Source organism: Lycium barbarum, chromosome 3, assembly GCF_019175385.1.
Source record: "Lycium barbarum isolate Lr01 chromosome 3, ASM1917538v2, whole genome shotgun sequence".
NCBI classification, from domain to species: Eukaryota; Viridiplantae; Streptophyta; class Magnoliopsida; order Solanales; family Solanaceae; genus Lycium; species Lycium barbarum.
Window position 1 is genome coordinate 144,835,644 of NC_083339.1, and position 72,089 is coordinate 144,907,732.

Consider the following 72,089-nt stretch of genomic DNA (forward strand, 5'->3'; position numbering starts at 1 on the left):
GAAAGGACTGAACACTGGACACACTCAGCATATGCCAAAGCAACGCAGAAACAAACTTAAGAATATTTAATCACTCAGAAAGTCAACCTGTAAAATTCCCAATGGTTACAGAGCGAATTACACAGCCTCTCTATCTCTGCGAGATAGGGATTAAGTCTGCGTACACTCTATCTTTTTCAGACCCCACTAGTGAGATTAATACTAAATTTGTTATTGTTGGTTTACGTATACAATAATTTATTTTTATTATGTTCCACAAATGGTCGCTTGTTAAATTTATTTTACCCCCCACTGCGGGATAGATAGTCACGTTAATGTTTCAAAATATGGAAGGAATCTCATGTATATTTTATTGGTCTACAACTGCCAGAGATTAATACATGTTAGAATTTTCTCTATTAATTATAAGTAGAAACTGCTCTCCCAAAAGATAACATGGTGGAACTTCCAGTTCTAAGGGTGATATCTTTCAAAATTATACAGCATTAATACGAAATTGGGATCCTTATTTATCTTTCAGAAATATTTGGCTGTTGGATTTTACTTAGGAAGGACCTTAAAGTCCAAATGTCACTTATGGTTTTGTAATAGCAATGGGCAAAGTAATGGTATTATCAATTATAATTATGTAACAATAGTTCAATTTGAATTTGTTCAAATAAATGGAGACTATGAATCTGCATAGTTTTAGATGAATAAAATACCTTGACTAATATTTCAAAGTGGAAAAAACTACAAGAGTCACAGTGGAGTTGGTGGTCTCACTTTTGTGAAGAGGACCATGCCAGCATCAGCAATCTAAGATGATTAATGGATTCATCAGCTGGCATTTGGTCCCAGCTAAATCCTTATCTGTCTCCAATATTACCTCTCATGTACAAGTGGCTACTGGCGGGCCACTAGGTATCTTTAATTCCGCGCCGGAACTAGAATTTTGAGTCTATGAGTTTTGAAAAAAATGATTTAATTTGAATTAAAACTACTGAGTTCTTCCGAACCCGTAAACGAAGCTGTGCAACTTCCTATTACTTTTTTTTTTTTAGATTATTAATTCAGTCTCAGTGTCTCACTGTATATAATTTAACCCCGATAGTATTACTGGTTAGTTTAAAAAGATGTCAGGTCAAGTCTAAAATAATAACGTAGTAATACTAGTGATTGTTTATATTTGTTTGAATTGTTAGAGAAAGAAAGATTTGTAATTTAAAGACACAGAGCATTATTTATTGGACAGAGAAGATTCAAGTTACTAGAATGGAGGAAATCTATGATATTGTATTGTAAAATATACCGTACAATTTGATCAGATCTTCACATTATTGTGCAACCTTATTAATGTCAAAGTCATTAGTAAAGCCTTTATCTTCCACCGAGAAATAGACGTTGTTGCATCTTTTTATCATCCTTTTTATCTGTAAAGCGGAGGTCAAATGTGTTAAAGTTCCTAGATTAATTTCTCTTTTTATTACTTAAGTTGAGTCCAAATTTCACATGAATTTTCTCGCTATTTAATATATTTCACTGCTCTAGGCTGCAAGGCAAAGCAAATACTAATATGATTAAGAGACGAAGTCAAAGTTGAAGTTAGGTGATATGGCCGTTGTGGCCATAAATGGTTAAAAAACTGCAGGAAGTTTGGTGTTAGTTATTACGGGACAGATTGTACAGATTAAAATGTGGAATAGAGATGATGGAGACGTGAGTCACAATAATGTATGTTTATACATATTTCTGGTCCCGACCAGCCAAAAGCCATCTTCTGCGAAACTAACGGTCACGTTCTTACGGCGGCGCTACCTTTAAATTTCAACTCATTCGCGGCCCAATGCCCCCCAAATACTACCTCGCTAAAAAAATTATTCACATATTTACGTCAAATCATGTTTAACATGAGTTCTGAAACACAATTTTTGTTGGATTTTGGATTGATTATTTATATGCATTAGATGAATTTCTATAAACAAATACAGAATTTAAGTCAAATTATTGAATTCTACCAAACTTGTAACTCGAATGTTGGCACTTGGCAGAATTCAGTAACTTTCGTGTAAACCCAAACATAAAAATTTTAAGTTTTTAAAATAAATTTCATATATTTAAAAATTATTGAAAAGTAAAAGGGTAATTACTGTATGCGTTAATACTAGTTAAGAATCTGAATATTTGAGAAGAGTTTGAGAAAATCATAAAGAAAAAGTGATTTGATTCTATAAATGGTTTCTAGTAACGTCTTCACATAAAATGGAACGAAAGAATTATTTGATACTTACTTATGATTGATTAATGATTTTTTTTTTCATGAGGTACTCCATCTTCTCTCTTCCTACTCTGGTAGCTATGGTCTATGTTGTATAAATATTCATGCAAGCCTGGCAAATGACAAGCCCTAACAAACATTCTTGTACTAATCGTTCTTAAACAATAATTGGTGTGTCTTCCAAACATATTGAAGCATCTAATGTGTCGTTATTCAAACTCATAAAAGACACAAAAGCTATTTAACATACTATTAAAATAGTTTTACTTAATAGTATTAATTTGGTTATAAAATGCATCACCTAACAAGATGCTTGTTCTTTACCAGCTAGAATTCCGTTGTAAGGAACGAACTGCTTCTACTCATTTGTCGTTTCTCTGTTGTGGTTAATATATACACTTTTAGCTTTTGTTTTTCTATTTCATTTCTAGCCCTTATTAAAATCCTGTTGTAACTAGACGGAATAAAATTCGAAATCTTCGAGGTTGTTTCTGAATTGTGGAGGGTATAGATAAACCACCTTATAATATTACTTGTTTAAGTTTGATCAGCTTATTTGACTTGTTTGGGGATTCGGTTAAATTCAATTTTTTTGTTTGATCAATTTATTAGTACATTTTTTTTTACCAACATAACTGATTCTTTAATCGGGTTCTTTTAGCATGTGTATGCTTGTGTTATGGTGGAAATGCTTATTAAATTTTGGCTGATTACCTAGATAACCTCTTAAATTTCACACATTTTTTAGGTAGCCACATTAATTTAGCTAGAAATCAAATAGACACTGAACTATCTCGCATCAATTTATATATATATATAATTCTGAAACTTACAAGTAGCTAAATATCACTGTCACCAAATATTTAAGGGCCCGTTTGGCTATAAATATCAAAAACTTTTTCACTTTTTTTGAAATTTTTGAAGTTGGAGTTGGAGTTGTATTTGATCATAGTTTTTGAAATTGTAGTTTTTGGTGAAATGTAGTGTAAAAAAGTAAAAAAAATTGAAATTTTTTGAAAAACAAGTTTTTCTTGTTTTTAGTATTCCGGAATACAATTCCGAAAAAAAGTGAATAATTTTTATGGCCAAACGCTAAAAGTAAAAAAAGTGAAAAAAAAAATTCGAAAAAAAGTAAATAATTTTTATGGCCAAACGCCCACTTAGAAATTACTCGTCTTAAAGGCCTTTTAAACTTTTATGATTATATCAAATGTATATATACTACTACAAAACTGCTAATCATTCAAACATTCTGGCCAACGAAGGGGGAAAAGAAAAAATGTGAGGAGTGAAAAGGAAAAAATGTACGCGCACAATCTTCGGAATACACAAAAGATACGAGTAAAGACAATGGCAGCGCATCCGATGGAGAAAAGCCTGCCAGGCAGTTAAATGGGCCACCTTTAACGAATTCCAGCAGTTTCAACTTTTTTTTATTATTTTCTAATACAGGATTGTCAACTAATTTAATTACTTTCACACCTCGACGAATGGAAAAGGAAAAAGAATTTCAATATCGGAATGGAATCGCATAATTTCCACTAGTATGTAATTCCAACAATATGCTCAGTAAAATTTTACAAAATGAGTCTGAAAAGGGTAATAGATTGTGCGCAAACCTTTTTCCTATCTTAGAAGGTAAAAAAACATCAATATAAGGACAAAACATTCAAAGTAGTATAAATATCATTGCAAAATACTATCAAATTCATGACAAAGATGGTTGAAACCATTAGTAAAAAGGTAAATAAGGACAAAGAACTCCATATAAGTAAATATATAGTCTTTCAGCTATTAAGACGTCTCAAATATAACTGCGATATCAAAATTTTAGCAGACATATAAATTCTGTATGTTATTAAATATCTTTGCCACGATTCTAACCTTTCTTAATTAGTTTATGTTTTGGTGAAATGTGTCAAATATTCCGCGAAATAATTGACATGTGTGTAACACCTCTAACGATTGGTTACCATTCAGAGACAGATCGATAATTTGATTTTTTTTTTGACCATTTTAAGTTAATATAATAACATAGAGTGACAGAATTCATAATTAAATATTTAATAGATTCTTTATTTTATACACACACACTATTGAGTTCTTTTTTTTTTTTTAATCAATTACCCAGATAATCTCTGAGTCGTGTTGTATTAGCAAAAAGAGGGGGGCTAGACCTGACCTCACTACAACACAGCCAAAGGTGATTAAATCACCTCAAGGAGACCAGAAGGCTTACAAAACAATATATTAGAGCGCCTTCTGGTATATCACTAATCAAACCAATTTAGCTAACAAAGAAATTGGCTTTGTCATATTTACACCTAAGACTGGGCAGTTGTCACTTATCTAACTGAAAAGAGCCTCTTGCTTGTCTAGGCAAATGAAGGAGAGATTGAGTGAGGAGATTCTGAGTAGATGTGGAAGCAAATTTTGCTAAAAAATCTGCAACGTGGTTCCCTTCTCTGAAGCAGTGGCTCACTTGAATCCCAACTCTGTTCTTGATACTTCGGATGGTGTCCAGAACTTGTTTTAGCTTCATGTTAGTGACAAAGTTGTTATCCAACATAGTAGCTATGACCTTAGAATCTAGTTCAAGGGTAAAATTCGTGTATCCATGTTGATAGCCCCATTTTACCCCAAACTCTGCTGCTAAAGCCTCCGCCATATTGCTATTACAACAATTGACAGAAATGGAAAATGCCATAATCAGTTCACCCTAACTATTCCTTACAATTCCACCAATGCCTGCCCTGCCACTCTTATGTAAGTAACTACCATCTGTATTGATCTTGATGCTTCCAGGTTGAGGACAGATCCAGGTAACTTGCTTCACCATATGCACTGGCCTAAGTTTCTCTATTATAAGACAGAAAGTAGGCCAATGGTTGATATCTTGCAACTTCTGAAAATACTTGGTCAAAGCAGCTTTGATATGACCGAAAGCTTGGTAAAACATCCTGCTATAAAGGAAGTGTCTTTGGCCACCATGTTTGCAAGCACACCATTGCTTCCATAATTCCCAGCAAATGAAGTTAGGAGTGATCGTTAGTAGAATCTTGTGAACATTATTTTCAGATTTTCTACTCCACCAATTGTTGAAGATGTTGACAATAGGCTGATTTGCATGTTGTATTCCAAGGGGGTTTCCCATATTCTTCCACATGTATCTTGCTGCATCTCCTTCTCCAAAAACATGATGCATAGTATCATTTTGTGTAATCCTGCAACAAAAACAATCAGTTTGTGAATTAATATTAAATCTGATAATAATATCATTAAAAGGCAACCTCCTTTTAAATATCCTCCATGCCAAATAGGAAATTTTAAAAGGAACTCTGTTATGCCAAAGATTGTTAAGGAAATTATTTTTTGGCCTATGATTTCTAACAATATGCCAGGCAGAATCATTTGTGAAAATCCCATTATCAGAGTGATTCCATATGGGGTAATCCGGCTCACTGTTATTACCAATTACAATATTGGAAATCCAATTCACAATGTGATTGGGTATAACAGTGTTTAATTTGTCAATATTCCAAGAATTATCATCAATAAAGGAATTGATAAGAATTTTAGGAGACTTACCTGGGCCTTGGCACAGCTTGGCCAAGGCCCCTATACCTGTCCAGTTGTCCCACCAGAAACTGGAGTTTCCTGCTTGAACTTTCCGGATGATATGAGGTTCTGCTTGTGCTTTGATTTTCATCAAACTTTTCCAAGTATGAGAGTCAGCAGATATGGGAGCTTTTCCCACAGGATGTGACCTTTTGCAATACTTTTTGGTTAAAAATTCTGACCACAAAGATGGTTGAGTCCTGAACCTCCACCATCTCTTAAGGATCAATAAATTAGTAATGTCATTCATGCTTCTTAAACCAATACCACCTTCATCTTTTGGAATACAAAGATTTTCCCACTTACTCCAGTGGTATTTTTTCTTGCCATCACTAGTTCCCCAAAGGAAATTAGCAAAATGTTTCTCCATGAGATCAATGATGCCCTTGGGAGGATTGAGAGCAGACAGAGTGTAGATAGGTATGGATTGAATGACATGCTTAATGAGGGTGATCTTTCCCCCATAAGAAAACATATTACTTTGCCATCCATTAAGCTTCTTAACAATTTTGGCAAGCATGCCATCAAAGTAACTAATATTTTTCCTGCCACTATATATTGGACAACCCAAATAAGTGAAAGGAAAACTTTTATCCATGTAGCCCGTTATCCTTCTCATTCTATTGATTCTATAGGGGGCAGTATTAGGAGCAGTAATGAAAAAACTCTTATCATTATTCACTTTCTGCCCAGAAGCTTTTTCATATCTCCTAATATGATACTTAATGAGCTTGATGGACTTATTGTTGCCCCCACTGAATATCACTATGTCATCAGCATAGGCTAGATGGTTAATGATAGGACCATTGTGATTCATGCTGAAAGGGGTGAAGTTTTCATTGAAGTTGAGATAGTTCAGCATTCTAGACAACAATTCAGACCCAATAATGAATAAAGATGGGGAGAGGGGATCACCTTGTTTTAGGCCATGAGAGGAACTAAAAAACCCAACTCTGGTGCCATTAATGAGAATAGAGTACCAGACATTGGCAATAATTCTCCAAATCATGTCAAGCCAGATACCAGAAAATCCAAACTTTTTCATAACACACATTAGGAATTTCCAAGACATTTTATCATATGCCTTGGCCATGTCAAGCTTCATAATCAAATTCCCACATTTGTTGTATTGCTTAATACTTTGAACAATTTCTTGAGCAAGAAGAACATTTTCAGTAATTAATCTACCTTTAATAAAGCCACTTTGATTTTCATAAATTATTCTTCCCAATAGAGGGTTAAGCCTATTAGAAAGAATTTTGGAAATGATTTTACAGGTGAAGTTACTCAAGCTAATAGGCCTAAGTTCAGAGAAGTTAGAGGGAGAATCAGTTTTAGGGATAAGAATCAGGCAAGAGTGAGAATAAAATTTAGTGAGTTTCTTCCCTCTAAAGAATTCCTGAACATAGTTCTTGATATCATCTTGGATAATATCCCAACATTTGTGAAAAAACATACCTGAGTAGCCATCGGGCCCTGCTGCACTGGAAACACTCATACTGAAAACTGCATTCTTAATCTCATCAACATTAGGGATTGTAGTAAGTTTGTTGTTGTCTTCATCTGTAATACAAGGGTTAATATAATCCAATAAGTTAAAATCATTAAAATCATGAGGAGTGTTAAAGAGTTTTCCAAAGTGATGGATTGCAGCTTTTGCAATCTTGTCATTTCCTTGGACCCATCTGTTTCTGTGATTTTTGATTCCGTGGAGTTGAATTCTGTTTCTTCTTTGTCTGATGACACTATGGAAGTACTTAGTGTTGGAATCTCCATCTTCAAACCATCTTGTTTGCGCTTTCTGTTTCAACAAATTATCTTGAAGGTTCATCCATCTAATGTATTCTGCTTGCCCTTTATTAAGATCTTCCCTGCTCATATCATTGCTATTTAGTAGATCAGCTTCTTCCAAGTCATGCATTTTGATCTCCCATTCATTCACATGATCATAAACATTACCCACCACATTCTTAGACCAGTGGCTGAGTTTCTTGTTGAGGAGCTTAAGTTTCTGCTGTAGGATCCATTGAGCATTTCCTGTGATGTTAGTGTTCCAGCTATTCTTCACCAGTTGCATGAAAGAAGGCTGATCAACCCAAAAATCCAAAAATTTAAAGTATTTGACACCTCTCTGGGAACTGTCATAACACTTAAGTAAGAGAGGTTTATGATCGGACCCGGCTCTAGAAAGGTGTCTGACAGTATTAGTTTGAAATAAGGTAGCCCACTCGTCGTTGATGAAAACTCTGTCAAGTCTCTTCCAAATTCTCTTCCTTGGTGTCCTATTATTGCACCAAGTGAATTTGGGCCCAATGTAACCCAAGTCTGAGACCTCACAAGCATCCATGCAACTACTAAAATCAAAACTTTTATACATTCTATGAGGTCTTCCTCCAAGTTTCTCATCAGGATATAGGATGACATTAAAGTCTCCACTAATACACCATGGCCCCTGAATAAGATGGTGAACTCTTTCCAAATCCTCCCAAAGATCTTTCCTTTCCAATGCAGTGCATTTAGCATATACTGCAGTAATGAAGATATCCTTGCCAGTGTTGGAGTTGTGCATCTTGATAGTGATCTGTTGATCAGTGTTGTCAATAACAGAGGTGTTGTAATTTCCAGCCCAAAAAAGCCAAATTTGGCCATTCAAATTGGAGAGACTATGTTGAAAACCAAAGTATTTCATATATTTCTCAATTTTGCTCATATTCAAGAATGGTTCTAAAATAGCAACAAAATCAACTTTATGAACTTTGATAAGATTCTTAAGCCTGTGATTGGATTTTTTTGTCCTTACTCCTCTAATGTTCCAAAAGATTGTATTAATCATGGAAATTAGACAGAGTTCTTTGTTTCCTTTGCTTTAGCAGCATTGGTGTTGTCTTCTTTCTTTTTCTTACCTCCCTTCTTGTTCCGGCTTTTTTTGTTATTAACAGGAGAGAAACCAATATTATCTTCCATATTTTGCTGTTGTTGTAGTTGCTCTTCAAGTATAACCACGACTACTCTATTTGGGGATGTAACCTCGATATAATCCAATCCTGGCATATTCTTGATCACAGAGGGAAGGCTATCTGACTTCTCCATAGTATTGTCCACGTGTGTTTGTGAATCCACACTCTGGTTGATACTATCATTATTGTTAGCAGGTACCTGATGTTTATCATTAGAAGAGCTACATGTATTACCATTGCTGATATTGATTGTATCACCGTCCTTCTTCTCGTCCCGTTGATCTAAGCCATTTTGATCCACTCCTTCTTTACTACCTTCATTCGGTTCCTTCACTTTGTCATCATTTGGATTAACGGGAATACTGGGAGTAGCATCATTCTTGTCATTATTTGTATTTATAGGATCAGTTGTAGTATCCTCATGATTTTTGTTCTTCAGGGTAGGTTTAGTATAGATTTTCCTGTTCCTATATTTACCAACCTGTTGAACAATGTTGGGCTTGAGAAACACTTTGGATTTCTTTTTGGGAAGCTTTTTTTTGTTTTGTTTTTTTCTTGTTGGTGTTGGTCCTATCTTTAATATTAGTTTCAGCCACTCGATTAGTTTGGAACTCATTGCCTGGATGATCTTTCTTATCTACACCATTCACTGTATTCTTCATAATATCCATATTCACTTGATTCTTCTTGAATTCAACATTTCCAGCACTATTGCTACTGCTAGTTATTTCCTCCATGGCCTTAGCAAGTTCATCACCTTTGTCATTAATAATATTGACCCCATTCTCAGTATCCATAGTTTGCATATCAACTTTTTGTTTTTCAGCAGCCTTTTTCTTTTCTAGTACTCTGCAATCAGCCATCATATGCCCTAATTTTCGACAATGTCTGCAATACTTAGGAATCCCTTCATATTCCAATTTTTGCATATAACCATATTGTGGAGCGTTTTCATGAACCAGACCAATGTAAACAGCCTCAGGTTGAGGCTTGAGAAGGTCTATTTCTACTCTCACTTTGGCCATGCTTGGCCTAGTTCTACCTTTAGTAGCCATATCCATTTCCAGCGGAGTACCAACAGAGCTAACAATTTGTTTAAGGTAATGCCAAGTGTGTAAATGGAAGGGGAGTTTAGGGAGAAGAACCCATACTGGAGCAATAGGCAAATCTTCCTCGGGTTTGAAATTCGGTGACCATTTTTGTAGCCACATTTGTTGTCCCTCGATTTCAATCACCCTTCTGTACCAAACGACATTGAAATCCTCCTCATTTGTGAAATCAAGAAAAACATTGAAGTTATCATAAACCCCAATCGTAGTTGTCCCCTTAGTTTTGATTAATTCTTTGAATTTTGAGCGAAGTTTGTCAATTTGGGGCCTAGGTTTAAGGAACCTGCCCACCATGGTTAATCTACACTCATTGGCCATGATTCCGTAATATTCAGAAGCCGTAAACATCACAGCTGGAGCACCATTGTGAGTAGTATGCATAGCTGTGACTGATTCCTTGAGTTGTCGAGCATCCATGGCTGTCGAGTGGGGTGAAATGATTGTAGCAGCATATGAGTTTTTTGGTGAAATTGTTTCAGTAGATGGGCTCGCCCCTTGAAGAGGAGCAGTTTCGCCGTCCTGACGCGCCTTTCTGGCTGCGTCCGGCGGGTCCATAAGGACGGCGCGTGGGCAGTTCTGGTTTATCTTGTATCCGTTGAGAGGAAGAGTTTAGAGTGCTATGGTGGTCCTTTTCTAATTAAGTGTAGTTCCACTATTGAGTTCTCACAAGCAATATAGACAACCTCTTTTACTATTGGAGAAAAGGACCAAAATCATACATATTCTTTCACATGGAGCACTAATAGTACATTATGTTTGCATAAGTGGTGCACTTTTAGTCAAACTCCCAAATAAATTTAACGGAAAAGAACAAAAATGCCCCTGAACTTTTAGAAAAGGTATAAAAATACCCTTTATTCATCTATTTTGCTAAAACTACCCCTCAATTCAATTTTTTGGCTCATTTATTCCCCTTGACTAACGGACAACACTATTTTTTTAAAAATAAATAAATAAATTGCACATGACATTTTATTACTGAAAAATTAATTTATTCTTTTAAAAAGAAATCTGAAAAATCGTTATTTGTAGAATAAGGAAAAATAATTTTTCAACATCCATTTATTTAAAAAACAAATGTAGTAATATATATATATATATATATATATATATATATATATATATATATATATATATATATAAAAAAGGATTTTCATTAAAACATGTGGAATTTTTTTAAGTTTGGAAAACTTTTTTTAACGGGTGGAAACCCCTTTTTTTTTTTTAGAAAATTCAATTTTTAAATCTGAAAAACTGATAGTTTTTTTAAGTAAAATGTGCAAAACTAATACTCCATAATTTTCTTCTAGATTTAAAAAAAATATAGTTTTCTGGTTTTTTTTTAAACACAGTTTTTCCATAAAAAATTTAATTTTTTCAGATTTTTATAAAAATCCAATTTTTCACATTTTGAAAAGAAAAAAAAATTAGTGTTGTCTGTTAGTCAAGGTTTTACTCGATAAAAAAAAGTTTTCCAAATTTAAAAAAAAATCAAATTTAAAAAAATTCCAAGGTTTCAGATTTCTTTTTAAAAGAATAAATCAATTTTTCAGTAATAAAATGTCATGTGCAATTTTTTTTTTTTAAAAAAAAAATTAGTGTTGTCCGTTAGTCAAGGGGAATAAATAAGCCAAAAAGTTGAATTGAGGGGTAGTTTTAGCAAAATAGATGAATAAAAGGTATTTTTATACCTTTTCTAAAAGTTCAGGGGCATTTTTGTTCTTTTCCGTTAAATTTATTTAGGAGTTTGACTAAAAGTGCACCGCTTATGCAAACATAATGTACTATTAGTGCTCCATGTGAAAAAATATGTATGATTTTGATCCAAATCTAAAGATTATGGATGATTTTGGTCCTTTTCTCTTTACTATTGAGCATTGACTAATTAGACTTCTCCAATTTCACCGTAAACGATTGAAAAGAAATAATAATAAAAAAAAGGTATCTAAAAGTAAACGATACAAACAAAGCTGACTAGTTATTTCATTTCCCTTTAATAAAAAGGTGGTAAAGGAGAAATAAGAAAAAATACAGCTCAAAACACACACAAATAAATAAAGAGTGAGAAAGCGATAGTACAAAAACTCCATCGACAACCTCATTCCGCCTGTCTATATTTAAAAATTTTCTGCTCATCATTTTTTTCATAAGAGAAAGCTAAGTAAACAGTTACACTCTCCATTTTCCTTAAGCTTTCTACAACTAAAAACCCTAAGCACAACAACATCTTATACTAACACTGAAAAACCAAAAGTTACCGTTTTTTTTTTTTTAAATTAGAGATGGCCTTTGAGCCACCGTCTCTAATTTCATGTGCGATCTAATATTATTCACCAAAATGTACCTGAATTGTACGAAAATGAGTTGTTAAGACAGGAAGAAAAATCGTTTTTGTAATTTGCATTGGCCCAATTAGTTATTAAACAGAGCAGCCTGGAGATAATTTATTTTATTTTCAGCAACATTACTAATGGCTTCCATGGGAAAGGGAGGGACGGAGAAGGTAAAGAGATGTTTGAGGACTATATATTTCATGGTTGTGATGTTGGCGTCGCTGCTAATGGTATCGGCGCCAGTGATGGTGTCAATAGGGGATTTTGTGGTTACTAGCATGTTCGTTTCTAGTTTTACGTGCCTAAGATGTTACAGTTTTAAAGAGCATTGGCACAGATATGCGTTCAAAACTTCATTGACGGATATTCCTCTCGTTTCGATCATGAGATCTCTTATCATCACCTGTACGTGCTTATTTACCATTTCCTTTTCAATTATTTTCCTAGTTAGTGCCTGTTTTACATAATTCTGAGCATCCTCTTGTATTCATGCTTGCTCCTTCTAGTTTTACCTTTTTTTTCTCTCATTTGTAGTTTTCCAGTTTGATTGGAATTTTAGGTTATTGTCTCAGTATACTTGAAGTTTGATGTGTATTTTGGGTTGGTAACTCCAATTGCAATATATTGAAATATGTTACTGAGCTAGATAATGTTGTGAAACTTGAAAAAAGAGTTTTTGAAGTTGTGTTTCAAGTTGTTTTTGAACATGCATTTTACTTGAAAAAATTTGAAGTTTTGTGAGTATAAGAAAAATTTCACCCAAAAACCGGTCCAGACCCATTTTTGGAACTTGAAAGTTTTTCTTCAATTTTTTTTTCAAAACTGATCAAATTCCATGGACAAACAGTGTTTTCAATTTTTTCTCAAAAAAAAAAAAGCTTCCAAAATCTATGGCCAAACGGGAGCTGAAAGTTAAAATCATTTTCGCCTAGACTTGCCCTTCTTCTTCTATGGAGATTTAATATTGTTTTCTTTACTGGATTTTGTGTTTAAGTATTAGTTCCAAATGTGTTGATGTTATGATTCAAATTGGAATTGGTTCTTAGGAGTACTTGTTATTTGGCTATTTTTGCCTCTGGAACTAATCCATATTAGATTTTGATGATAGGTGTTTATTCTATGTGTGATGGACCTGCTCTTTCACATGGACCATATCTCGGAACTGCTACACTCTGTTCCATTATATCCATTATTCTTGTTTCCATAAAGGCGAGTGTTTTTTCTGGAAATTCATACATGGAGGCTGAAGCTTCATCTTCTATTGAGCAAAAGCTTCACTTGGAAAAGTCATGGGGGATGCCTGTGTTGTTTCTATCATCTATAGTCTTTGCTGTTGGACATATTGTTGTTGCCTATAGAACAAGCTGTCGAGCTAGGAGGAAACTCTTGTTTCACCGAATTGACCCCGAAGCTGTAAGTTGTTATGTTTTTCTCCTTCTAGTTTCCTTATCTTATTGGACACATTTAATCCTTGATGATACCAACTGGACGGTTCTGGTTTGCATTTCTTTGAAAGAAGCTAACTACTTTTCCATGAAATACTTGCGATTTGTCCAAGATAATGTTAACCATGTGAAGATAATCACTGGTTTTGGTTTATTGATTTACTCATTGACCAAAGAAGCAATTTAATGGAACCTATAAGTTTGTAACAATTGATTTATTGGAAATGACAGGTCCTTCCTTGTAAAGTTGTTTTCTCTGCATACAATAAGCTACCACGGTCTCCAACTCCTTCTGCTGGGAAAGGATCAAAATGTGATAGTGGAATGAGGAGGAAACTTGCAGGATCAGCTCGTGAGGACGGGGAAATCCCTGCCAAACTGCTTGCTGATGTTGACAGCTTATTTATTTCTTGCTCAGGGCTTACTCTTCATTACAAACTTAGGTTGCCTGGATCACCTTGCCGTTCTTTGTCCTCCACAGCCCATGTAGACAGGCCACTAAGTCTTTTATCAAATGTGGATTATCGTATTCGGAGGAGCTACAGTAGTCAATATCCTGCAAACTGTCTCTCCACACCTTTATTAGATGGCTTTCACCTGTCTGAAGAAATGCCTAATCTCAACCTAGATGAAGTTGGTGATGGAGATGCAGTTAATAGGTCGGGGTCTCCTCGTCCTATACAAGATCTGGAAGGTAATGATCAGTTTGGAATTGTTTTGGTACATGGTTTTGGTGGTGGGGTCTTCTCTTGGAGAAATGTGATGGGAGTACTAGCTCAGCAGGTAGGTTGTGCAGTCACTGCCTTTGACAGGCCAGGATGGGGATTGACATCTAGGCCTTTCCGAACAGACTGGGAGGAGGATCATTTGCCCAATCCCTACACGATTGATGCTCAGGTAATGTCTCACTTTCCAATTTTATGTTTTGATGGACTATTTTCAGCATGAAACCAAACAAGAGAGGTGGCTGTAATGAATTGAAAATAAATAACAGTGGAATTACCGGGGTTTTTTTTTTTTTTTTTTTTTTTGGTGGGGGGTGGGGGGCAATGAAAAGTGAATTACCCATTGAAGCTGCAAGCACCAGAAGAATGAGTCTGTAAGCTTTAGCACATATGTTAAACAGAGTGTTCAAGGCTCTAATTTGTAGGAGCTTATGTATATAAGTGTAATGCAATGCATGTGTTGTACTATATATGTAGGGTGTTTCTTTAACTATGAGAACAGATGGCATCTGAAAATATCCTTTTACAATTAGTATTAGAGAATCTGATTGTTGGGCTATAGACCTATAGCTGTCCTTCATTCAGACAGATAGTGTAATGACATAAGGGCTATTGTTTTCCTTTTAAATGTCTTGGCTTTTCTTTTTTAACAGTTGAAATTTCACTTGTCAGGTTGACCTGCTTCTGTCCTTCTGTTCAGAGATGGGTTTTACTTCAGTTGTACTTGTTGGCCATGATGATGGTGGACTGCTTGCACTAAAGGCTGCACAAAGAGTCCAGTCATCCACAAATTTTAATGATGTGAGTGGTCGGGGTGTGTGTTTTAACATGTTTTAGTTGGCACCTGGTAAAATTATGATTCATCTTGAGAAAATATGTCCGTAGCCCGCTTTTTGGCATATGCTTATACATTTATATCATCGTTGAAGAAGAGTGTGTTAAATCTTGTGTGCCTTAGTTTTGACAGGGTGTTCAAATTTCTGATATAGAGTTGTTCATTGCTTTGACTATTTTACTACTTTTGCCTTCTATATTAGGTTAAGATCAAGGGGATTGTATTATTGGGTGTTAGCTTGTCAAGAGAACTGGTTCCTGCCTTCGCAAGAGTATTATTACGCACTTCACTTGGAAAAAAGCACTTGGTCCGTCCTCTTTTGCGAACAGAAATTACTCAAGTTGTTAATAGACGAGCATGGTATGACGCAACGAAGTTGACAACTGAGGTTTTGAGCTTTTACAAGGTATGGTTTCTTATTCTTTAAATGTTAAGTGTGCTAATCTTTTGTTTGATTGACAAGAACCCTCTAAATCTGTTGTCTATAAATTTCATATCTTCATTTGGTGTATCCTGGGATGCATGATGTCATAGCCCTCCTTAATATAGACTCTTTGAATGAGCTGCTTATTATTTATTGTTGAGTGGAAGTTGGGAAGAAAAAGAAAAGGAGGTGTAGGGCACATAACAGTTTCATCAATCTTCTCTTTGATGGTTTTTCAGCTCTGCACACATATTAGATGATTCAGTTCAATATACATATTCATGTTCAAGGAGCTTCTACAACGTGTGGTTATCTGCCCTTCATTTCCTTTCCTTTTTCTTCCTAACCTCCACTCAATAATAAATAACCAGAGAAAATAGTATTTGTGGGGGTTCAACATTTGATATGGATGAACTGAAACCATTATGGAAAAGTTTTAGGAGATCAACAGTTCTGGATTCCCTTATATATGTGTAATAGATTGTCATCGTCAAGATGGAAGTACTTGCCACTTCCGGCATACAAGATGCCTATAATTTTTTTGCGAAATGGTTTCAGGCCTCTTCTTTCGGCATCTCTAGACTCTTTATGTGTATCATATTCCAATCTTAATTCTTTCTGCTTGTGTATGTAATCAGGCACCATTATGTGTGGAAGGTTGGGATGAAGCCCTCCATGAGATAGGGAAACAATCATATGAGACAGTCCTCTCCCCAGAAAAGGCAGCAGCATTGCTAAAAGCAGTTGAAAGTTTGCCAGTTTTGGTGATTGGGGGAGCTGAAGATGCACTTGTATCTTTGAAGTCTGTTCAAGCTATGGCTTCAAAACTTGTAAATTCTGTGAGTTGTCTCAATCTCTCTATATCCATCTCTGCAGCTGTAGTCTATTGTATGTCATTATCTAACTCTGTGTCATGCGTTGGTTTTCACAATAGAAGCTGAATTACTTGATCTAGATCAGTGAAACTGGTTATACCCTTGATTAATTATTTACTAATTTTTCCTTACACAGTCCGGAAAAGTTCAAAACCAAACACCACCTCGTATGAGTATTCTTGCCTCATGTATGATTTTACTCATCAGTAACACGCCTCTTACCGGGGAACTTTAAAAAGTTAGTGTAATTGAACTAATTGAAATTGGGACTACCAAAGCCATTAAGCCACTATAACCCCTGAACATTGATCTATAAAGCAGAAAATTAAACTGAAGATCCATAGTGTCTAAAAGATTATTATCAATGTGGTGATAATCACCAAAGATATTGGAGAATTGAGCTGACAGCACAAAAGGACACAGAGATCACAGCTTAGTGTTGATTTTCTTTTTGTTTTTCTTTACTGACTTCTAATTGTTTCAAGGATGTCCTGAATGACGCATTTATTCTGTTGAAAATCCTGTTTCACCGTGTAGACTTGTATGCACATAATATTGATAATGCGTAGCGAATATAAATACTTGTACCATCTGAGAATGAAATTGAAACAACATTTTATGAGCTTGCTTCAGATAAAATCATAATGTTGTTAGAGTCTCAGGCTATTAACTGTGATATCTATTTAACGTACAGAGACTGGTTGCAATATCGGGGTGTGGTCATCTTCCGCATGAGGAGTGTCCCAAGGCATTGTTAGCGGCTATGTCACCCTTCATCAATAGAATTTTAGTTGAACAACTGCAACACCAATAGGGTGCTCTCTGTCAAGTCAAGCAGCATCCTGTGGATTTATTAATATCTTTTTGTATTTTGCTTTATAAAATTTACTCGGAAGGTAGCCCATCTTTAGGTAGTCTTGCTGATAGTTTGGAGCTCTGCTTTAGAGCTTTTAGTTAGAGTTTCACCGATTCTTAAGCTTGTTTTACTAGTTTCTCTTATCCTTGGTTATGTCATCTGCCACATAAGGAGTGGGAGATAACTTTCTGTGTACATTCTTTCAGCAGTAAAGTGCAGCTTATTTCTCCAAGGTGGATCTATTTCCATCTCTCTTCCCTCATTTGTGTTCTTTTACCTGAAAACCATGGTTGAGTAGAAGACAAATTGCTGTTTTGAGATCATGTGTTCCATCATTATGTCTCAAGTAAATGTACTTGGTCACCTATGATGATGATACCTTTACTTGTCGAGAAACATTGTTCATTCCCATTAATATCCTCTGACTAAACATCCGTGTCAATAATCTCTGCCACTACTTTCCCTCTAAAGGTAAACTTCACCAATTTTATTGAGAGTTAGATTTTCTTATAATCTCGCTGGAGTTTCTTTGTACTATACTGTGATGTGCTCTGCCCCATTGTCATTTTTTGCATTCCACCATTATGTAGTAAAACATTTTCAGATGCTTGACAGGGTATCAACCAGCTACAAAGTTATCGTCATTCCATTAAACCGGTACAAAAGGTGATTCGACCAACTTATCGTATAATTGCAAGAAAATCATGAAAATTTGATGAAACTGGCTGGAAATCATCCTATTCCATATTTCCATGAAAACTATTATTTTAAACTAGAAAAAGTTGCCTGATCCAAATAAATTACCCTGGCGGAAACACGACCCGTGACATTAAAAAAATTAACAAGCCTTCAAAGCTCCCCAAACCGAGGTTAAGTAGCTAAAAATTCCCAACCTCTTTTCCTATACAAACAGATGAGTGCGCAGAGAATAATTCTTCACCAAAAGATATTTATATCTCAATGCCAAGCAATGCACGAAGACAAAACGTCACGTATAAAATTTGCTGCTCATTGAAACAAACAGGCACCATATTGAATTTTTAGTACTTAGTATTTCCCTGAATTTTAGCCTTGTTACAGAATTACCTTTTTATACTCGGAGTTCCGAGTGGTTCCTCAAAGCAATTTCGTATCCAAGGCACGACATGAACTTGAGAAGCGAATCACATAGATAATTCACCACACATCCATACACAAAAGAAGGCTAATGAAATCGTCTAAAAGCTGGGAACTACTTTCGATTGAGATGGCGGCGAAAGGGTTTTCTGTACAGCACCTACTATTCGTATTATATACAAGGAAAAAGTATTTTCACATTTGCACTTTGTATAATACTACTGTAAGATCACCGGCTGCTATCCCTGACACTCGACTTCGAGGTCTCTTTGCATGATGTTAGAAAGAGAAATTCCTTCCGTGTGGAAAAATTGTACTGTTTTTATTATATTTAAACCTGACTTAAGATCTGTGGAGAAGTAGAGAAATGCTTTAAGTTTAAAGAATATGAGTCTTATGATAAATTATAACTTATCAGGGACCTTGTTTGAAAGTATTTACTTGGAAAGATCATTTCACAATATTCTTGTAATTCAGAGGAGTCCAATAAGGTCAAAAACGAAATAATGAAAACTCTGCACGTTTGCAAGTTCTCATTTCATTAGTACTTAAGGCTCAGGTAGTGTTCTGATAATTTTCTAGGATATAGTACCTTTTTGGAGAACATCTATTGAAATGTTTTCAGAAAACAACTTATGTTTGGAAGGCCGTCTTTTAAAAACATTTTTATAAAATCATCGTGTTTAGATTGTGTCTTATTCTTGAAACAACCTCTAAAGCAACGTGTATTAATACTAACAAAAAAAATTATACCACAGCAGAAATATTACATTTTGAAACAAGAAAACCTATGAATAACAGAAAAAAGATTTACCGCGAATGTTATGGATGATAAAACATGTCAAAACTCATTAAAACGAAGGGCTAAAGAGATAAAAGTTGCTCCACAAGCTTGTGAGTAATAATGATGTTAGGTTTGATAATCTTTCGGTTTTATCCGAAATAAAAGACTAACGATTTTGTTTGTCATTCAATAATTTGATATTATCAAGATGTGATCCCAAAAGTGTTTAGTTTGGATAAGAAGAAAGGGTATATCAGAATGAATATTCAGGCCCCACCATCGGTCACACTCTTCTGATAATTTTAGGCCAAGAAGTTGATTGCTACTATTGTTATAGGCTTATTGGCATCAGAGGAAGAAAAGTATGCCATTGAAAACATCAACAACTCACTAATAGCTATTCGATCTTTTAGTCCTGCTAATTACACACTAAAATGATGAGCACTCACCAATCCAGGTTACTATGCTTACTATTGTATGCATAATGATCTTGAAAAGAAAGTCTATAAAAAGGAGGGGGAAAGCGTATAAAACTGCTCTCGTGATGCAATATCCAGATCTAGCAATCATTATATTCCATCGTAGATGCAGCGAGCAAAAACTTTAACAAGCACAAGACAGCAAAAAGACCATGACAACAGCTCAATCCCAAATTTTATAGGTGTTTGACCATTTCTATTTTACTTGACCACAGCGGCATCAAATTCCTCATGAAGCAAATCCATGACTAACTCTCATCATGACTAAGAATCACATATGCTCTGACACTCCACCCCAAAAAACAAAAAACTTTCTCCGACCAAAATGTCAGTGGCAATAGAGGCTACTGCCACTGGCGACAGGAAGACGAAAGAAGGAAAACTGGAAGCACAATGCCTACTCCATAACAGCAACAGACGACCTGCAAACTAGATCAATTGTTCGCTTCACCCTATCACATAGACAAGAGCTACATGCTTCATCAGATCCATAAGCAGCATAATCAGAGAAGTGCAAGGACGGAAAAATCAGATTCCGGAGTACCCCACGCACCGGTCTTCTTGACCACAGGTCCTGAGAATTCAACCAGCGATTAATTAGGCATATAAAATAACTTAAAGGCATATAAGTTCAAATGACCCTGTGGATAAAGTAGATCACAAAGATGTATTGAAATGAGAAAACAGAGGACGGACAACAGATGAAGAGCCTGTTTGGATTGGCTTATTTTAGGTGCTTTTAAGCAAAAATAGCTTTCAAGTACTTTTGTAGTGTTTGGGTAAGACAAAAAAAGGGCTTTAAGGCACTTGTTTTTAAGCCAAAATAACAAAAACAAGTTATTCCTTACTTTATAAGCCCATCCAAACAGGCTCTAAGACCTTAAGAAGCGAAGTGGTCATAGCCCAAAACAAAATAAAGGAACCAAAACATGAGAGGAAGATGGTAAATGCAACTATGAGACACAATTCGACAACAAAGGTAAAAACTAGGTGCCTGACCAACTTTCATGTCTTGAGCACGAATAGAAGTACAAACTTTTTTTTTCTTCAATTTAACATAGTGCGCTAGAAGATTCACAAAAGAAAATCATCAATTGTCATACTATGTGACTTCAAAATTATAAAGAATACAAAGCCTGGAAGTATGTATGATTTCATGCCAGCATAATGAAGTGATGATAAACCAAGATACAAACACCCAAACTAAGCTTGACCATCAAATGTTACATGTTGCCAGGCACCTAATAGATACTCGATAAGATTCATATTTGACACCAGCATGTGTCCTTATCACCAGCTTGAGCGATACTTCAAGAGGTGTCTACAGGTATCAAATCATGGCTAGGAACCAAAAACTAAAGATTAATCTTTTCAGAAATCATACTTAGCCTTACGTTAAGAGCTTTTTATTTGTAAGTTTTTTGGTGCAAACTGGTTTTTGACTATGTTGCTCGGACTCTTCACTTTTGGTGCCACACCTGTGGGATCCATACCCGATCTGATCAACCAATTTTGGGTACTTTACCAAAACCGAGGGAGAAATCCGGGCAGATTCAATGATGAGTTGCTCGGACTCTCCAGAAATGCTGCCGCACCCATGTCGGATCCTCCAAAAATACACTCTTTTCCTTTCTTTTCTTTGTTTTTTTGCCTCTTGTCTTCTCGTTTCTGCACTAGGAAACCTCCGCCAGTGGGTTTCCGGCGGTAAACAGTATTCCGTCGATGAACAGTGCTCCGGTGTGAACAGTACTCCGGCGTGGAACAGGTTTTTTTATTTTTTGTTTTGAAATTGTTTTCACCTGGAGTTGGTACCTCTGGTGGCTCATATTAATTCATGTGTCTTTTAACCTTGTTAAATCTTGCCTGCTACACATTCTTGACTCTTGACTTAAAATTCTTGCCTTTATTCCTTTAGCTTATAGTGCTATCTTTCTTGTCATAGTAACCTGACTTGCATATAGTCTCTTGATAACTGTGCTTTAGTATTGATTCTTGTTTGTTTTAGATAAATCTTTGATTTGCTTTTATTCCCCTTAGTGGCTATAGTGAGTGATGGTAGACTAGGATCATGTTCTCGGTCGGGGACGGGGGCTACGGTTAGAGGGGGTAAGTGGGGTCAGGGAGCGTCTAGGTTGAGAATAGGGTCCTGGAACATTGGGACTTTGACGGGGAAGTCCATAGAGCTAGTTAAGATTCTTAAGGAGAGGAAGATTAATATAGCTTGCATCCAGGAGACCAAATGGGTAGGATCTAAAGCTAAGGATGTGGACGGGTATAAGTCATGGTTCTCGGGTAAGTCAATCTATATGAATGGGGTAGGTATTTTAGTAGATAGTGAGCTAAGGGACCAGGCCGTAGAGGTTAAGAGGGTAAATGACCGGATGATGGCGGTTAAGTTAGTTGTGGAAGGGTTTACCTTGAACATTATTAGTGCTTACGCGCCACAAGCGGGCTTGGACGAGGAGGAGAAGAGGCGCTTCTGGGAGGATTTGGATGAAGTGGTGGGAGGTATACCGCCCACCGAGAAGTTATTCATAGGGGGAGATTTCAATGGACACATCGGCTCAACCTCGGGGGGTTATGATGATGAGCATGGAGGTTTCGGCCTCGGAGTCAGGAATGGAGGAGGAGTCTCACTTCTGGATTTCGCTAAAGCCTTTGGATTGGTAGTAGCCAACTCGCGTTTCCCGAAGAGGGAGCAGCACTTGGTAACCTTTCGTAGTTCGACGGCTGCGACGCAGATAGACTTTTTGCTCCTTAGAAAAGAGGATAAAGGTCTTTGTAAAGACTGTAAGGTCATTCCGGGTGAGAACCTTACGACCCAACATAAGCTTTTGGTGATGGATTTGGGGATTACGAGGAAGAAGAGGAAGAGGGTCGCGGATGACCTGCCAAGGATCAGGTGGGGGAGCCTGACTTTGTCGAGTGCCCAGGAGATGGGGGAGAAGTTGATGGCTATGGGGGCTAGGGAGAGTAGGGGGGATGCGAGCAGTATGTGAGATAGGACGGCGAGCTACATTAGGGAAACAGCTAGAGATGTCCTGGGAGTCTCGAGAGGTCGCCGTGGTAGACAACGTGGGGACTGGTGGTGGAATGGAGAAGTCCAGGGAAAGGTGGAAGCAAAGAAAGTGGCGTACGCGAGGTTGGTAGACAGCAAAGATGAGGAGGAGAAGCGGACGAATAGGGAATCGTATAAGATTGCGAGAAAGGAAGCAAAGTTGGCAGTTTCGACGGCAAAAACGACAGCTTTTGAACGTCTATATGCAGAACTAGAGGACAAAGACGGGAATAAGAAGTTGTTCAGGCTAGCCAAGGTGAGGGAGAGAAAGGCACAGGACTTGGATCAAGTAAAGTGCGTCAAGGACGAGGATGGCAAAGTATTGGTAGAGGAAGCTCTCATTAGACGGAGATGGCAGTCATACTTCCATAAACTCTTGAACGAGGAAGGTGAGAGAGACATTGTGTTGGGAGATTTGGAGTACTCTGAGAGGCGCCGCAACTTTGGGTATTGTAGGAGTATAAAGGTGGAGGAGGTTAAGGGTGTTGTTCGCAGGATGCGCAGGGGAAGAGCTACCGGTCCTGACGAGATCCCTGGGGAGTTTTGAAAGAGTGCGGGCAAGGCAGGTTTGGAGTGGTTGACTGGATTGTTTAATGTTATTTTTAAGACGGCGAAGATGCCTGAGGAATGGAGGTGGAGTATGATGGTCCCTTTGTATAAGAACAAAGATGAGATTCAAAGTTGCAACAACTATAGAGGGATCAAGCTGATAAGCCACACTATGAAGGTGTGGGAAAGGGTTGTGGAGATGAGGGTGAGAAGAGGCGTGCCCATTTCAGAGAACCAGTTCGGATTCATGTCGTGGCGCTCGACTACAAAAGCCATCCATCTTGTGAGGAGACTGGTGGAGCAGTATAGGGAGAGGAGGAAGGACCTGCACATGGTTTTCATCGACCTAGAAAAGGCTTACGACAAAGTGCCAAGAGAGGTTTTATGGAGATGCTTGGAGGCCAAAGGTGTGCCTGTAGCGTACACTAGGGCGATCAAGGACATGTACGAGGGAGCCAAGACCAGGGTAAGGACAGTGGGAGGAGACTCGGAGTACTTCCCAATGGAGATGGGGTTGCACCAAGGATCAGCTCTTAGCCCATTTTTATTTGCTCTAGTGATGGATTGTCTGACGCGGCGAATTCAAGGTGAGGTGCCATGATGTATGTTATTTGCGGATGACATAGTCTTGATCGACGAGACATGCAGCGAAGTGAACGCTAAGCTGGAGGTTTGGAGATAAACTCTGGAGTCTAAAGGGTTCAAGTTGAGTAGGACCAAGACAGAGTACATGGAATGCAAGTTCAGTGACGTGACACATGAGTCTGGCGTGGAAGTGAGGCTTGGTACCCAGGTCATCCCAAAGAAAAGAAGTTTTAAATATCCCGAGTCTGTTATACAAGAAAATGGGGATATTGATGATGATGTCTCACATCGTATTGGCGCAGGGTGGATGAAATGAAGGCTTGCTTCAGGAGTGCTGTGTGATAAGAAGGTGCCACTAAAACTTAAAGGCAGGTTCTACAAAGTGGTTGTGAGACCGACCTTGTTGTACGGGGCAGAGTGTTGGGCAGTCAAGAGCTCTCATGTCCAAAAGATGAAAGTTGCGGAAATGAGAATGCTGCGATGGATGTGTGGGCACACCAGGCGAGATAGGATTAGGAATGAAGATATCCGGGATAAAGTTGGAGTAGCATCAGTGGAGGACAAGATGAGGGAAGCGAGGCTGAGATGGTTTGGGCATGTGAGGAGGAGAGGCACAGACGCTCCAGTGCGGAGGTGTGAGAGGTTAGCTATGGATGGTTTCATAAGAGGTCGGGGTAGGCCGAAAAAGTATTGGGGAGAGGTGCTGAGACAGGACATGGCGCAGGTTCAGCTTACCGAGGACATGACCCTAGATAGAAGGTTTTGGAGGACTCAGATTAGGGTAGAGGGCTAGTAGGTAGTCGTTGTTTCGATCTATAGTTTATTGCCCTTTGTTTCTTGCTACTATATGTGGTTTCTTGTACTTCGATTATCTTATTTATCTGTGGTAGCTACTGTTCCCTTTTTTCAGACTGCTTTATTTTGACTTATTCGCTTTCTTTAGTTTCATTTGCATTTTGCTTTGAACTGCTTGTGCTTATCTAACCCTTCTCGTTGTGATTTCTCTTGAGCCAAGGGTCTTTCGGAAACAGCCTCCCTGTCTTCCGAGATAGGGGTATGGTCTGCGTACACTTTACCCTCCCCAGACCTCACATAGTGGGATTTCACTGGGTATGTTATTGTTGTTGTTGTTGTAGTCCGAGTAACATATTATTGATTACAACAAAAGCTATGGTGAAACTGAAGAAATTGGAATACCTTGTATATAGAAATTTATGTATCACCCCTTTTCCTTTTATCTCCTCTTGATCAATATTTTCTCCTCAAGTTTTCCACATAATATCTCATAATTTAGGTTTTATAACTCTATTTTTAGATATTTGAATTATTTTAGCCGAATCCCCGCACCCTAATCCATACTTGGATATGTATCCCCGAATCTTAAAATTTAGATCATGAAGGATCCGACCTCTAGATCCGCACCCGTATCGGACACCCGCACCCGAGTCTGAACAACCTAGGTTTTTGAACAGGATTCAGATTCCTTGTTATACATGAGGAATTTCACAAAATGTAACTATTCAGAGACACACTAGCTTAGTGCATTATCTAAGACAACTTATGCTTTTTATCCAAAAATCTTTTCACAAAGCACTAAATTCATTTCAGTGAGAAAATAAACTGTGTCTTTCCATAAGCAAAAAAGAGAAAAAAGGCTTGGGCTTGGCAACTTCCAAAATGATCCCAACAACGAACCTCGAACTGCAAACTAACTTCAATGAAGCTACTTACGAAGAAAATATCAACAATAAGGGTCTGATATCAGCAACTTGGCGCACTAAACTATCAAAATCCCCATAACAAGATATGCAGCTAGACCAAACAAAGTAAACGTCCTACCCTTTTTTTGTAAGTTAAACTGTTTTACTTTTTTAGCACTTAATGTAATAACATGACCAGACTCTACAACTCAATAAGCGCCGTTCGATATAATAGTTATAACTAAAACTGCAGATAAGGGGAAAAAAAAAAGATTGTTAACTCAAACAACTTTCCTATCACTTTGATAATTAGGTAATATCTGCATGCATATCTATTACTATATCTTTTTTTTTTAATCAGTATCATGCACAATATCAATACCAATTCACCTTCCTTCAATTAGAGCAGCAATATAATAAATAATTGCTGACAACCTGAACGCTGGATTCTAAGCCATATTCAATGGGTCTAATAATCAAAGGGGTAGCACAGTCTAGACAAAACTCCAACCGTACAATTAAATTTTGATCCTTCAAACATGAGGTATATTCCTTCCACAACGTAATATGACAATTAAACAGAATCAAGAAGCACAAAGAAGAATGCATACCACCGCATGGGTTTTTCTCAAACTATTGAGAGATTATAGGAGCTGCAGAGCTGAAGGAGTGCTGCTTGATTTGCTGCCTCAAGATTTTCTGTAATAAGCTGTGGATATGTTCCAGGGGAAAGAGCAGCAAGATTCGCCAAGGAAGCCACCAAATATTGCTTTGGGTCATTCACTTCCTTCAAAGGGTCCTCTTCTTTCTTCCCAGCATTATAAAGATGAACAAAAGTAGCATTATAACCCACAGTCTCCCCAAAGTCTGGAACTTCTGGCTCCTCCGACACTCTCTCTTCCTCCGGTCTAGAGAGAAGAGTAACAATACTGTCAAGCATTTTGCCCCGAACCTTGGAATCCAATAATGTTGAAGATTCACATATTAGTTTAGTTGAAGCAACTGAAGTCAGCTTGAGTTCAACAGATCCTGTGATTAGCTTGAGGTTAGGTACCCAAAATTGCTCCACAATGGTCTGAAATACATCCTTCTGAACAGCATTCATTGAAACCACGAGATTCTGTAACCCATGCTTGACCAAGAAAAAAGACATAAATATCACAAGATTCTTCAGAAACTTCACTGTTCTGCCATGCTGCAGCCGATTAAAAAGTGAAACCCAAATGTGGCCCACAAAAGGTGATATTACATCGTACCCAAGATTTTCAATAACCGTGTTGAGCACATAAAAACCTTGGTCATCTGTGCTGGGAGATGAAATCAGTGTATTGAAAATACCCAGAACATTAGACAGCCTGCCCTGCTGGTTAAGCTCATGGGGTGCCTTCCGAAGGAATGCTTGGAGCAATCGGACAAGAGCTGGAACATTTGCGGACTTTTTCCATGACTCAGGTAAAAGGAGAATCTCAAAAATCTGCACGTAGTGCTGAGGTAAAGGAGGTCTATTCAACTCAACAAGCTGAGCCAACAGCTGAAATGCATAAGGAAAGAATTCGCTCACATCATTAGCTAAGACCATCTGGAGGCCAGGGAAAAGGCTACCTTCAAAAGCAGATATAAGAGTAGGATCCCTCTCACAGGCTCTCCTAATAAGAACAGCTACTGATTCAAAGAGATAATGGTTGAAAACGGGATTCTTGGGGTTCTGGCAGACTCTGGTGAGAACATTTGTCAGACCAGTTATGCAAGCTGAGGCAACATCACGAGAAATTTCAGCAGCTCCAAGCACTCGCATGATACACTTCATTATATATTGATTCTCCTCCGATTCTGGCTTCTCCATGGCACTAAAAAGGTTAGTCATCAACACTAGCAAAAAAGGACTAATATCTGCCGCTGTATATCTTGCTCGTGTCCCATCATCTTTGACAAGCAACAGTTTCTCAATGCAACTCGCAGCATAAGAATGAACCACATTTGACTCTGAAGTAAGGAAGCGCACAACATCTGGAAGTAATGCCATAGCAACAGTCTTTGGCAGCTGATTTCTGAACATAGTAAAGAACTTCAATGCACCTGCCTTCAACATTGGAAAAGCACTCACATCCCTACTTTGCAACTCTGGTACAATAACTGACCCGAAAAAGTTCTCAACATCCACAAGATCAGTTGATACTGAACTACCACCTGCCTTTTTAGTGGCAAGTGAGACAACCAAATAGATAGCGCAATCCTTATATTTCCAATTTGCGTCTGGATTCTGAGAAAACAAGCCCAGACAATTTTTTATCTGAAGGGAAACCTTAGCCGTGACCTTATCTTTGTAATGCATGCCAATGCCCTTGAGTAGTTCACATGCAATCCTCCTCCTCGTGTCAAGATCACTCCCTTCCATATCCCTTCTAATAAACTCAATATAGTTCATTTCAAACAACTCCTCATCCTCGTCCCTCAGCATTACATTGGGAATAACAATACTCTGGCAAATCTGTTCCAAAATGTCATCTCTTTCAAACAAAGTATGATGAACACTAGTACTAACAGTGGTTAAAAACTTGATTGCAGTAACAGTAAGTCGTTCCCTACTAGACGATGCAGACGAAACCACAAGAAGACTCCATACAGCCTCCACAAACCCGCTTAAATACTTTTGAAACAATTCCTCCTCCTTCTCCATATAAAGACCAATATTTTCACAAACCGCAGCACGCAACCCATCAACAACAGCAAGGCCATCATTCCCACTATCCTCAAGCACGGGGTACTTCACAGTAAGATACTTCTTAAACTCAATCATCCACTCATCCATATGATCCTCGAAAAACTCGGGCAACTCTTGAAAATTCAATGAATAAAATATCCTACAGCACAACCTCTGAGACTCTACATACAACTTAAGCGTCGCAGCATTTGCACCAGACGCGACAGCCTGATCGATCAAACTAACAGTCCGTTTAAACACTTCCAAAAGCGGCTTCGCAAAGTTATCAAGACAGTATTTCAAATCAAGAAGCAACTCATTCGTCTTAAACTGATACCTAAACTTCTTAAACAAGGAATTAATCGTAGCCAACACACCGTTAACAGAAACATAATCATTCCCTCGCGTTAAGCTATCGAGATTGGCAACAAGCTCAGGCAACAAACTCTCCCACGCTTTCGGGAAATCATGTTTCCCAATAACCGCCAACGCCTCACTTAACTGTGACTGTATCTTAGGTGAAGACTTAAGCATGAGTGAAACAATTAAGCTCTTAATGAGTGCTTTTTCCGGGTCGGATATCGGGTTTAGGGCCGGAACATTGTGCTCTCTAGGTGGGGACGGCGCCCAACGGGCTTTTAAATGATTTTTAAAGTTAACGGCAGCAGATTGACGGATCTGTTCGTCAACGGAAGGTTCAGCTACTAAATGAAGAACTACAAGTCCATAGTTAGGTCTATCGGAAGCTTCGGAAAGTGCATTTTCAGCTTGACGGCGTGGTTCGGGTGACGGAGAGAGTGTGTTGAGGAAGCATTGGGAGAGGAATTGTGCCGTTTCAGTGTTCCATTCCATTTTCTAGGGTTTTACCGAAGAGTATTGTATTGAAAACGTATAGTATAGGGATAAAAATAGGGTTTTTTGGGGATTGAAAAGGAGGAAATGGAAATGGAAATGGAGATTGAGAAGAGTAGTACCTTTTTGGAGCGATGGATTTGAGATTGTGGCGGTGTGAGAGAAATGCAAACAGTTTGAAGGAACGACTTGAGTGATTAGGGGGGATTTTTGCAACTTAAGCTGGCTGTTTGTTTGTTAATGGGCCTGGGCTTATATTTTTTCTAATTGGGCCTCTCAGGTTTCCTTTTAGAGGTATTTATGGATAATAGCTACACTTTAAATTAATTACCTATATTATGTATTTAATTACCTACCGTACCTAATTACTATGTATTCATATACAAGGATAAAAAATACTATCAATTATTTCATTCTCACACAAAACTCTCTCTGTCTCTCTCCTTCGCCTGAATAGTATTGACTCCGCCGCTGTCGCCGGAAACTAAAGAAACTGTGTGAATTCTCCGTCTCTAGTTTAATCCAAGTTGGCCTTTGTGATCCAATTCCAGTGGTTACAAGGTTTTCATTCATCACCGGCGACATGAATCCAGTATAGTCTCCCCCACCGCCACCGAAAATAGAGTTCCTGTCGGAGAAGAAACATTAAATCGGTAGCATATATAACTTCCGGCGACCACACCGGCCAGATCTGAAATGGATTTTCTTATATCTGAGCATGTACAACCTCTGTTCCCCCTATCTTCTCAATTTCATGTTCTTTAGTGCAAAATCCAGAGAAAAAAGTGACGAACTTGAAGAAAGGTTGAGGAAACTAGAAGAAGCTTCGGAGAGGAAAGCTTCTCAGATCTGGACGGATACCGGAATTCATGGCTTCTTCTCCTTGTTTTATCTTAGATCTGAGTGTATTAGAATGTGTTCGATTTTTTTTTTCTTTGTATACATATGTTGTATTTTAAATTTGAGTGTATTCGTTATTTTTTCCTCTATACACATAGTTTTTCTCATATCAAAACTAGATGTATTTCATTCTATGTGTTGTTTGAATGATCTATATACATATGTTTGTATACAATTTTTTGGAGTAAATACAGTGTATTTGAAATTTTGCATCTGCAATTTTGTTGAAATACATTCAAATACAGTCAAATGCATTCAACTTTGCAACGCCAGTGGTAACCTTGCTGATTGGAGCTCGAATAATTCAACTACAGCCAAAACAAAAGGATATATCAATATATAAATACAATAAAACACACAGCTCCGTCGTGTATTTAAATGCACTGGAATACAATCATTTTGAAGACACATGTATTCAGAGAAATTAAATTTGCATGTATTCAAATACAGTCAAATACACGTGACATCAGATAAGGTTGGATACAACTGAACAATATATTCAAATACAATGAATTTGCCATAAACTAGCTACAAATTGTAAATTGATAAAAGGTAGCTACTAATTGTCAATAACCCGTAAAAGGTAGTTATTCTTGTAAGTTGCCCTTCCTTTTACTTCTCATGGACTGGGCTATAGCTACTACGTCAAAGTAGCAAGTGTACGATAGCCAATTTTAGGGATGTAATTGCACGGTTTTCCCTTCAAACGGTTCGTCAATTTTTATCTAACCTTTTGTCTTATTTTTTCTTGAGCCGTGTGTCTTTCAAAAACAGTCTTCCTACATTCCAAGGCGGGGTAAGGTCTGCTTACACTCTACCCTCTCCAGACCCCACGTATGGAATTACACTGGGTATGTTGTTGTTGCCCTTCAAATGGACTGGTCTTTAAGCTTTTCCCCTTCAAATGGGCTGGTCTTTATTTTTTTCCCTTGAAAATCGAACTTACGCCTAGCGGGGCATAAGTTATTTAAGGGCGCCAGCATAACTTGTGAATATTATAATGCGTGACCCTCTAGACATAAATTCGATTTTAAAGGGCAAAATTAAAGAGCAGCCCATTTGAAGGACAAAAATTAAAGACCTAACACAAAATAGGGACAAAAGTGCAAATGAGACTTTAACTGGACTGCGTTATAGCCACTGCGTCTAAGGGGCAAGTGCACGGAGCCAAGTGTAGGACCTCAATTTAAGACATAACCGAAGTTTATAAATTCAGGTGTAAAAAGTATTCATTTTTTATATTACAATTTAAACAGCAATTAAATATTTAAAAAGTCTCATAAAATGGTCATCCCACGCCATTTAGGCAAATGTTGTTATACCATTTTGTTGATCCATATAAATGTTCCAAATATTTTGAGTTTTTGACCTCCAAACATTGCAATCGATGGCCCACGAGGTTGGCTAACAGCCCAGCACAGTCAACTTTATCAACCAAAAATAACTGAAGTACCATATGTCAAATTATTACATTTAAAAGGAAATTAGCAATTTGGTTCATTATTTTTCACTTGCCGTGTGATCTTTTCTTTCTCAGTCTCTTGTTAGGTTAACTGCAGGAAAAGAAAAAGGACACAATAGTGGATTTGAGCCTATGAGTTTACTATTTGAATTTTCATATTTTGATCACTGATTTGTCTTGTTAAACAATGTGCTAAGCTTTCTTCATTGTACTCATCCTTAAGCTTAATTGATACGTGACAATGGTAAATAATGTTCGTCTCATTTAGCTGTACTAGTACTGGTTTTACGATAAACGTCATTATATATTATATTTAAAACAACTCTTTCTGAATAGGTCCAACCAAAACCCAAGAAGAAACAAGGGCTGACAAGTTCGTTCTCGGACAGGTCCTTTGGGTTCAAACTTCAAATAAATATAGTCTTGTTAACAAAGAGCCTAAAGCAGAAACCAATTAAGGGACTTTTACATGATCACGTAGGCTGAGTAAAAACATTATCAGCAAATAGCCATTTACAAATTTGCGCATTAAAAATTCTGTAGTACAAATTTGTTGTATACTTCAGGGTAATACAATTCATATAGTTGTATACCCGGAAGGTATACAACGGTACGATTAGTTGAATCCAACTGTTGTTTACTACTATGTTAAGCTAGTAGCATATTATTTTATAGTGTGTAAGAAGCATATAGTAAAGAATTTCAACATTGAGTTACAGAGTCTCCTTCTCCGTTAATTGTTACATATAGATGGATGCTGTTGGTTCACATTTGAAACTACTGGCATGCTGTAAACCATATTCTACTTGTTCAGCATTGAAGTTAATTTGTTAGTATTATTTATCAAGTGATGATTTTACTTCTTCATATATACACAGTATATATTGTTGTAGAAGTGGTACTAGCTAAACCTATTGTAAGGGCACAGTTTAAAACATATAGGTAAACCTATTGTAAGGGAACATTTAAAAAATATATAATTTTTAAAAATTACTTAAAATTTAGCTAGTTTCGGATAACATCAAGACAATCTGTTGTTGTTTCTGCTTCTTCGTAAACCATATTCTACTATTTCCTCATTGAGATTAATTTGTTATTGTTTATTACTTTTGAGATGGGGAGTCAGACTACCGACTCGAAGCACTGAAGTTTGAATCTTCAAACTCGTGATTTTTAATTTCGATCTTGTATATTTGAATTTCCTTTTGAGATGGCTAAACTTTTAACACTTCAGTTATTCGTTAAAGAAGTAATTGCACGGTTTGTCATTCAAATGGACTAGTCTTTAATTTTTGTCCTTCAAAAATCAAACTTATGCCTAGCGGGCATAAGTTCTTTAGGCGGCGCTGACATAACTTGTGAATATTATGATGCATAACTTATTCCCCTCTAGGCGTAAGTTAGATTGTGAAAGACTAACCCATTTGAAGGGGAAAAAATGAAAGACCGGCACAAAATAGAGAAAAAAGTGCAAATGACCCTTCTTTAAATGGGGTCCTAAAGCGGTTACTTTGTGTACTTGATCCATTCATTTAAGACTTAGACCTGAAAGTTGAGCTTGAATGAGTTTGCGTGGTTTTTCCTTCAAAGGTGCGGTCTTTAATTTTTGCTCTTCTCTTAGAAAAGTGATTAAAAATATTCCGAGGTTCTGATTTCGAACCCCGCTCAATATTAATAATAATAAAAAAAAAAAAAATTCACAAGGCAAGACTTTCGCGAAACCTTTACTTTAAGGCCTAACATTTGCCCAAAATTAGGCTTATGCGGGCAAAGCTAGGCCTTAAGGCCTAATTTTGGCCAAAAGTTTGTTTTAAGGCAAGCCTCTGCCTTAAGGCCTAATTTTGGGCAAATGTTTGTCTTCAGGCAAACCTCTGCCTTAAGGCATAAGTTTTGCCCGAATATGCCTAATTTTGTTGCGAAACTCTGTCTTGCGATTTTTTTTTTTAATAAGCCTGGGTTTGCATCCAAAACCTCGGGGGCATTAAGCGAATGACAAAAATTAAATACCAACAATTTGAGGGCCAAAATTAAAGATCACCCTCCGAATATTGATAATCGTGCCAATTGCCCAATGATACTGACCTACTTATAACCCACCAAACGATTGGGGCTTTTAGGGTTTAGGCCTACACATTAATTTTCTATGGTTTGAAATTATTCTATTGACATGGTGCCCCACGTAGCACTTCAAAAGGTATTTACCATGATACCATTCCACCCCAACCCCCTTTCTATAAATTTTTGTTTGACAGATAAACTCTCAGCTTATGATTAGTTTATTTCACCTCACATTTAAACACATTAGTATTTGGCTGAAAACGACGAAATCTCCCTTGAAAAGAAAATATGCCATACAGTCGCATCATTTTTAAAGTAGATCTGCGTTCCAGTCATCAATTGATTGTTTGACAAAAGTGGATAATCCATTCAAACAATTTATTTCAATTTGTTTATGCACTTTGCTTTACATACTTTATTAGGTTCAAGTCTGTATCACACCCTTGAATCCTGTTGGAAAAATATTAGAGATACATTAAGAAGAACAAATAGCATAAAAATAAAGTATAGTAATACCAATAAAGATAAGACAAAGTTGAAATTGGAAAATTCGGTGCAAGGCACGCTATGAATGACGTTGTCTTGAGAGTAGATTTCCGTCGCTACCCCAGTGCAAATAGCGAAGTCACGTTCTACTTCCACGATATAATGAACCACTCAAGAATCTTCTAATGTACTCAATATTGAATTTTTAGTACTTAGTATTTCCCTGAATTTTAGCCTTGTTACAGAATTACCTTTTTATACTCGGAGTTCCGAGTGGTTCCTCAAAGCAATTTCATATCCAAGGTACGACATGAACTTGAGAAGCGAATCACATAGATAATTCACCACACATTCATACACAAAAGAAGGCTAATGAAATCGTCTAAAAGCTGGGAACTACTTTCGATTGAGATGGCGGAGAAAGGGTTTTCTGTACAGCACCTACTATTCGTATTATATACAAGGAAAAGGTATTTTCACATTTGCACTTTGTATAATACTACTGCAAGATCACCGGCTGCTATCCCTGACACTCGACTTCGAGGTCTCTTTGCAGAGGCATCTACTCCAGTTCAATTAGTTTCTGTCAATCTGATGAAATTGTTTGATATTAAAGGTGATCTTGTCCTTCATTTCATCATTTGACTATTGCATCCCTTGAAATGCTTTCTATGTTTCGATGGATGCCATCAAAGTCGCAATCTGCAGCTCAAACATAATAATAGCAATCACATTTACGCATAGACAACAAGTAAAGTATGCAACAACTCCAGTTGACTGAATCCAATAGATAGATGATGTCGAATTTACCTGTTCCTCCAATTCGGCTATCTTCTCATCCTTCATTTTCAGCGCCCTCGTCCTCTTCTCCCTAAAGTTAGATGTTAAAAGATAAAATGAGATATTACATGAAAGCAGCAGCATGGGATCTCCTGACAAGATTAGGAAGTATTTTAGCAGTTATGGATGGATGCACATGAAGTTGGCCTGAAGTAATCATCATCCATTACATGAACAATAATAACTCTTAAAAAAAATAAAAAAAATAAAAACTCTGCCCTTTGCTGAGTGCAACTTTTCCTAGTAAGAAACCACAATGCATTGAGTACATCAACTTTGCAAGAAAACCAAGCCAATCTTAAATTTTACACTAGCGGCATATTCTTTTCTCCTTGAACCAGATCTTTGAGAAGCAGTTATCACAAAAGCAACAAAAACAAGTTCATCGAACCAATACATATCTGAAAGAAGCAATTCTTGTAAAAAATTATTAAAAGCCTCCCGTCTAATGGCAAGAGATGATTTTTTTTAAAAGATAACAATCTATCTATACCTATGCAGGATTTGGAACATTGAGACAATATGATTATCTTTTGTGATAAGAAAGAAACACCCATTGTGTCATGGAGTTTATTTCTTGTTATGTTATATATGATGTGATGTTGCTAGTTTCATCTGCTAGTCAGAGAAATTGTGGTGAATGAATCCTTCTAACAATCATTATGAAGCAACATGCAAAAAGAAAGTTGATGTCATTTGGTACAAAAAGGCAGTTCTTGTAATCCACCTGCGCGGGAATTTTGACAATAATAGCACTTCTGTTGTGCGGGAATTTTGAAGATACTAGCATTTGTGCAGAAAACTAGTGAGAAAAATCCGTGTTGTGCACGGGCCCAATATGTATTTAAAAATTTATTTTTTTAAGCAGTGTAGACTTAATATTTAAACTTGTGATCTAACATAAGTTATATATTTATGCTGTAGTAAATCATCTCATCTCATTAAGGATAAAATGAAAAACTAATAATTATTACTTATTAAGAACAACAAAAATATAATCAATGCAAAATTGATTATGTGCATATATACAAGTCCATGTATTAGCTGCTTCTGAATAACACTTGAATCATAAGATTATGCCTGATATGCTCAAATACTTTTTATCATTCTTTCAGGTCCTAAAGGAAATTTTGCAAAATATTTTACTGCCTAAGTATCTTTTGTAAATATTCGGGACAAGGTGGGAGTGGCCTCGGTGGAAGACAAGATGCGAGAAGCGAGATTGAGATGGTTTGGGCATGTGAAGAGGAGAGACACGGATGCCCCAGTGCGGAGGTGTGAGAGGTTGGCCATGGATGGTTTCAGACGAGGTAGGGGTAGGCCAAAGAAGTATTGGGGAGAGGTAATTAGACACGACATGGCGCAGTTACAGCTTACCGAGGACATGACCTTAGATAGGAGGGTTTGGAGGACCCATATTAGGGTAGAAGGCTAGTAGATAGTCTCATTACCCTGCCTTATTAATAGTCGCATTATCGTAGTATAATTTCTTGTGCTCTAATTTATGCTATTATGCTATTATCTGTTATTTCCTGTGCTTTGATTATTCTATGTTATCTGTGTCGCTTGCGTTACTTCATTTCCATATCGCTTTGAATCTCTTAGCCGTATCTGACCTCTTTTTATGTTTTTATTGAGTCGAGGGTCTCTCGGAAACAGCCATCCTACCTTGGTAGGAGTAAGGTCTGCGTACACTCTACCCTCCCCAGACCCCACGTTGTGGGATTTCACTGGGTTGTTGTTGTTGTTGTTGTTGTTGTATATGTGCAGAAGCTGTGTAGCTGCCATATGAGAATGACGTGTGTAAAATGTTGAATGAGGCCCACTTTGCTATTAGCATTATGCATGTCTGGCAGAACTCCCTATTAACAAGTGCAAGAATGGGTCCCAGTTTCGCAAACACTACATCTGTTAGAGATACACCCAATACAGCAGGAAGTACAATAAGTTTAAAGCACAAAAATAAGTAAAATACCAGAAATGCCCTTGTGACCAAGCAGGCATGTCAACGGAGTGCAGCCTGCTTCAGCTGCCACTCCATGGCTTCTTATATAGGAGAATAAAAGAGCAAACATTTGAAGAAAAGCAGGTTGGTGGGATGAAAGAGTTCTGACAGATATATTGGCTACCATTGCCTCAGAAGATGACACAGACAACCAAGGAAAGATAATACCTTTCTTCAATTTCCAATATCTTGGCTTCCCATATCTCCTTGTTGCTCGTAAGATTGTCATTGATCTAGAGGGTTCAACACCTCAGGTTCAAAATCAGCAAGAATCAAATGGTTTAAAAAAGAGATGTGGACTAAATGATGCTAAACTGGTAACAGCATCAATAATGATTAATAGACTTCAACAGAACTCACATCATCAAGAAATTTCTTCTCTTCAATGCATTTGTCCAAACGAAGTTTAAACTTCATTAACCTTGGATTCTGGCATAGAGCTTTCTCAACAGCTTCCTTAGTTTCCCTTTCAATTTCTTCTTCAACCACTTGCAATAAGGACTCAAAGTACTATGATCAAAGCAGAAGCTATTAATACGGTAAATAGAACGTAATTATTCTAAACTATTAATCAATATCATTAGATTCAAATGAGAAACCAGTCTAGAAAGCATTCGTGACATTCAATCAACAAATAAAGGAAAACTTATACTATAGTTAAAAAGTAAGAAGGTTAACCATTTTTTGGTCCTCCAGTTGCGAAGTCAGGAGCTCATTGTACTCGTTCACAATCTGTCAGTAAAAAATTTGAAGATTACCAATGATTCCCAAATCAAGTGGCAGAATGACCAAAGCAATCAAAAGATTAAGCATTTGACTAGACGAAAAAGAGTAAACAAGAGAATAAATATAAATGAAGAGAGAAACGTACAGCTTCAACTTTGCTGTTTAAAATAGTCTCACTGAATCCAGGATCTGTACCACATTCGCAGCTGCAGCAGCCATCATTATCATGATTACAATGGTGGTTGAGCTCAACCAGCTTCCCATCAGTTTTAGACTGAATCAAACGGTGAACATAATTATCCCCTGCGTAGTCCCAGACACGCCGTGTTTCCAATTCAAGTGCATAGCAATGTTGTGTCTCCTTCCAGTGCCTTGTAGCATGAGCTCCTTTGTATCTATAACAAAATCAACATGATGATAGATCTTCAAAATTAGAGAATCATTTACACCCCTCAACATTAACCCCCCCCCCCCCCCCTCTCACCCAAAAAAAAAACCCCCACCCCCAACCCCAGATGTGTAAATAGATTTTTTCTAGTTTGATTGCTATTTGATAAAACTACTGATACGAGTATATTATTTAATTCTATATTCTTTTATTCCGCTCATTTTTTTCATTATTCAATGTAATTAATTTATATTCTTGATAACTATTTTCATTTTCTTCATTTTGAAAATGAGATATGTTTACTATACAGGTGAGACAATAACAAAGATTTAGGAAAGAGAAAAACATCATGATATTTAAAACTAAAAAGAAGACAGAGAAATGTTGATAATATAGAGGGTACATTAAAAACCCCAATTAAGATATAAGGGAGAAATTTCTATTGTTTAAACTTGGAGGAGTTTGACTCTTGAAGCAAAGTTGGGGGAGTAAATGATTTTCACCCTCAAAATTATTTTGGTATAAGAAGATCAATCCTCAAATAGAATTTGGTCAGATAACAAGAAGATAGTATTATTACCTTCCACACCCAACAAAACCACAAATAACACACATCCATAGATTGTCTGGTGATTGACAGATAGAACATGTTGAGTTTCCAGGCTGCTGCTGGCAATATCGGCATACCTGAGTGAATGCATATAAGTTGAGTCAGCTAATTTCTATTAATTTTTTTTGATGAAGTAATTGTTATCATTAGCATCAGGCATCAAGAAGATGCAAATTACAAGTAAAGTTAGAGCTACCTAGTAGCTTCAAAAAGCAAAAATCACCTTGTTAGCTTTCTACAGTCAGAACAACTATCTTAAATACAGTGAGCTAACAAAGTCCAAAAAGTTTTCATGTGAATCTACAGGGGAGACATTTGCCCAACTAAATAAATACAAAAGACAGTTTGCTTTCAAGGTTGGTGTTGGGGTTGATAATCCATCAAAGCATCTTCTATTCCTCTCCTTCCATATGCTCCAAAAAATTGCAGCAGGTATCATTCTCCAAATGTTCTTGATGGTGTTATCAACCCTCCAGCTGCTCCAGCACTCGATAGCATTCTTGATGGTGCGAGGCATAACCCAACTGATTCCAAAAAGTGAACAGAACATGTTCCAAAAATATAATGTAAATCTACAATGCAGAAACAGATGGTTGTTGGTTTCTGCCTTCCCGTGACACATGTAACATCTATTAGCCACATGAATTCCCCTTTTCATAAGGTAGTCCAGGGTCAAGCATGCCTCATAAAGAGCAGTCCAGCTAAAACAGATGACCCTGGGGGGCAGTTTGGTTTTCCAGATTAGTTTCCAAGGCCAGAAATCAATAATTCCATTTTGTTCCATAATCATTTTATATCCTTGTGCTCACTGCTATTACCTTCCCAGAGGAAATTCCTTCTTATTCTATCCAACTGTTCCAGCACTTTTGTTAGCATTGGGTATAGTGACATGTAGTAAGTGGGAATGCTATCCAGGACACTACTGATTAGAGTGAGTCTTCCTCCCATGGAGAGGTATTGCATTTGCCAGGAAGCTAACCTCTTCTCAAATTTTTCCACCACTCCATCCCATATAGCAGTAGACTTGTATTTTGCACCCAATGGGAGGCCCAAATATGTGGTAGGAAATGTGCCAGTGCTGCAGCCCAGAATTCCTGCTAACTCCTCTAGGTTTAGCACATCATTGACTGGATAAATCACACTTTTGTGCATGTTAATATGCAGACCTGAAAGAGCTTCAAAAATAAGAAGGGTTAGATTTAAATAGAGCACCTGATCTCTGTCTGCACCACAGAAGATCAGTGTGTCATCGGCATACAATAGGTGGGAGATGTTGATTGTGTCCCCGACACCCACATCAAAGCCTCTGATCCATTGCATACGCTTTGCTGTGTCTAGTAGTCTGCTTAGTCCTTCCATAGCAAGAATGAAAAGGAAGGGAGAGAGAGGATCTCCCTGCCTTAAGCCTCTTTGAGGGGAGAAAAAACCAACCGGGCTTCTGTTGACTAGGATAGAGTACTTCACTGTTGAGATGTTAAAATTGATCCATTTGCTGCCAAACCCCATTTGCCTTAGAACTGAGATGAGGTATGACCAATTTAGTTGGTCAAATGCTTTCTCCAAATCCAGTTTACAAAGAATTCCTGCTCCTCCCTTCTTCAGCTTCCAATCCAAAACTTCATTAGCTATCATTGATGCATCAGTGATCTGTCTGTCTTTTATGAAGGCATTCTGTTGATTTGACACTAGCTTTCCCATCACTGATTTGAGCCTTTCAGCCAAAATTTAGGCTACTATTTTGTATATGCTTCCAATAAGACTAATTGACCTATAGTCTTTGAGTTCCATGGCACCTTTCTTCTTAGGGATGAGAGCAATGAAAGAGGCATTGGATGACCTCACCATCCAACAATGTTGATGATAATGTGAAAGGGCCCCCATGATATCCTCTTTAATGAACTCCCATGCCTTTTGATAGAAGGCCATTGTGTATCCATCCGGGCCAGGTGCCTTGTCTGGTGCAGATGCCTTAATAGCAGCTAGAACCTCTTCTTCTTCAAATATTGCCTCCAAGCTGAGATTCTCCTCCTCTGTTGGCTATTCCTTCAAAGTTTGCAGAAGGTCTCCAATTCTCTTGCTCAGAGTAAAGCCCCTCATAGAAGTCCAGTATCTCTCTTTTAATCTGCTCTTTGTCCTCAATAATTACATCTTCCACTTGTAGTTTGTCAATGGAATTGGATCTTCGGTGAGAGTTTGCTACTTTCTGGAAATACTTGGTATTCTTATCCCCCTCCTTAAGCCAGAGGCATCTAGATTTTTGTCTCCAAGAGACCTCTTCTGCACTTGCTATTTGCTGTAGCTCAACTTTTAGGTTCGCCATTTGAATGATCTCTTGTTGAGTGAGATTCCTCCTTTCCTGGTCCTGTTCAAGTGCTAAAAGCTCTGCCAAGGCTTTAGACCTTTTGGTCTCTATCTTCCCATATTCCTCTCTGTTCCAAGTTGTTATGTCTTTCTTCAGATTTTTTAGCTTTTGCAAGAGAATGTAATCTGCGCTGCCAGTGAAAGAATAACTCTGCCACCATCCTTTTAGTTTCTCCATGAACCCTTCTGATTGTAGCCACATATTTTCAAATTTAAAATAGGAGGGGCTAGCATCCCAGTCCCCACTTTCCAGCATGATGGGCTTATGATCAGAAATTACTCTAGGATATGCTAACTGTTTCACTGTCTTGAAGGATTCATCCCATTCAGGGGAGATGAGGAATCTGTCGATTCTAGAGGCTTGAGAACAATTTTCACCTCTTGACCAGGTATAACTTGCACCATGAAGAGGCAAGTCTATCAAGCACAAATCCTGGATTGTTTCTGAGAAGGTTATCATGCCCTTAGACCTCCTTGTGCAATTAAGTTTTTCACCCTCGAATCTACAGACATTAAAGTCTCCTCCGAGCACCCAGTGCCCATCCCATAGCCCTCTGACTCCTGCAATTTCGTTCCACATTTCTTCCCTTTCTAGGTTTGTATGAGGCCCGTAAATACCTGTGAAACACCATCTAAAATCTTCTTGTGTGCTTTCAAGCATACAAGAAATGGAGTAGATGCTTTGCAAGTTCCCCACATTGTTCCATAGCCTCTTGTCCCAGACTACAATGATCCCACCCCTACTGCCACTCGCTTTTAATTCAGCCCAATCAGCCCATCTGTTGCCCCATAATTGATACACATCACCGTCTGGCCAATCTTGAATTTTAGTTTCTTGCAAACACATGACGTCGACCTTCCATTTTCGAATCAAGTAGTTTATTGTATTCCTTTTCCTTCTGTCATTCGCCCCCTGCACATTCCAACTCAAAATTTTGAGTTTCATCCAGAACTAGAGTGATAGGACCTGCCCCGTTCCCGGTAAATGTTGATCTTTTTATCATAATTGACCCCACTGATTAGCCTTTTCTTTTCCCCTTCCCCCTTTGGTTTCTTCTCTTTCCCAGTCTTGGGAGAATGTACTTGATGCTTGAGTTGTTCCTTTCTTCTTTGCTCCATTCTCAAAATAATGCCCAACAGTTCATGCTCAAATCCCTGAAAATTGACACCAAAAATTTTGCATGCCTTCCCCATTATGATCTTTGTCCATGTCGAGGTTTCAATCACCGTTGGTTTGTCTATCCTGTGCATGCTCGACTCTCCTACATGCCAAGTTAGTGGGAGAGCATCACTCACTGTATGAGAGGAGAAGTCCGAGTCTGAGTTGTTTACCCGGGTCAGAATCTTGTGTGATGATGGCTGTTGAAACAGACGAGGAGTGAAATCCTTTGGGTCTTCTTCGTTATCAGCATCGAAGGAGTAATCTCCTGTGATTGGATCTGGTAAGAAGTCCTGAGTTTGTGAAGGAGCTGGATTCTCTTGATTATCGATTGAGTCGGTGCAGGACTCAATAGATAATAAGTCGTATCTATTAAAGTTTGCCTCAGCAATTGGGCCTTTAACCTGCCAGATCAGTTTCTCTTTCATCAATTTAATTTCTTTCCCAAGATAACCTAGCCAGAAGGAATTTTCATCTGGCAAATAGGTGCTATATGTGTTTGAAGGTAGCAGAATCACACAACCACCTTTTCATACATTGTCCAGTGGCAACAGAGTTATGGAATATGTTTATTACAATTTTTGGACTCAATTGGATCATGCCACAGAGTATCAGGGATGTCTTTGAAAGCTGGAGTTACTGGAAAGTTGATAGCACCATCAAGAGAATCTGGAAGATGATACCTGCTGCTATTTTTTGGAGCATCTGGAATGAAAGGAATAGGAGATGCTTTGATGGAATATCAACTTCATTCCAATCCTTAAAAGCTAAATGCCTTATGTTTTTGTATAGTTGGGTTTACTTGTCCCCAATAGATTCCCCTGTTACCTTTATGAACTTTATCAACTCCTTAGCTCTTAACTAGACATGTACTGGAGATGATAAGTTCCTTTTGCTACTCTACTTCTGTAACTACTATGCATCTACTTGATGCCAGCAATGAAATTACTTACTTTATCAAAAAAAAAAATTAATTTCTTTCACTTGGGCCTTTTTCTTTTTTGGGCCCTTCTTATAAAAATTAAAATTAGGAGCCTGGCCCAAATTTTGTGGTTTAACCTGCCGTGTATTGACCAAAGGAAAAGAAGCAGAGTTGCAATTTGAATTAAAGTAATTTTGCTGCCTAATCACATGCGCTTGCTTTGTGTCAGTAGCAATTTTCGATGCACCTTCTTCTTCCTTCGACTTCTTCTTTTCCAGTTCGCCGGAGCCTTTATTTCCGGCTGGCTAATTTCTATTAATACTTCAGGTGAAATACATATTTCGACTAATACTTCAGAAAATCTATGGATGTGTGTTATTTTGTGAGGTAATTAAAGACCTATGACAAGCATCTAAGGCACTACCTCAAGTTATAAGCAGTTATTCAACCAGAACAATGGATGTTAGAAGCAAACATTACTAAAGACATGGTAATCTAACAACAGGGTAATGCAAACATTACTAACGACATGGTAAACAATATCAATAACAACATGATATTCACTTACAGGTTGGAACATTGAGAAGGCAAGCACATAAAAACTGTATAAGTTATGGTCCATGGCAATTGCATGAATATGAATACTAGGGAATCAAGATTAATTCAGTTTTCCAGACCATGTCCAAGTTTTTTTGAGAATTTTGAAAAAAAAATAAAAAAAAAATCTTAGACATGTCTAAGTTGAAGCTCAAACATATGGTGGGAAAATAAAAGTATGGTATTACTTACGGGGCATGAAGAATCCGTCCATTTTGAAATACATGAACAATGAAAAGAATGATTACAAATGGTTGTGAGAATTCCACTTGTATCCTGGTCCAGTCTCTCTGCAAATTGCACAGGAATTAAGATACACGTGAGAGAAAACTCGTATATTTCCCAGCTAAACATTGGAAAGCTCTGGCTGCACATCCTCATACGTACCAATCTATTTTACAAGGTTAAACTCAAAACAGTAATAACAAGGACTTCTACAATATTTTGAATTCCTGTATGCCAAACGAAGACATACTGATTAATTAACATTTTCATTCATTAAATGAGATATAGGAGTTTGAAGTATATGAGAGTTAAGTCGCACTGCTGATGAGTTAGCTTCATGTTAAGCCATCATGCATTCTTCCATGGGAGGTGTCCTATGATGTTCCTACCACTTGTTTTATTGAGTCAAATCACAATGTAAATTTAACTCTAAAATCACTCCAAGTATTGAGTTTGTACTTTGTATTGAGTTTTGAGCAGCTGTTGTCAAATTTAATTAAGTTTATGTTATACTTGCACCATACTGGATATTAGTTATAACCATGAGATGGAACAAGTAGACTCCCTCCGTCCCACTTTATATGAGGGTGTTTGACTGGGCACGAAGTTTAAGAAAGAAAGAAATACTTTTAAATCTTGTGGTCTAAAATAAGCCAAAGAAATATTTGTGGCTAGAAATCATTTCAAGGGTAAAATGGGAGTTTTAGAGTTAAATTGTTGCTAAATATAGTAAGGTGTCATTCTTTTTGGGATTGACTATAAAAGGAAAGAGTATCATATAAATTGGGATGGAGGGAGTAATAATTAGTTTAATATGACATTGAGTTAAATTTGAGTTGGTTCACTTGCGGGACAAGCCCACAGGATGTTGGTCATGGCCCCTAGTTTGGGTTGTGACAAAGGTGTTAAAAAGAGAAATGGGAGACAGAGAAATGGAGAGAGAGAAAAGAGACAGAAAGAAGGAGAGACAAAAAGAAAGAAAAGCGACAAAAAGAGAGAGAAAGAAAGAATAAAGAAGGAGATTTCAATACCAAATCAATTGATCTGCATTAGTCCAGTTTTCCAAATAAGTAAATGGTGTCATTTCTAAGAAAGACAGTTCCAAACAAATTAGAACTCTTAAACCATTCCTCATTGATACTAGTCCTTGCTCTAGTGGAGAACTCAAGGATGACCTAGTATTAGAACTCTTAAAACCTACTAGATGTCTAGATATCTATATTTGACAAAAAGATAAAAGGGGGGCAGCCCGGTGCACAAAGCATCCCAGGTTAGCAGGGTCCGGGGGGAATGGCCGCACCCCAAGGGGTGTGATGTCAACAGCCTACCCTAATGCAAGCCTTTGTGGCTGCTTCCACGGCTCGAACTCGTGACCTATAGGTCACACGGAGACGACTTTACCGTTGCTCCAAGGCAACTAAACAACAAAGTTTATCCCTATGATCATACTCTCCAGCTATATGATAAAGAAAGCTCAAATGATATTCTCATGGCCTAAATCACCACATGCTTTAATTGATAGCAAATGATAAACTTTTAAGTTTAGATGCTAAATGAAAGATACAATCATTTTGGAGGAAAGTGAATGAATGAAGTTGGAGATTTCTAACATTTTGGAGTGAGTCTCACTTCAGATGTGCTCAATGGTTGAATAAGTAAGCTCCAAAATGATGTCATTTCCAAAATAGAATTAAGCATTTGAATTGTTACCTTCTAAAAAAAAAAAAAAAAAAAAAGGAATTAAGCATTTGAAACTAGATTAGGAAAAATACCAAGACAAACAGGACAAAACGGTTGCTCTGTCGAGCTTGCAGGTATGGACTGCGTGTGTTCAATTGAACCGGTGTAATGAACATCAGCAGCAAAAAAGACATTGCACGTCTCTTCCTGCAAGCAAAGAAACAATAAACAAGAAAGTATGAAAAGAACCTGGAAATTGATGTTATGAGATACCTAATATGATGCCAAAGCAGGAGAGAACTATTGAGCAACCATACCTCAAGAGATGAAAATCTTCTACCATTAAAATGCTTGTGAAAAGTATCTGCAGCTTTCTGCTCATCAAACCTAATCAATATACTGTAACAATCTTCCATTCCATCATTCCTAGAGGAGTACACACAAGATACCAAAGTTCAGAAGGAATCACAGACAACCAGTTAATAAGGATCTAATAAATTCTAGGAGAGAGTACCTGACAATTCGCATTTCCAACATATGTTGAACAAATGAACCACAAAACTGACAAAAATCTGCATATGTCATGTGATTCGGAACCTTAAGCACACAGAGGAGAGGCTTTCTTTCCACCTAGAGACAATAGCAATGGCACTAAGTAAGTTGTTGGACTTTGTTTCTAAAGGATCAACTGGGATGGTGAGGATTCAAATAGTCAATCCCAGGGCGTTTTATTGTTGTATTCGCAGATATTGACCTTTAGTTAATTACAAAATTTAGACCTATTATTGATCTACAGTTCCAAAACAAAAAAGATCAAAATGAAGTATACTAGGGGCAACAAGAACATCAAAGTTCAAAAGCAACTAGAATTTGACTGTATGACAGTTGCATACAGATCAAGCAGTTATCAGGTGAATTTACACATGTACAGTCAAAATGTTGCTGAATTCGAGCCTTAGAGCAATAAAAGCAAATTCCTATTAATCAAACCAAAGCTATATCTCTAGCCAGAATTAAGTTTATCTGATTCTTTAATGTTCTCTTACTAACATGTCCAAGCGCAGCAATCAAACAAGTCTCTCGTAATTCATGTTGGTTTGGAAGTTTAGAATTATCAACAGAATTGTCAATTTCATATGGCCTCTACAACCTTCCCCAGATTTTCAGAATCTTCACCACAACATACATAGTAGAAGAATTTTAAGCAAAACTGCAGTCATATGCCACAGAATTACATGTAATTCTCACATATACTAGGAAACATAAGTAGTTACAATGCAAAATCCAAGCAAAGAGTTTTTCATAATTCACTCATCGGTCAGCAATTGGATCTCCTTTACCGGATATTAAGGTTCTTTCAACTTTTCCCTGTCACTAATCAAGATTGTCCGATTAACCCACTAAAAATCAATCAGTTCATTACCACCTAAAGCTCCAAACAATAACAACACTCAACGTGAACTAGTTAGGTTATATCCATTCTACTTCATTTGAACCAGTTTGATTCGACTACTAGGGATTTTCTAAATTTCAGAGATATCCTTATACTGTCATACAATGTCTAACAAACTAAAAATACTACCATCAAAAAGACATCGACCAACCTTAATTCCAATTCCCAACTAATTGTATCGCCTATACAGAAACTCTGCTCACAATATGTTCTATCCTTCCCAAGTCCACATGGATTGCAAATATTGCAGGTGTCATGAGATAACCTCCCTCTAGGTGACACGAATAAGTAAAGAAACTTTACATATAAATAAAGCCTCCAACCTTCTAAACCCAACTTAGCAAATTGCACTTTATTTAGAGCAATTGTTATTACTTCTAAAAAAAAATAAAAAATTAGAGCGATTGTTATTGCCAAATACAAAACTTCACTTTGAGAGATGCCGGACCCAAACCGAATTGCCTAATAATAGGAGTCAGAATTATAGGTAGATTAACTTGGTATATGCATATTCAAGGCATAGAAGAGAGTAAATTAAACCCCAGGGGTTTTATCCGACCATGAAAGGAATTTTCTTTGTTAGCATAATATTATTATCAGATCAAGCGCGAAAGACAATTAATACAATCAACTATTGCATCAACCAGAAACTAGTCAGGGATATGAATGTATATATCCTTTCTAATTTTTCGGGCCTATATCATTCCAATACTTAACTAAGTTTCAACGAAACAAATCAAACAAACACAAATATAATAGTCCTGCAGTGTAATCCAATTATAACAAAACAAATGAGTGTAATCCAATAATAAGAAGCTCGACACATACAGGTAAGAGAGAAGAAAGATCGTTGGAGAAGAGATGCATGACGCCCCTGGTTTCTTCGATACGAGGGTTTCCAGATGAAAAATGAAAAACCTGTGTCATGTTGTTACACATCGACCTACTACCTGAATCCATGGCGCAATAGATAATTTTCTCTATTCTGTGAGAAATCAATTTTGAGGTGTCAATGAATACTATAAACGATTTGTCATGAATAATCCTTTACAGAACAGGAAATCAAAAATACCTAATGAAGGTCTCGTTCTGGGTTCTCTTTTTCTCGATTCAAGCGAGATGAAGAAGAAACAGAGTTCCTAGCTTTGGTGATTAGAGTTCAGAGACCTTTGAAGATCAGACTTGAGACTTTCCTTTCTCTCTTCCAACACCGTTTTTCATTAACGTATGATACACTATGTATTATATTGTACGGAAAAAGGGCCAAAAAATGGACCTAAAGTATTCGAAATTTATTATATTTAATTATTTATTACCCTTGGTTAATAGGTTCGCCTATTTATGCTCATGTCGAGGGCGTATTTGGACGTACACGCATACTATTATTGTTTTCAGATCAATTGTCCTCCATCTTGAGTAGTACATTAACTTGGGAGAGAGGATAAAAATTGCGTAAAAGATGCAAAAGAATCATTGTTCATTCTCATTATATCCTTTGACAAAACATGCATGTGAACTAATTAATAATCTATGCCACTACTTTCTTTTTACGGAGCCGTTTGAACATGATTTGAAAGTATGATTTGAAATCATGAGATTAAATCATATTTGGACATGCAATTTGAATTTCTTAATTTATATTTTTTCCTATAGACATAAAAATCCTGTAAGTTGTGAAAACTATCAAAATTTTCCCAATTCTTATACAATCTTACAAATGAGCAAGTCATAGTTCATAAAAAAAATTAATAAACTACTAGAAGTCTTTCTAAAAAATACAACATCAATTGATCAAACTTTACTTCAATAAAAAGGAAAGTTTAACATGTATAGTAAAGTAACTACTCTTTATAATCCTCTCACATGGTACGAACATAAATAAATGTTAATAGAAGTTAATGAGATTGGTAAATGATTGGTGAGAGTAATTTTTAAAAATATCTATTTTACAAAATATAAACTTATGAGTCAAGTTTTACATTTAAAAATTTTGAAATTATGATTTAAAATTTCAAATCGTGCATTTTTGAATGATTTGAGATTTTATCTGAAATCGCACGTTCAAATACTAATTTCATCTCATCACTTGAAATCATAACAGATCATGACGCATGTCTCAAAGCCTGCAAAAAGTAAACCTCACCTTCTCCAATTTTACTGAGCGCTTAGATTTTCTTATAATTTCGCTTTGCACTATTCTTGATGTACTATGTCTCATTGTCATTTTCTGCATTCCAACATTTATGATTCATCTACTGTTGCATGCGCACTGCAGATATTTATCACTGTTGCTAAGGCATTTTTAGATGTTTGACAACCGCCCAGGGAGGATGCTACTTATTGAAATTTATCCATATTAACTAATTTAAATATTCATCCCAAAAGTATATTTGTAAAATAGACTAATAACTAAATTTAAGAATAAAATTTATTTGACAATATATTTACGAGTAGAACAAATAATAAATACATATGTATTCGAACATACCACAAAATGTAGAAGAAATAAATTTAAATAATGACTTTATCATGTGGTAGCAAAAATATGCTCATGTGAACAAATTTCCAAATACAACATCTCAATATAGTAAGATTAAAAAAAAAACTCCTAAAAAAATAGAAATATTCAATCATAAAAATATACAGCACCTATTTTGAGTTGAGTATCAAACAACGACAAAGTCTACTGTTATTCCTCTAAACAGGTTTTAATAATAGGCCATTCAACCAACTTGTATAATTGCACGAAAATGATAATTGCACGAAAATGATCAAAATTTTGATGAACTTGGTTGGACATCATCCAATTTCATTTAAACTAAACAAATCCATGACTCAAGTAAATTACTCTGACCCAAAACTCGATCCCTGAGATTTAAAAAACCCAACACACCTCCCCAACTCAGGTTAAATAACTAACTACAGATTCTCAGCCACTCTTCCCCAAAAAGAACAGATGGAAGTTCTGAGAATATTTCTTTACCAAAAGAAAATTAAATCTCAATGCCCAGCAATGCACAAAGACAAACCGTCACATATCAAATCTGCTGCCCGTTGAAACAAGTAGGCACAAAATTGAAATTTCAAAACTTCGCATTTCCATGGATTTAAGCCTTACTACAGAGTTACTTTTTCATACTATAAAGGCTCTAGGTCTGCGGCAACTCTGACTCGGATCTCCTACTGGTTTCTAGAAGCAAATTCATTAAATATGATTAGGATTGCGGCCAAGCAAACAAGTACCCAGCACTCTCAAAAGCTTAAGTTTTATTTCATAAGCAAAAAACTCAAAAGTCAAGCCAGTTACAGCTCTCTAAGAGGTGAAACCATACAAAACCCTTAAATTCCTAATCAGGCATCAGCTACCTTCTCCTCCACACCATCGACCTGCGTCTCTTCAGTCTTCTTTGCTTCCAAAACAGCCAACTCGTCAATCTTTTGGGTCACCTCGCCCAGACCATCCTTAGACCCGTTTGCTGTGGAAATGTCCTCATTCTGACCAAGAGGGCCCAGCTGCCATATTCTAATAGTCCCATCTTCAGATCCTGAGGCATAGGATTCACCTCCTGGAGAGAACCGCAAACAGTGCACAGGACCATGGTGTCCCTTGTTGCATCCTATGTTGTACAAAAATAGAATATAGCATGTGGTTAAAGCTTGAACCTAATTGAATGAAAAAAGAAGCATAAACCCCTAGTTAAGTTGAGATAAACGCAAATACCGGAAAAACTAACCAGAAAAAGGAACACACAAACAAAGCATTGATCAGATAACTAGAGATTCTAGTATTTACGAGCCCCACACAACTTACCAATTTCCTCTCCAGTGTGGAAATCAAAGACATGAACCCACATATCTTCTCCTCCAGCAATGAACCTATTACCGAACTTTGGTTCCAGGGAAGCAGATTCAACTTTGCAAGGCAAGTCGTGGCTCTTCACCAATCCAAAGCTGTTTTTAAAGAAGAAAGTTAAAATGCAATGTAAACCCTGGAAAAATCTTTTTATTTACAATTTTGTCGTGCCATTAAAGAGCTAATAATAATACATACTGGTTGGCATCCCAAAACTTGACAGAGGAACCATCAGCAGTTGTTATGTAACGACCATCCTGACTTACTTCAGCACTGGTTACTGGAAACTTAGTTTCAAGAATTTGAACAACTTTGCCGCTCCTCACGTCCCATAACCTAGGTTACAACGATTAAATCAAAACCAATTAAAGATAGTGAACAGTCCGGGGGAGTCAAAGTTCATGACAGAAATATGAACCACATATGGGAGGCCTTTGTATTAGGTATCCAGTAATATTCGCAATGAATTGATCTACAAATCGAAGTATCGTATTGGCTAGACAATGAGCACCCAATCTATCAAACATCTAAGCTTTGATCACAAGCAACTGTAAACTTAACCAAGTCATGTAATTACTTGCTAAATTTAAGTGACCATGAGCACTAGCCACATTACTAATGGAACCAGCAATAAAAAGATGAACAAAATATACAAATAGAGTCAGCAGACTTTGAAAGATTACCTCAATCCACCAGCATCTCCAGAGGAACTCAATATAGTTTGATCACTGTGCAGCCAAGCAACTGTCCTAACTGAACCAGGAGAGCTGTCAATTTCCCTTGGAGGTGCATCTGGTCGGTTTAAATCAAATATCCGAAGAATTTTTTCGAAACCACCAGTGAGTAGCAGATGTGTATCCTGCAAAGTCATCACACAATAGTTCATATAAATTATCAGAATGTAAAGGCAAATGAATGGGTAAGATAAATATGGACTGAAGTCCCTTTGGCACGTTGTACCGATTAAGAGAAAAAAAAAAAAAAGAGAACCAGAAAAGATAAGAAAGAAAAGTTCCCATCACATAGGATTGACTAGAGAATTTAACTCAAAACCTGAAACAATGTATGTTCGATTTAATAATGAAAGATTTTGCCTTTCAATAGTAGTAGCATCTTATGACTCGGCAATAATTCAAATTGGAATTCTCTGCTCTTATTTTCGACCTAAAAAAGTGGACTCTATATAAGCACCCAAGAGTGGCCAACCGGTCAATGAAGTGGGATTCTTCCAATATGCATAAGACTTGAGGGGCATATACATTCACAGTATTCTATTGTTTAAGAAGATATTTCATAATTAAGGCTTCAAGGAGATGCAGAGTTGCAAAAGAACATAAGTGCATTTGTTAGCCCCTTTACAATGTGTCAACCAAAATCCAAAAAAAAAATGGTCAGTGCAATAGTATTCCATTAAATAAATATCAGAACTTAGTTACTAGAACTGAAGTTATAAAACTCTAATCTGAAGGAACTTTAATAGAAGTAAAGGAAATATGGTTGTAAAGATACCTCTGAAAAGGCACATGCTCGAACTATGTGCTTGTGGTCAAATGAATGTAATACATCCCCAGTCAATGCATCCCACAATTTTCTGAAAGAACCAACACAAATCACAATATGCAAAGCAAAAAAAAGGAGAATATTAGGCCATGGAAGATTCTAAAAAAGGATGCCAGAGCTTCTACTATATTCTATAAGATATTAGTTAATAAATCTGTGTAGGTGCGGGTGCGGGTTATTAATCTTGCTAGAATGAGCTGAGGTAGAAAGCGTGTAAACGGTAAGGTATCGTTTATTCTTATACAATTTCAAGCTGTATCTAAGGTGATCGAGGACTTTTTTATTAGGATATTATATTTTTGTATTTCATATGGAAAAAAAATCACGAAAGAAGGAAAATTATTTTCTACCTCTCGGGAGATGAAATTGATTCCACGAAATATATTAAATCAAAATAAATATAGAAGTTTCATTATATTTGAAATAAATACTTGCATGTAAATCCTAATTCTTTTATGACAAGTTCTGAAAATGTATATTTAACACACAATTCTCAATTAGTTATGAACTTGCTGTATTAATCAAAGTATAACTTCTGCTCAGAGACGCGTGAGTCAAGACTACTGATTGTCACAAAATTAACCAAAGGAAAAGTCTATTAATTGATCTCGACAACGGAGGTTTTTTCTACAAAAATAAAAAATAAAAAATCTAATGTGAGCACAAAAGGGTAAATTAAATTAATACTACTTAGCCGGAAATGAAAAAGAATTTTATGAGTTTCATATTTAGCATCAAATTCAGTTTCAAGAAAAAATATGCTGGGCGGGGCAGGCTGAAGTCTTCGCGAGTTTGCACGGGTTTTCCCCGCCACCACACCACCCCACACTTCTTGCAATCCCTAGTCACCATATAAATGTCACTTAAATGCTTTTTTTCAAAGGACTGAAGTAAAGCAGCTAGGTAACATACGCGCTGAAATCGGCAGATGCAGATGCAGCACGTAGAGCATGTTTATCCAGACAACAACTCCACACGGCTCCTTTATGCCCTTCAAATGTTCCAATCCAATCTCCAGTCTCTCCGTTTCTCAGCATTGGTGTAGAATCTTACAAGATGAAAACAATTCAGAAGTTCAGAACACATCAGGACATGAAAACTTATTGCAGCGAATGAACAAATACAACTACTATGCCCCAGCCCCCAAACAAGTAGTGTAGGGTATATGAATCCTTACTGACCATGTTTCTTTGTTTAAATTCATCCCGAGCAAACATTATACAAAAAGAAAAAAAAAGCACTAAAAGTTCTCTATATTTTCTACTTACATAAAATACTTTGATATGACTTGACTCCTAGAAAGCATAGGACCTGAAGTAAATGCATTAACATACCTAAACATATTCCCAACTAATTGGTATCACCTATACAAATCTTTTTCATAAATTTTCCATTATATTTATGCTAAGTCTGCCTGGACTTGGCGAAAAAACAAAAGCATTAAATCAACAAATATTAGAAGAAAAAGATCAAATTGGAATATTTTTGACAATGGTGTAATATACAAAAGAACATCTTAGTTTATGTTATTTTCTGCTTTACCAGGCTCCTGTGACATGGTGGTGAAAATCTGAGGCTATTAAGAAATCAAATGAGATTTAACCTATCATTCTGGCCGCCGTAAGCAAGAGAATAATTGGCATACATGTGATGAATTGCCTGAACACTGACAACATATTAATAAAATCCCAAGGGCTATTGACAACAACTATACCATATGCTGCAGTATGCTAATCATTCTATTTACCACCAATTAGAGCATTTGGTGAAAACACAAGGCATGCAAAATACTTAAGATGATAATATATGCCCACACCTACGATAGAATCCATTGAACTTGGTAAGATATTTGATTGAATTGAATGCAGATGAAAGAATTAAGGTTTACTTTGACATGGAAATGAAGTATGCATTTCACATCAACGCATTAGACTTTGTAAAATACACATTTCCCAAATATGTTACAACCATAATGCCAAGAATATCTCCCATAATTAAGGTTGTGACTGGCTCATACTTATATGGTAAGATCAAAAGCTAAAAATTGGGCGTGGGTCTAAGCAGGGGTGTAGGCATGTTGAGCCATCTGAGGGGGTGGGTGCTTTTACCTTTGAGGTCAAGGGTTTGAATCTTGTTGCTGACAATTACTCTTAAAATTTTAGAGCTTTATTCCGAAAAATTATTGAAGCGGCCAGGTTTTGATCCCTAAACTCCTACTCCTAATTTAATCCTACATTTTACCGGAGTAACTAAGAAGTATTTAGTAATTGAATTAATGAGTCTATTATGGATACATTTCAAGAAATGAATACTCATCGACGGGAGTTGTAGTATAATACTTTAATTATGTTTATCTAAAATATGATGTCGTTATTGTGATTTATTCATTCCACGTGCTCCTCCGGGTATTACTATAAATGAATATGTCATCCAAGTATACCACCACGAACTCATCAAGGTATGGCTGGAAAATCTTATTCATAAGAGTGCAAAACGTGGCTGGTGCCTTGCCGAACGGCATCACGAGCCACTTGAACGCTCCATACCTTTTACGCACATGGTCTTGGGCTCATCTCCTTCGGCTATGAGCACAAGGTAATATCCTTTGCGCAAATCTACCTTCGTCAAGAACTTGGCCTTCCTAATCTATCGACCAAGTTGGCCATCAAAGGAATATGGTTTTCTTCTTCACAGTTATCTTGTTTAGTGTGTGCGATAGTCTTTTCGCTTACGCCACTCGTTCTAAGAACGTAAATACCATAAACATTCTAAATAAAGTTCAATCTCAATATACTATATGCCCCACACACAAAAGTCAGTAAAAGAAAGCTCCACAATTCGAAACAAACCAGCTCATTCACGACAGTCAGAAAATGTTCAAATTATAACAATGTAACATAGCTGTACCAAATTCACTCAATGCTTCAATATATCATCAAAACTAACAAAAAGGCACAAAATTTATCAATGAAATTAATTACCCTTGCTGGCACTGATGAGGAAGAATCCATCAGGAGTGATTGGACTGTATGACAGATCAACGACGGGACGCGAATGCCCGTGGCAAACAAGTGGGGCCACAACCTTCTTCTTATCCATTACTCCCACAATTCTAATTAATTAATGATCAAATCAAAATAAAAAACCTTAGATTAATCCAAGATTATATATAAATATCTACTTTCAAGGAGAAACCCAACCTAGCGCCCAATATCAAAAAGTCCCCAAATGTAAGAAACTGACAATTGACCGATTTAAAAAAATATATATATTACGCACAAGTGTCTTTGGATCATAGAATAATAAAAAAGAAAAAGATCTAAAAATCAGAATCAGATATAGACATAGATGAAATATATTATTGTATGTATAATAGATTGGGGAACTGGCGCGTATGGTAAAAGGTGGGAAACCCTAATTTTTTGAGATTTGATCTTTCTTTGATGGATCCACACCTTTCTAACCCTATCTCAACTCAAATATAACAAGGAAATATTGGCAAAATTTTAGAAAGAAAAAATACAAAAAACCATAGTAAAATAAAAATAAAAATAAAAAATGGGGACTGAAAGTATCGGGCTTGGCGCAGACAAGACAATGAGGCAACAAGATCTAATATAGCCTCTTCATACCCCACCCCACCCCCTTTTTTCTTGTAAAAAAATAAAATATTCATGCCTAATGTTTAAATTAACAATTCTAGTATATTGTTATGGTTAAATCTAGTTAATTGATATTGAGTTGAACCTTAATTATTACTAGGAAAGAGTATATTAATTTAATTTAATGTAATTGTGTAATAATTATTGAATTGTAATTTTTCAAGCAGAAAATTAAAGCCATTGAAAGGTTTTATCTAATTCTAAGGAGACATAAGACTCATTTTATATCACAAGGTTGTGATTTAGTTTTTGACGTAGCAAATAGGGGAAGATAATTTTTAATTATTGGTACCAAAAATAAAGCAGCTGATTCAGTACAGGGGACTAGAACAAAACCTTTTTTTTTTTTTGCCTTTTGATTTGATACATTAGTAATAAAAGGAAGTATCATACAACTTCATTCAAGTTTTAAAACCATTAAATCTAAAGAAAAAAGTGTTAGAAATTGAAGAATTGGCAAAAATGTGTAACAACAACACCAAAATCAAAATCATGAAAACTACAGAACCAACCAATATATATCAATCATTTAAAGAGATCGAATATAAAAATAAAAATTAATACTTTTAAGAATTCCAAAAAAGAAAAAAAATATTTTTTGTCTTTTGATTTGATACATTAGTAATAACAGGAAGTGTCATAGAATGTCATTCAAGTTTTAAAACCATCAAATATAGGAAAAAAGTGTTAGAAATTCAAGAATTGGCAAAAAAGATGCAACAACAACACCAAAATAAATAACTCAAAATAATAACGAGACAACTACGTATATATACATCTTAAGGAGAAATATTTACGAAACGTGACGATAGTTTTATATTTACAAAACATAACATTACAAACCCTATACAAAGCATGCTTTTACAAAAATATATTTTTTTTTTATTTTATTTTTAAAAAAAATATTTTAAAAAATATATTTTTTTTTATATTTTTTTCGCTCAAAATTTTATGTATGAAAGTTGTATGAAATGTGTATATCTCGCTCAAGGCTTAAAAAGTTCGCTCAAAATTTAGTGTATGAAAAATGTATGAAATGTGTATATCTCATTCAAGGCTTTAAAAATCCGCTCAAAATTGTGTGTATGAAAACAGTATGAAATTTGTATCTCGCTCAAGTCTTAAAATTTCACTCATATTTTTGTGTATAAAGTTCATGTTAGATTTCTATAAAATTAATACAACTACAATAACATTGTATACAACTTTGATACAACATTCAAGACTTAAAATAATCGCTCAAATTTTTGTGTATGAAATGTGTATATCTTACTCAAGGCTTAAAAAGTTCGCTCAAATTTTATGCATGAAGTGTGTATATCTCGATCAAGGCTTAAACATTACACTCAAATTTTATGCACGAGAATGGTATGAAATGTGTATATCTTGCTCAAGACTTAAAATTTCATTCACATTTTTCGTATATAATGTTCATATTAGGTTTCTGGAAAATTAATACAACTACAACAACATTGTAACAACTTTCATACAATATTCAAGGCTTAAAGTTTTGGCTCACAATTTTGTGTATGAAAATGATATTAAAAATTTCGCTCATACATACACAAAAATTTGAGGTAATTTTTTAAGCCTTTGAGAAAAAAAAAAAAAATAAAATAAAATAAATTTTTTTTAAAAAATAAATTTTTTTAAATAATTTTTAATTTTTTTTTTAATAATATATTTTCTGAAAAAAAAATAAAAAAACGAAAAATATATGAAAATTCGTCATGTTTCGTAATATATCATTATGTTTTGTAAATAAAGAAAACTATCGTCACGTTTCGTAAATATTTCTCCTTAACATGTATATATATGTAGTTTTCCCAATAATAAAACCTACAAAATCAACCAATGTATATCAATAATTTAATGAGATCAAAGAGAAAGAAATCAATACTTTTGAGAAATCCAAAAAAGAAAAGAAAAAATATCTTTTTGCCTTTTGATTTGATACATTAGTAATAAAAGGAAGTGTCGAATTATTTAGTAGAGAAGGAAGTTGAGACTGCTCTGGGCGCACGATAAGCAAGGACTGCTATCTTGCACCATGGCTCGTCGCCGCCGACAAACAACTCCGCCTCCACCATCACCTTCGGAGGTAAAGGATGATGAACCGCCTGAAAAACCACCTACAAAACCACCAGATCTGACAGAAACACTAGAATGCAAACCTAGTAGCAGAACGGTAACGCCGGTAAATGGAGTAGCACAACCATTAGCACCGAGAATGCTAGCACACTGGATGCCAGGGCGAGGTAGTGCACCTACGGTATTTCAACACCCAAAGGAAACCTCGCTAATGTCCCCAACCACTGAAGAAATTAACATGGCAGCAGCAGCTCGAAAACTTACATACTCTGCAGGGTCAAATAAGGCACTTACAGAAGAGGAAAATGTGCAAATTGAAGAGAAAAATGCAACGCCTACTAAAACCTTGGTGGAAATTGTAAGAGGGAATCGGGTTAGACAAAAAGGTCTACAACTAAGCTTCTATCCACCAGAAATCAAGGATGGAGTGAAGGTTGTGAAATTGAACCACGAAGAACTCGAGAAACAGTGTGACAAATGGAAGACGGCGCTGATTGGATATGTGATGGGGGAAATCCTAGTTTCAAAGATATGCTGAAATTTGTCTATGGTGTGTGGAATTCAGTGGCTACACCTAGAGTTTATTATCATGACGATGATTACTTTGTCTTCAAATTCGCATCTGAGGGAGATAAGGAAGAAATACTAGAAAATGGATCATATACATTTCAAAACAGACCGCTGATAATTTGAGAGTGGACTTCTGATTTTGAAGTTAGCAAGGAACCACAGAGAATCGTACCAATTTGGGTAAATTTGCCGAGGTTGCCAGTTCAGTGCTGGGCTGAGGAAAACCTTAGGAGAATTGCAAGTTACCTGGGTAAACCACTGTGTTCAGATCGACTAACTGCAGAATGTGAACGACTCTCTTATGCAAGGGTACTAATAGAGATGGATATTACTTAACCGATGCCTAACGAGATGGTAATTGAGAAGCCTGATGGCTCTACTTGGGAACAGGCTATAGAGTATGAGTGGCAACCAAAATTCTGTGTTGATTGCAATTCCTTTGGGCACCTAGCAGGGGAATGCAAAGTAGAAAATGTGACTCCAAAGAAAAATAATAGGTGGAGGAGAAGAGTGTACCCAACATGGCAAGCTAAAGATGTACCCCCATATAATATCACCACACCAGGACCTAGTACTGTAATGCAAAACACATCTGGGGAGCCAGTGGCAGAGGTAAATCTACAAGTGAACGCAAGAGGAAAACAGGTTGTAGTGACACATAAAGCACCACTTATAGATCCTGATGTTTTGGCCCAGAAAACAACAATGTTGCTCTGCAGATAGGGGCAAAACCTCCTGATATTCAACAACTAGATGGTATGCAACCGGACCACTCGCAAAGGCTGTCCAAAGGGGGTGTTCCCACTACTATTCCTCCTATATGATATTGTGCTCATGGAACATTAGAGGACTGAATAAGTTCTTTAAAAAGAAAGAGTTTAGGAGTTTTCTTTATAAGAATAAGCTGGACCTAGTTGCCTGTTTGGAAACTAAAGTTAAGCAGAATAATAGTAGTAAAATACAACAGTTTATGGGACCTGAATGGAGCTTTATATCAAACTATACTAATGCACCCAATGGAAGGATGTGGTTAGGGTGGAAGGCAGCCACTGTTGAAGTGATTGCTCTATTTACTTCAGCTCAAATAATACACTGTCAAGTGAAAGATAAAATGTCTGATTTCAGTAGTTATGTCACATTTGTTTGTGGAATGCACACTGTGGCTGATAGAAGGCCATTATGGAAGGATTTAAGACTACTGAATACTAGTGTTAGTGAAGCATGGCTCATAATGGGAGATTTCAACACTCCATTACATGCAGATGATAGACTGAATGGAGCCCCTGTGCATTATAGTGAAACAAAGGATTTCCATGAATGTCTAGATAATATAGGGGTGGGCCAACTCACTAGAAGGGGAAATCAATACTCATGGAATAATAAAAGGGATGCAAAGTCAAGAATATACAGCCATATAGACTGGGTTTTTGGGAACACTGACTGGTTCACTAAATACACTCACATAGAGGCAATATATATGCTACCTGACTGTTCAGATCATTCTCCAGTAATGATTAATACAACTGCTTCCAGAGGGCCACCAGTCAAACAACCATATAGACTGCTTAATGTGCTACTACCTCAAAAAAGATATAAGGAAGCAGTCCAAGCAGCATAGAGTCAAGAAGTGCAGGGATATCCAATGTATGTTATCTGTAGGAAGCTGGCAAAACTGAAATAACTGACCCAGGGTATGCAAAAAGAGATGTCTGCAACTGATATCAAACTCCAACATATGAAAGATGAGTTGTGCAGAGTACAGATTAGGCTAAATGATGATCACCTTAACCCAAAGTTGATCCAAGAAGAAAGAGGACTACATGTGCTAATAGAGAAAGGGAGTAATATTCAGGAGCAAATATTGAGGCAGAAATCCAGAGCTACCTGGATTGTACACGGAGACCAGAACACTAAATATTTTTATACCCAGCTGAAAGCCAGACAAGCCAGAAATAAGGTTACATCCATCTACACTGAACAAGGTATACACCTTACTGATCCTAAACTAATACAGAAGAAATTCATTGAGTTCTTTCAAAAGCTACTAGGAGAATCAACACATGTCATGCCTAGTATAGACATCAACATAGTGAGAGATGGACCTTGTTTAACAATAACTCAGCAACAACAATTGTTAAAACTGGTCACTGAAGAGGAGGTAACTAATGTGGTGAAAAATTTACCATCTGATAAGGCCCCTGGTATTGATGGGTACCCTGCTGAGTTTTTTAAACATTACTGGTCAATAGTTGGTGCTGATGTTCAGAAAGCTATTATGCAATTCTTTGATAATGGTAAAATGCTAAGAGAAATAAACTGTGCCACAGTGACTTTAATCCCAGAAGTTACTAATCCAACATATGTCAAGGAATTTAGACCTATAGCATGTTGTACGACTCTCTACAAGATTATAGCCAAGATCCTTACCAACAGACTAAAGACTGTTGTAGATTTCTTAGTTGGCCCTGCACAGTCTGCTTTTATAGAAGGTAGAAATATTCTTGACAATGTCATAGTGGCTCATGAGTTGATTAAAGGTTACATGAAGACAACAATCTCCCCTAGATGCACAATCAAAGTAGACATTAGAAAGGCATATGACTCTGTGGAGTGGGTTTTTTTGAAAATGATATTGTTGGAGTTTGGGCTACCAACTAGATTTGTAAACTTGGTAATGGAGTGTGTCACCACAGTTAGCTACTCCCTACTGATAAATAGAGGTCTGACACCACAGTTTCAGGCAAAAAAGGGACTCAGGCAAGGTGATCCTATGTCACCTTACCTGTTTGTGTTAGTAATGGAATATATGAGCAGGTCTATGAAACAATTAAGTCTAAATCCAGACTTTAACTTCCACCCCAGATGCTCCATGCTACTTATTACACATATTTGTTTTGTGAATGACCTTTTACTTTGCTGCAGAGCATATGAGAGTTCACAACAACTTATGATGCAAGCCTTTAGCCACTTCTCAGAAGTATCGGGACTTAAAGCTAATATGGAGAAAAGCTGCATTTATATGGCTGGAGTGACTAATGAATTCAGAGATCAGATACTACATCAGTTGAGCTTTACTGCTGGTTCACTGCCTTTCAAGTATTTGGGTGTACCTCTATCCTCAAGGAAACTGAGTATTAATCAGTGTATGCCACTCATAGACAAGATAGTTGCCAAAATCAAGTGCTGGACAACCAAATTTCTGTCATACTCTGGAAGGTTGCAACTTATCAAAAGTGTACTGTTTGAAGTCTAAACTTACTGGGCCCAGGTGTTCTTAATTCCCAAAAAAGTCCATCAACAGATCACAACAATATGCAGAACTTTTCTTTGGAAGGGAACAACTGAAAGTAGCAAAAAAACTCTTGTGGCTGGGGAAACACTCTGCAAGCCTAAATCATCAGGAGGCTTGGACATCATAGACTCTATCTTATGGAATAAAGCAGCTCTCCTTAAGCTCCTATGGGCACTGGCAAAAAAAAAAAAAATAGACTCTGGGTAGTTTGGGTACACAGTGTTTATATTAAGAGACAAGACATACAGGAAATGGAGACTCCCAAGCAAGCAAGTTGGATTATGAGAAAAATATTTGATGCCAAGAAGATGCTGATCACGGGACTTGAAGACTTAAACTCACATGAGGTCCAGGAGAAATTTAAAATAAGCAAAGCTTACAGAGCCCTTCAGCCATCCTGGCCAAAGGTACATTGGAAGAAATTGGTACTGTTGAAGGGATTGGTACCAAAACACCAATTCATTCTATGGTTAGCCATACAAAGAAAGCTGGCAACAGTCGATAGACTTCAAAAATGGGGCATACAAGTGGAAAAGAACTGTGTTTTATGTGAAACAAATGTGGAGGAGAACTTGGACCATTTATTCTTCCAATGCTTATACTCTCAATTCATATGGAAAACTCTTATGGCATGGATTGGGATCAACAGGCAAATTGGCACTTGGGAATCAGAGATTACTTGGCTAGCACAACGGACTACAGGTAGAAATTCAACATGCACAGTCCTTGGAATTGTATTTGCAGCAATAGTCTACCACATCTGGCAGGAAAGAAACAACAGAAGATTCCAACGACAACGAAAAGAGAAGACAGCAAGGGTCAGAGAAATAGTATTACTGCTACATATAATTGGCCAAAACTGTAAATGGAAAAGAGTCCTAGATACACTAAATAGTTATCCATGCTAGACATATGATGTACACACTGAGAGAAATTGTCCAGGAACAATTTTTGAGCCTGAGATAATGGACAGTGGGTAGAGGATATTAGAGATTATGTTTATGGACAAACTTGACTCTATAGTCCAAAGAGCAGGCCGTGTAACTATTTCCAACTGGTTGAAATAAAAATTCCTTTTCGACCAAAAAAAAAAGGAAGTGTCATAGAACTTCATTCAAGTTTTCCGACCAACAAATCTAAGAAAAAAGTGTTAGAAATTGAAGAATTCACAAAAATATGTAACAGCAATACCAAAATCAATAACTCAAAATCATAAAACCTACAAAATCAACCATTGTATATCGATCATTTAAAGAGATCAGAGAGAAAAAAATCAATATTTTTGAGAAATCCAAAAAGAAAAAAACAATCATTGGCAAATTTATACAATAAAACAGCAGAACGTTACTTACAAGAGGGGAAAAAAAAAGGCAAAAGAGAAGAAGACTAGTGGGGGGAAGAGGCAAAGAGAAGAAGACTAGTGGAATACCTCTGAAGAAAGAGTATTAAAATTGAAAAACAAATAGGGGAGAAAGAAAAAATGACGAATATGTATGTGGAGAAAAAAGTTAAGACGGTAGTTCTTGGAAAGATTTTCTCCAATCCCAACTAGGATTTATGTGGCAAAGTGAAAATTCTAACACTAGTAACTCATTAAATAGATTTCTTTACATGCATATCATAATTTTTTTGAAATACTTTTTACTGAAATCTTATTGTGTTATTAGAATATGTGGTGCTTGGACATGAACTAGTTGATATTTGAAAAAAAGTAGTATTTGAATTTAAAGGGAAAAGGATATTTGGAGGTAAAAATTATGTTTGGACATAAAAACATAGTTGAGTTTCGCGAGTGAAAACTTGAAAAACTCTTAAAACATGGTATTCAAGCTTGAAATTTCGTATTTCAAGTTTGAAGTTGGAATAATGACTGGGTTTGATAAATAAACATATTTTTTAAAATACTTCAATTATTATTTTAGTAATATCTAAAGGACAAGCAACTTAGAAGTTATAACAAGTAGAAATACATCAACAACCCTTTAACCTTGCCAGTAAATTTAGATACTTGAACTATAACTTGTTCCAATTAAGCACATGAACAAATGATAAAGTATTTCTATTAGGTACTTCCGGTTCAAATTTTGAAAAAGTTTTGCGCATGTTCCTAAGCGCCAATTACGTAGATAAGTTAAGCACTTAAAATATGTCACCTCCTTTAATTATACACATTAGCCTCAATACGTGTAAAACTTCATGTTTGTTCAATTTTAGGCTGATGTGTGATATATTTTACGTGCTTAACTTATCTACTTACTGAGCGCTTTAGAACATGTGCAGAAGCTTTCTAAAATTCCAGTCAAAAGTGTTTAATATGAACATGTTTCCGGGTGCTTAATTGAGACAAGTCATAATGAAATGTTGTTATAGATAATGATTGTTATTAAAAGGTCTAACTGTATCTCTTCAAATAAGTGTTTAAAGTTACCCAATTAATTGAAACCCTAATCAAGATTGAGACACATTTTGAAATAATTTTTCTCCTACGACCATCTCAATTTTTTCTATGTTATTTTATATCCAATATCTTTTTAATTTTATCAGTCACAAATTTAATATTGAATTTTTTTATTTTTATTTTTTCAGATGTTGAATTTCTCCATGTATACTTTAATTTCAAGGATTGACAAAATTGAATCGCCAACAAATTTAAACAAATCAAGTAATTATGCAATTCATGGAAATAACTTAAAATAAAGTTAAATAAACTTGTAACTTACCTCTTCTGAGAATTTTGTGTGATCCACTTATACTTAAATTGATGGTCATTTCATGCATTTGGAAATACTTAAACCAATTGTTGAAAAGACGAACTTTTTCAATTGAATCTATCGAAATCAAGTAAGATAAATCATTCAATCAGTTTTTCAGAGAAACAAAAATGTATTAGGAGATCACCTTTGAATCTTTGCTTAGTCGCTACCACTCATCGAGCAGACAAATATACAAGGACGACTTTGACAAAGTAATATAAGTCATTCAATCGATCTCTCGCCACTAGAGAATCATCTTTCTCGTTGTATCGGGGGATTGAAAGTGTAAGAAAATATCTGAATCTTCGCCTAGTCGAGAGCACTCACAGCGGACTGAGTTAGTAAAAAATGTGAATAAGAAAAAAGTTTTTTTAAAAAAAGTGGAAGATACACATTTTATATGATTCTGAAAAGAAAAAAAAAAAGAAAAAAGGGAAAATAAGAAATGATATATTTTCACAAAGGTCCTGTAACACCCCGAAAATTTTAAACTAACACTTGAGTTTTCGATTGACCATATCTTGATAGTAAGGGTATATTTTACTTCGTACTTCCTAAACGTGAATTTGATGATATTTGGAACTTGTTTAAAGTGTTATGGTATAGTTATGTAAACTACTCCTACTATTATTATCTTAAGTAAATTAAGAAATGGAATTGATATTTAGTATTTTGGGCAGCCACTTTTTCATATTTATCCAAAGAAGTAAAGTTTGGGCAGCCACCTTTTTGTTTCACACTTATCCAAGGTGATATATATCACATATGTGAAATATCTTTCTCCACCTCGATTTATTTCGATTTCTTAAGAAAACGGAAACCCTAAAACTCTTCTCCTCTCATCAATTTTTCCCACTAAATCACCAATAAGACTTGTTTTGGTTGAGCTACTCCACACTTTTGAGGTAAGTTTACCAAACCCGTTTTTGAACTGGACAGTTCTTAGTATTTGTAGCATATTTCCTTGTATAAAATTTCATTTTAAGTGAGCCAAGATGATCTTGAAAGCTATTTCATAGATCTACAACTTTTGTTCAGGCTACAAAACCTAGTTTTTCTTGTATTTACTCGAAAAGGGGTGATGAAGTACAGGGAAGGTGCTGCCTAGATTTTGTTTTACAAACCCTCCATGTACTACTGTTAGTATTTTGAGCATATGGTTTTGTACAAAATTGATATTGGGGGTGATTTAAATTTCTATGGAACCCCAAGACATATATCTACAACTTTCATTAATACCATAAAGTCTATTTTTGTTGTTTACGCCTTTGAAACTTAGTCGCAATACAAGATAGTAGTACTGTCTAGAATTTCTATTTTGATAGTTCAAGGTGATTTTCACTAATATCATTTTTAGTTTCAACGTGCTGAAACCATTGAAATTAAATAGATATTTGATTGTGTATTTAAGGTATATATATACTCGTGTACAAGCTAAGGGAAATTGGCTAAGGAAGTCGACATATTTATTTGATCGTTGCTTTGGGGATTTATAACTTCTTGATGTTTGTTTGGCCTTTAAAAGCACTAAAGCTCCAAGGTTTTCACCTAAACTTGAACTTTTCTTTCAATTTATTTTGTTTGGGATATTGTGAGAAGCTTGAATCTTGGTGAAATAATATCTACTTCAAATTGTTATCGTATTGATTTTGTTGCTATTTTGATAGTTTACTTGCTTTGTTGGTTGAGAAAGGATATCTTGAGACACTTAAATATGATAACATTATCATTGAGGTTATAATTTTGTAATTGAGTTATAAGTATGTTAAAATCACATTGGTGTTATGTGAAGTATTTTTGTAAGATGACTTAATTCGCCCACACATACGGATTGCTTGAGCATTTTTGCATTCTTGTCGGGACATTGTCCTTCTTGTGATAGTGACCTTGTCACTTATAATGACATACCTCATGGTATTGTTCGGATCTTGCCCATCTTGACTTTGGATTTACATTTCATTTTGACGATGGACTTTTTTCCATTTTAGAGTATGAGTGGAAAGCCACTTTCAACATGGCTCTTGATTCTTTTGATTATTAGGTGATGACCCTTCTTGATTTCGAATCTTGCTCATCTTGACTTTGGATTTACATTTCGTCTTGATGATGAACTTTTGTCCATTTTTTAGTATGAGTGAAAAGCCACTTTCAACATGGCTCATCATTCTCTTGATTATTGGGTGACGACCCTTATTGATTTGGGCTTCGGTCCTTTTTGTTATTTGATTATGCTTGATATGATGGCATGACGTGTGTGTTGGACGAAATTAACTAACTGAATGACTTTCTCGAATTATCCTGGGAAGCTTTCTAGACACTAGAGCTATGAATATTGTGATTTGGAACTACTTCTTGGATTGATATTTGATTCTCTTGAATATCGTATATAGCTTACTTTGATAAGTCTATTCCTTGAATTTAGTTCTTGGGCTTATTTTTTGATACGTAGCTCACTATTAAATTAAATAATTGAATAACGTTTCATGAATTAGCTTCGAAAGCTTTCTTGACACTTGGTATTTGAAATTTTAGTATCTTGAACTATCTTATGGTTTGTGGTTCTCTTGAAATGTCGTACATTGATTAAGTACTTGATGATAAATCGGATAAGCTTATGTCTTGAATTTACTTCTTGCACTCATATTTGATACATAGCTCACTATTCAATTAACTAATCGGTGGACCTTTTTGAATTAGCTTTGGAAAGCTTCTTGACATTTGAGATTTTGAATATTGATATATTAAACTATTTTATTATTTGATATTTGATTTTCTTGAAACAATTGTACCTTCATTAAGTACTTGATGATGATTTTGATATGCTCATTTCGAGAATTTATTTTTGTACTCCTTACATAGCATACTTTTTGATATGAAATGTTAGTTAAGTTTATGTGCCACTAAGCTTTATGTTTAGCGATAATTTGTTACCATCGTAGGTGATGTTCTGAGGGAGACTTAAAGATGGTCATTTGAAGTAGACTATTTAGAAGCTTAGATGAAGATCACATTTGCATGAGCATGTATATTTTGAATACTTTTGGGGACTTGTACGTGATCCATGTGATACACTTAGGTATGCACTTTTGAATGAAATTTGGGTCATGATGCTAATATTTTGTAACTTGATTTTGCTGAATGACTTGACTATTTTGGAGTGTCCATGCCCAAGTCTTGTAATATTTCAAATTCAGTACTTATGTTGAACTTGAGAAACTTAATTAATTTGTAATTGAGATTGAGAATTGAATTTCATGCTTGGTATGAGCCTTGGATGTTGTAGCGCGAAAAATATTTTTCTACTACGTGTTTGATGAATTCTAAAGTGTTGATTTAACTCAAAATAGGTGCTTTCCATTTTTGTCCTAATTGAATATCTACATTTTAAGGGGGGGTTTTATGAGATTTTACTATGTTGAGATGTTGTATTTTGAACTATATTCATATGGGTCTTCCGCTGTTGAGTTATAAATGCTATGTTTTAAATTAGTTTCTTACAAACTTTTTGATATACTTAAACTCTTTATCTATTTGAAGCTATTTTTAACTGAGTAAGCTTGATTAGCTTTGTTAAGTGGGATAGGTGCTACAGGTCCAACTAAAGGTTTTGCTGCTCCCGAGAAGAGTATAAAGTGAGGCCAGATAGCTGTACTTTTCGAATCAATTTGGTATTTACATTTGATGACAATATAATGACGTTAGGGGTTGTTCTTTTCTTTTTTCCCCAAAAAAAAATACTTTTACATACACCAAGTCATAATAATTTATTATAGTTAAACACTTAATTTAGTGCTTTTGATTTATCGTTCAAGTTTTGACGCGCATACTAAAAACAAAATAGTATTACTAAAGATATTTTGCTAAATTATTATTCAGTTGTCCTTCAATGACTAATTAATTACTATTCGGCTCCTTGAAATGGAGCAATAATTTGATGAAATAGGAAAAGAGGTATTTATTGTTTTTTATTTGTATTTTAGACTAAATTTTCTGATTAAAAGGACCGAACTGGAATCTAAGGTAGAATATATACCTCGATTCATATCATTTATGTTTTAAGTTCGAATCATATATATATATATATATATATATATATATATATATATATATATATATACACTAGCCATATATTCCTGTGTGATGCACGGGCTGAATATGTTTATTCACTTTAATTAGTCAGTCTTTAAGGTTTGTATTTTAAAAATAACCTTTAAAAATTTATCATAGTCATGACAATGAAAGTTATTCATCAATGTGACAAAGAAAATTAGTAAGAAGGTGAGGGAAAATTAATATTTTGATTCTAGATTTTTTTTTAATTGTTTAACATCTTATATGTATACTGACAAGTTGATATCCATTTCAATCAATTAACTGTTCAAATCCAAACATAAGAACCATTGTTGTATATATTGGATTTTAAAAAAGCAAAACTAATAAAATATTTTTTTAAAAATTAATTAAAAAATATGAGGAAATAAATGTGTCGGAGAATTAAAATTGAAGTGCATACGTCTATGGAATAAATATTAAGTACTATGATATATTAGAAATGTGATGTGTCCAAATTTTAATTCCGAAATGAAAATAAAAGTAATACATTTTATAAATGTAAAGAAACAATAATTAGAGAATGCAAAGGAGAGTAAAAGTGCACGGAAGAAATAAATGTGTCGGAGAATTAAATTTGAAGTGTATACGTCTATACATGAGAAGAGAATAAATATTAAGTACTATAACATATATCTACGTTGGATATAAAAATAGTTGGATAAAGTGTACAAGTTATTTAGCTTATGGTACAAGCATTCATTGCGTGTACAATTTGTGAAGCTCATGGTACAAGCTGGAGGAGCGGTGTTCGTCCCTCCTTCGCGCTTATATATAATAGAAACTATGGCATATATTCACATGAGATTTATTAATTCTTAAAGAATGTGAAAAGTCAAAGTCAAAAGTGAACAAGTAAAAGTACACAGAGGAAATAAATGTGTCGGATAATTAAATTGAAGTGCATACGTCTATACATGAAGAGGGAATAAATATTAAGTAATATAACATATGTCTACGTGGGGTATAAAAATAGTTGGATAAAGTGTACCAGTTATATAGCTCATGGTACAAGTATTCATTGCGTGTACAATTTGTGAAGCTCACGGTACAAGTTGACGAAGTTGTGTTCGTCTCTCTACGTTAACATATGAAGAGAAAGGAATTTTCGTCTTATTTTACTCTTCACATTAATTACTTATTTTCAAATCATTTTGTAAAACTATTGAGATTATACACCAATAAATATGGATATTATGATAAAATATATACTTCATTTATTAATTCTTAAAGAATGTGATAAGGGGGAGTGACTTTTATCCCCGTTTTCCTTCTTTCTTAATACTTTAAACGTGAAAAAATGATGAACAATAGAAATGCAAATTTGTACCAAAAGTTATATAAATTGCACACTTTAACCAACTACTCTTTTATCCACTTAGACATCTGTCATAGTCTCTCTCCAATAGACTATTTTCAAGAACATTTATTACAATAGGTTAATTTTATTTTGGTTTTATAAATGAACAAGTAATTTGGAAACACACATAAAAGAGGACGAACAATAGCAATGCAAATTGGTACCAAAAGTTATATAAATTGCACATATTAACCTACTTTTTTTTATCTCACTTAGACAATTGTCATAGTCTCTCTCCAATAGACTATTTTCAAGAACATTTATTACAAAGGGTTAATTTTATTTTGGTTTTATAAATGAACGAGTAATTTGGACACACACATATTATATTTTTCAAGAACGTGAAAAGTCAACAGTGAACAAGTAAAAGTGCACGGAGGAAATAAATATGTCGGAGAATTAAAATTGAAGTGCATGCGTCTATGAAATAAATATTAAGTACTATGACATATTAGAAATGTCCACGTGGGATTAAAAAATAGTTGGGTAAAGTGTATAAGTTATATAGCTTATGATACAAGCATTCATTGTGTGTACAATTTGTGAAGCTCTTGGTACAAGTTTGGGCAGTTGTGTTCATACATGAGAAGAAAATAAATATTCAGCAAAAACGCGAAAAGTCAAAAGTGAACAAGTAAAAGCGCACGGAGGAAATAATTATGTGTCGGAGAATTAAAATAGAAGTGCACACGTGTATACATAAGAAGAGAATAAATATTCAGTACTATGACATATATTCACGTGAGATTTATTAATTCTCAAAGAATGTGAAAAGTCGAAAGTGAACAAATTAAAGTGCACGGAGGAAATAAATTTGTGTAGGAGAATTAAAATTGAACTGCATATGTCTATATATGAGAAGAGAATAAATATTCAGCTAGAACCCGAAAAGTCAAAAGTGAACAAGTAAAAGTGTACGGAGGATATAAATATGTTGGAGAATTAAATTCGAAGTGCATACGTCTATACATGAGAAGAGAATAAATATTAAGTACTATGACACATGTCTACGTGGGATATAAAAATAGTTGGATAAAGTGTATAAGTTATATAGCTTATGGTACAAGAATTTAATGCGAGTACAATTCGTGCAGCTTTTGGTACAAGCGGGGGGGAGCCGTGTTCGTCCCCCCAAAAGTGCACGGAGGAAATAATTATGTGTCGGAGAATTAAAATAGAAGTGCACACGTGTATACATGAGAAGAGAATAAACATTCAGTACTATGACATATATTCACGTGAGATTTATTAATTCTCAAAGAATGTGAAAAGTCGAAAGTGAACAAATTAAAGTGCACGGAGGAAATAAATTTGTGTAGGAGAATTAAAATTGAACTGCATATGTCTATATATGAGAAAAGAATAAATATTCAGCTAGAACCCGAAAAGTCAAAAGTGAACAAGTAAAAGTATACGGAGAAAATAAATATGTCGGAGAATTAAATTTGAAGTGCATACGTCTATACATGAGAAGGGAATAAATATTAAGTACTATGACACATGTCTACGTGGGATATAAAAATAGTTGGATAAAGTGTATAAGTTATATAGCGAATTTAATGCGGGTACGATTCGTGCAGCTTTTGGTACAAGCGGGGGGAGCCGTGTTCGCACCCCCACCGCGCTTAGTATATATATATATATTTAAAAAGTAATAAATGATTTAGTATTTCTTAATGCGCCAAATATTTTGAAATAAAAACTCTAT

The 72,089-nt window shown here is 36.0% G+C and overlaps 5 protein-coding genes across 7 annotated transcripts; 1 reads left to right on the forward strand and 4 right to left on the reverse strand.

The window, feature by feature from the left end:
• Window positions 1-8,713: 8,713 nt before the first annotated feature.
• LOC132631524 (uncharacterized) lies at window positions 8,714-10,358 on the reverse strand. The gene is made up of 2 exons (XM_060347095.1): window positions 9,429-10,358; window positions 8,714-9,313 (listed from the first exon to the last, which is right to left on the reverse strand). Exons 1-2 carry the CDS (start codon window positions 10,356-10,358, stop codon window positions 8,714-8,716), a joined length of 1,530 nt encoding a protein of 509 aa, XP_060203078.1.
• A 1,670-nt stretch (window positions 10,359-12,028) lies between these two features.
• On the forward strand, window positions 12,029-17,666 carry LOC132633318 (uncharacterized). Its single transcript, XM_060349643.1, has 7 exons — window positions 12,029-12,679; window positions 13,383-13,687; window positions 13,951-14,616; window positions 15,117-15,245; window positions 15,482-15,685; window positions 16,342-16,542; window positions 17,273-17,666. The coding sequence occupies exons 1-7, from the start codon at window positions 12,412-12,414 to the stop codon at window positions 17,390-17,392; spliced, it is 1,893 nt and encodes a 630-aa protein (XP_060205626.1). The 5' UTR covers window positions 12,029-12,411; the 3' UTR covers window positions 17,393-17,666.
• A 2,215-nt stretch (window positions 17,667-19,881) lies between these two features.
• LOC132633319 (exportin-2-like) lies at window positions 19,882-29,457 on the reverse strand. The gene is made up of 2 exons (XM_060349644.1): window positions 26,317-29,457; window positions 19,882-20,387 (listed from the first exon to the last, which is right to left on the reverse strand). The coding sequence occupies exon 1, from the start codon at window positions 29,256-29,258 to the stop codon at window positions 26,334-26,336; it is 2,925 nt and encodes a 974-aa protein (XP_060205627.1). The 5' UTR covers window positions 29,259-29,457; the 3' UTR covers window positions 19,882-20,387; window positions 26,317-26,333.
• Window positions 29,458-34,475: 5,018 nt separating this feature from the next.
• LOC132633320 (BRAP2 RING ZnF UBP domain-containing protein 2) lies at window positions 34,476-48,386 on the reverse strand. 3 transcript variants are annotated; one of them, XM_060349646.1, is made up of 13 exons: window positions 48,203-48,383; window positions 47,959-48,080; window positions 46,192-46,307; window positions 45,995-46,103; window positions 45,770-45,884; window positions 43,965-44,062; window positions 38,704-38,810; window positions 37,881-38,130; window positions 37,688-37,741; window positions 37,370-37,519; window positions 37,178-37,242; window positions 34,975-35,035; window positions 34,476-34,866 (listed from the first exon to the last, which is right to left on the reverse strand). In XM_060349646.1, the coding sequence occupies exons 2-13, from the start codon at window positions 48,067-48,069 to the stop codon at window positions 34,834-34,836; spliced, it is 1,269 nt and encodes a 422-aa protein (XP_060205629.1). In that variant the 5' UTR covers window positions 48,070-48,080; window positions 48,203-48,383; the 3' UTR covers window positions 34,476-34,833. The 3 variants fall into 3 exon arrangements, 2 of the variants coding, with proteins under 2 accessions (XP_060205629.1, XP_060205628.1); XM_060349645.1 differs by having other exon boundaries at window positions 47,959-48,115; window positions 48,203-48,382; XR_009579625.1 differs by having other exon boundaries at window positions 34,851-34,866; window positions 37,178-37,258; window positions 47,959-48,115; window positions 48,203-48,386.
• A 1,819-nt stretch (window positions 48,387-50,205) lies between these two features.
• Window positions 50,206-56,137, reverse strand: LOC132633321 (uncharacterized). The gene is made up of 7 exons (XM_060349647.1): window positions 55,525-56,137; window positions 53,456-53,591; window positions 52,493-52,574; window positions 51,667-51,842; window positions 51,182-51,319; window positions 50,942-51,081; window positions 50,206-50,747 (listed from the first exon to the last, which is right to left on the reverse strand). The coding sequence occupies exons 1-7, from the start codon at window positions 55,640-55,642 to the stop codon at window positions 50,482-50,484; spliced, it is 1,056 nt and encodes a 351-aa protein (XP_060205630.1). The 5' UTR covers window positions 55,643-56,137; the 3' UTR covers window positions 50,206-50,481.
• Between the last annotated feature and the right edge of the window lie 15,952 nt (window positions 56,138-72,089).

Bases quoted from the DNA above. Each gene is read 5' to 3' on its own strand.
- LOC132631524 (XM_060347095.1), bottom strand. From the start codon at position 10,358: ATGGATGCTCGACAACTCAAGGAATCAGTCACAGCTATGCATACTACT. The intron at 9,314-9,428 runs GTGGCTGAAACT...ATTGTTCAACAG, and splicing joins ATGAGTTCCAAACTAATCGA to GTTGGTAAATATAGGAACAG.
- LOC132633318 (XM_060349643.1), top strand. From the start codon at position 12,412: ATGGCTTCCATGGGAAAGGGAGGGACGGAGAAGGTAAAGAGATGTTTG. The intron at 15,246-15,481 runs GTGAGTGGTCGG...CTTCTATATTAG, and splicing joins CATCCACAAATTTTAATGAT to GTTAAGATCAAGGGGATTGT. The intron at 16,543-17,272 runs GTGAGTTGTCTC...TTTAACGTACAG, and splicing joins CTTCAAAACTTGTAAATTCT to AGACTGGTTGCAATATCGGG.
- LOC132633319 (XM_060349644.1), bottom strand. From the start codon at position 29,258: ATGGAATGGAACACTGAAACGGCACAATTCCTCTCCCAATGCTTCCTC.
- LOC132633320 (XM_060349645.1), bottom strand. From the start codon at position 48,090: ATGGATTCAGGTAGTAGGTCGATGTGTAACAACATGACACAGGTTTTT. The intron at 38,811-43,964 runs GTAAGTAATACC...GCATTCACTCAG, and splicing joins GGACGGATTCTTCATGCCCC to GTATGCCGATATTGCCAGCA. The intron at 35,036-37,177 runs GTATTATCTTTC...ATCTAACTTTAG, and splicing joins ATATTGGAAATTGAAGAAAG to GGAGAAGAGGACGAGGGCGC.
- LOC132633321 (XM_060349647.1), bottom strand. From the start codon at position 55,642: ATGGATAAGAAGAAGGTTGTGGCCCCACTTGTTTGCCACGGGCATTCG. The intron at 52,575-53,455 runs GTATGTTACCTA...TGGTTCTTTCAG, and splicing joins GCATCTGCCGATTTCAGCGC to AAAATTGTGGGATGCATTGA. The intron at 50,748-50,941 runs GTAAGTTGTGTG...TGTACAACATAG, and splicing joins CCACACTGGAGAGGAAATTG to GATGCAACAAGGGACACCAT.